This window comes from Oncorhynchus gorbuscha, linkage group LG17 (assembly GCF_021184085.1).
Source record: "Oncorhynchus gorbuscha isolate QuinsamMale2020 ecotype Even-year linkage group LG17, OgorEven_v1.0, whole genome shotgun sequence".
Taxonomy (NCBI): domain Eukaryota; kingdom Metazoa; phylum Chordata; class Actinopteri; order Salmoniformes; family Salmonidae; genus Oncorhynchus; species Oncorhynchus gorbuscha.
The window spans coordinates 44,607,795-44,679,883 of NC_060189.1; the positions used below are offsets into that span (position 1 = coordinate 44,607,795).

General features: G+C 44.0%; 1 protein-coding gene across 1 annotated transcript; it reads right to left on the reverse strand.

The window, feature by feature from the left end:
• Positions 1-4,992: 4,992 nt before the first annotated feature.
• LOC124002322 lies at positions 4,993-49,000 on the reverse strand. Its single transcript, XM_046309710.1, has 5 exons — positions 48,340-49,000; positions 32,368-32,449; positions 31,679-32,181; positions 16,951-17,004; positions 4,993-6,482 (listed from the first exon to the last, which is right to left on the reverse strand). The coding sequence occupies exons 1-5, from the start codon at positions 48,406-48,408 to the stop codon at positions 6,357-6,359; spliced, it is 834 nt and encodes a 277-aa protein (XP_046165666.1). The 5' UTR covers positions 48,409-49,000; the 3' UTR covers positions 4,993-6,356.
• Between the last annotated feature and the right edge of the window lie 23,089 nt (positions 49,001-72,089).

The window sequence follows — 72,089 nt, forward strand, 5'->3', positions numbered from 1 at the left end:
CTGATAATGAGTCGTCAACAGTAGTTTGTGTGTGTGTCCTCCCACTCCAAAGTCTCTTTTTAACCAGATCTTCATTACGAGTGAGTGATTCAGCGTTTGGCAGGCTGGCTTGTGTGTGAAATAGGGTTTTGTGTGTGTGTGGCAAGCTGCCTAGAGGAGGATTATTCTGCCTCAGAAATACCACATGGCATTTGTTCCTGTGGTCTTCATTCTCTTCCTCGTTCTCCTCCTCCACCTCACTACTATTGTATCCTATCCCCTCCTTCAACTGAGACTTAAACCCGGAAGGTTAAAAGTATTACCCTTTCCAAAAGTCACATATTTTGTTACTTTTTATTTGTACAATAAAGTTGACCACACAGTACTTAGCCCACGGATTGTTCGGATTTCATCTTTGAAGGTTTGCAGTGAATACTAATTTCCCCTCAGAAATAGCTACATGTTTGTAGCCATTCGTGCCGTCTCATCTCCAGTTCAACCACTCCATCCAAATCTTCCACTCCATTTTCACACTCCCTCTCTTCCAAAGCATCCACCAGCCCCATCTGCCTCACCACAGGCCCTTTTCTCACAGCCAACCCAGTAGAGTGGTGCTGACGTCAGTGGCTCTCACACACACACACACACTGACGGTAAAAATCTTGCAGGATTGGCTTGCACCGTTTGGTGAGATGTTCTATTGTGACCCAGTGAGGAGGGTGGTGAACCTTGCAGTCTTGGCAGGCTTTGATGTGATACAACACAAGTCCTGCCTGGGTCTACTACGCCACCACTCAACCTCTGCACATACAGAGACACACACTGGTGTTAAATACTCATATACTGTATGTTAATCTTGATTCTTAATATTAATATATATCTGCAGATGCCTTAGCTGCATATAACCCACATACCAGGCGCACAAGCTTTACACACTCTGAAAATACACACAGTTGCATAAACGAATACTGTATGCAAGCACATGCTGTAATCACATACATTCAAATCCCACTTCCCCACCCACTCCTAAGGTGTATTGGGAAGTGTCCTGCTGGACCTCCAGACAGCTTTGGCCTTGGGCTCTAGCTCCAGATGGGCAGATTGGAACCAAAAATTGGTCCTGGCCGCCCAACAACCTGCCCGCTTGACCCTATCCCCTCCTCTCTTCTCCAGACCATTTCCGGAGACCTTCTCCCTTACCTCACCTCGCTCATCAACTCATCCCTGACCGCTGGCTACGTCCCTTCCGTCTTCAAGAGAGCGAGAGTTGCACCCCTTCTGAAAAAACCTACACTCGATCCCTCCGATGTCAACAACTACAGACCAGTATTCCTTCTTTCTTTTCTCTCCAAAACCCTTGAATGTGTCGTCCTTGGCCAGCTCTCCCGCTATCTCTCTCAGAATGACCTTCTTGATCCAAATCAGTCAGGTTTCAAGACTAGTCATTCAACTGAGACTGCTCTTCTCTGTATCACGGAGGCGCTCCGCACCGCTAAAGCTAACTCTCTCTCCTCTGCTCTCATCCTTCTAGACCTATCGGCTGCCTTCGATACTGTGAACCATCAGATCCTCCTCTCCACCCTCTCCGAGTTGGGCATCTCCGGCGCGGCCCACGGTTGGATTGCATCCTACCTGACAGGTCGCTCCTACCAGGTGGCGTGGCGAGAATCTGTCTCCTCACCACGCGCTCTCACCACTGGTGTCCCCCAGGGCTCTGTTCTAGGCCCTCTCCTATTCTCGCTATACACCAAGTCACTTGGCTCTGTCATAACCTCACATGGTCTCTCCTATCATTGCTATGCAGACGACACACAATTAATCTTCTCCTTTCCCCCTTCTGATGACCAGGTGGCGAATCGCATCTCTGCATGTCTGGCAGACATATCAGTGTGGATGACGGATCACCACCTCAAGCTGAACCTCGGCAAGACGGAGCTGCTCTTCCTCCCGGGGAAGGACTGCCCGTTCCATGATCTCGCCATCACGGTTGACAACTCCATTGTGTCCTCCTCCCAGAGCGCTAAGAACCTTGGCGTGATCCTGGACAACACCCTGTCGTTCTCAACTAACATCAAGGCGGTGGCCCGTTCCTGTAGGTTCATGCTCTACAACATCCGCAGAGTACGACCCTGCCTCACACAGGAAGTGGCGCAGGTCCTAATCCAGGCACTTGTCATCTCCCGTCTGGATTACTGCAATTCGCTGTTGGCTGGGCTCCCTGCCTGTGCCATTAAACCCCTACAACTCATCCAGAACGCCGCAGCCCGTCTGGTGTTCAACCTTCCCAAGTTCTCTCACGTCACCCCGCTCCTCCGCTCTCTCCACTGGCTTCCAGTTGAAGCTCGCATCCGCTACAAGACCATGGTGCTTGCCTACGGAGCTGTGAGGGGAACGGCACCTCAGTACCTCCAGGCTCTGATCAGGCCCTACACCCAAACAAGGGCACTGCGTTCATCCACCTCTGGCCTGCTCGCCTCCCTACCACTGAGGAAGTACAGTTCCCGCTCACCCCAGTCAAAACTGTTCGCTGCTCTGGCCCCCCAATTTTGGAACAAACTCCCTCACGACGCCAGGACAGCGGAGTCAATCACCACCTTCCGGAGACACCTGAAACCCCATCTCTTTAAGGAATACCTAGGATAGGATAAGTAATCCTTCTCACCCCCCCCCTTTAAGATTTAGATGCACTATTGTAAAGTGACTGTTCCACTGGATGTCATAAGGTGAATGCACCAATTTGTAAGTCGCTCTCGATAAGAGTGTCTGCTAAATGACTTAAATGTAAATGTTATTCAAATATCTGTTTGGGCTTCATACAGTCAATTTGAGTGACCCAGGATTCAACTCCCAGAGCTCCACCAGTACTGGGGCTAGAGATGCAGTAAGCCAGGGTCATGGATCAGGAGGTGGGTGGGCCAGGGCAACGAGGACGGCCACACAGAGTATAGAGACACAAAAGAGATTGCATGGGATATTGTCCTCATTGAAAATAAATTCACTTGTTTTTGGATTCACCTCCTGCATTGAAATGGAATTGACACCAACCCTGGTACATAGCTACAGTAATACAAAATGGTAATCTGTGTCATTGCATGTAGAATTATTACCTGTAATGTGCTCTGCTCTAAAATGGAAATTGTGAGTACAATTATTTTGATGACAGCACTGTACAGTGCATTTGGAAAATATTCAGACACTAAGTTGTTAGAAATGTTTGCAAATGTATTAAAAATAAAAAACTTAAATACAGTGTGGCAAAAATGTATTTAGTTAGCCACCAATTGTGAAAGTTCTCCCACTTAAAAAGATGGGGTGAAAATGATCACAAGAACAGTGAGCAAAAATCCCAGAACCACACGGGGGGACCTAGTGAATGACCTGCAGAGAGCTGGGACCAAAGTAACAAAGCCTAACATCAGTAACACACTACGCCGCCAGGGACTCAAATAATGCAGTGCCAGACGTGTCCCCCTGCTTAAGCCAGTACATGTCCAGGCCCGTCTGAAGTTTGCTAGAGAGCATTTGGATGATCCAGAAGAAGATTGGGAGAATCTCATATGATCAGATGAAACCAAAATATAACTTTTTGGTAAAAACTCAACTCGTCGTGTTTGGAGGACAAAGAATGCTGAGAACACCATACCTAATGTGAAGCATGGGGGTGGAAACATCATGCTTTGGGGCTGTTTTTCTGCAAAGGGACCAGGATGACTGATCTGTGTAAAGGAAAGAATGAATGCGGCCATGTATCGTGAGATTTTGAGTGAAAAACTCCTTCCATTAGCAAGGGCATTGAAGATGAAACGTGCCTGGGACTTTCAGCATGACAATGATCCCAAACACACCGCCCGGGCAACGAAGGAGTGGCTTTGTAAGAAGCATTTCAAGGTCCTGGAGTGGCCTAGCCAGTCTCCAGATCTCAACCTCATAGAAAATCTTTGGAGGGAGTTGAAAGTCTGTGTTGCCCAGCAACAGCCCCAAAACATCACTGCTCTAGAGGAGATCTGCATGGAGGAATGGGCCAAAATACCAGCAACAGTGTGTGAAAACCTTGAGAAGACTTACAGAAAACGTTTGACCTCTGTCATTGCCAACAAAGGGTATATAACAAATTATTGAGATAAACTTTTGTTATTGACCAAATACTTATTTTCCACCATAATTTGCAAATAAATTCATTAAAAATCTTACAATGTGATTTTCTGGATTTTTTTCTTCTCTTTTTGTCTGTCATAGTTGAAGTGTACCTATGATGGAAACTACAGGCCTCTCATCCTTTTAAGTGGGAGAACTTGCACAATTGGTGGCTGACTAAATACTTTTTTCCCCACTGTATAGCATTTACATAAGTATTCAGACCCTTTATTCAGTACTTTGTTGAAGCACCTTTGGCAACGATTACAACCTCGAGTCTTCTTGGGTATGGTGCTACAAGCTTGGTACACCTGTATTTGGGGAGTTTCTCCCATTCATCTGCAGATCATCTCAAGCTCTGTCAGGTTGGAGGGGAGTGTCCCTGCACAGCTATTTTCAGGTCTCTCCAGAGTCTTGGCTGTGTGCTTAGAGTCATTGTCTCTTTTGTAAGGTGAACCTTTGCCCCAAGTCTGAGGTCCTGAGCAGGTTTTCATCAAGGGTCTCTCTGTATATTTCTCCGTTCATCTTTCCCTCGTTCCTGACTAGTCTCCCCACAGCATGACGCTGCCACCACCATGCTTCACCATAGGGATAAAAATGGACCAGTCCATAAAGGCCTTATTGGTGGGGTGTTGCAGAGATGGTTGTCCTTCTGGAAGGTTCTCCCATCTACACAGAGGAGCACGGTCAGTGACCGTAGGGTTATTTTTGCTTTGTCATTATGGTGTATTGTGTGTAGATGAGGGAACATTTTGAATGCATTTTAGAAAACGGCTGTAACAATGTGGAAAATGGGAAGGAGTCTAAATCAATTCCAAATGCACCGTATATTGTATATTGACGCAAATTTAGAAATGTAAAAATAAATATCACTTCTAAGAATCAAGAGGCCACAGGGCGTTTATTTGTTCAGAAGTAATGCGAGGGACACAGAAACATCACAGCAGTCACTTTAGAAGAGCTTGGTTACGGTGACGACACTGGTTTGATCTCAACATGTCCATCACGGTATACATTCATATGCATAAATAGGTTGTCATGTCACTTGAGAAAAGGCTTTTCATATCTGTCCTCTGATTACCCTAGCATAACGACTCTACAGTTAAGACTACTTTCAGTTTTACATTCAATCCATCAGGAATGTCATTCAGAAGCATAGTGTTGGTTGTCTCATACAAGAAAAGAAGGTATGGGTTAGAAATCTCATGTCATTCTCGTAGATTTCTTATACTTCCCTTAAATGCTTACATACTGTTCTTTTCTACACCTCAGCACAGTGAAATGCATGCAGGAAAAGAGGACAATGGATTTCCTCTACAGTGAAAATCAAACTCAGACAGGTTGAAGCAACAAAAAAAAAATGTTTTAAGGTTAGCGCGAACTACGATCATACAAGCCGTAGTAGCTTATCACCTGGACAATTCAAATAACATCCACAAAATAGTAATGCAGACAGACATCTACTTTACTTTCAAATGACTGCATGTGTCAGGGATGCCCTCTGTCACCACAACCTATTCATGTGTATTAGGACAGATTGTCAGGCCAGTTTCCCTCTAACTGGTTGATACATACAAAGAAATCGACTCTACATGTATTGTGCAGTGTACATCTTGCAATGTATCAAGAGCCCCTCTGTTAATGAGTGGTCCTAATGAGCTTTTTCCAGTCTAGACAATGAACCTGTCTTGAGTTTGATTGACCCTTGATTGTCATCAAGATACAGTTCTCTTGTGAATATCAAATGCATCGGAGTAGTCTGAACGCTTCCCAATGCCTGTGTTGTCCTTAAAATATATTTGATAGTGAAGTCCATTTTCTGAACAGACATCCAAAAGACAGCTGTTAATGTATGAAATATCTGAAGTGTCCTTGGAACTAAGAGCTTGAGTGAAGCGGTGTATTTTCAAAGAGACTTCTATCACAGCCTTATCATTCCCCAGTACATACAATCTGCATGTCTCACATCATCATTCAATATCAGGGTTAAGATCACCACATTCTTGGTGTATTAGATGCTTGTGTTTGTTGAGCAGTTGTCCGAGCAAGAGCATGACTTGACAGAGTGGGATTACCTGAGAGTACAATATTGACCTTTCAAACATTGGCTTTGTCAAATTATCCCATCGGTCATTATTACTCATTATTTAGCATAGTCTCATCTTCAAAGCTGAGACAAGTTATAGTCTGGGGGTCTCCTATACGGTCAATAAGTGTGTGGCGGGTCTGTTGGTGTTATCCCCTCACACACATGGGCGGTCTTCGGACGGAGTCAGTGGACTGCAAGGAGGGACCGTGCTGAGGGACCGGAAGGCAAAAATGGAGGGATCGTAGGCATACCTGGGTAGAGGGCGAGTGCCAGTCAAGTTCTGTGGACAGAAAAAGAGACAGTATGGTTAACCAAAGGAAGGAATAGTTAGTGTTTTGGCTAATCTGTTTTTTTAATCCTCTATGATTCTGGGTAGATGGAAAGAGCAGGGCTTACCCTGCTTCCCTAGGCATTAGTTAGTGGTAATATACTGGTCAGCCACCCCTACTGTAGCTAGGTCAGAGTTAGAGGCTAATGTGATACTAGCTGGTGCCCTCTTTACAGAGCTAAGATTCACAGTAGGCAGAAGCTAACTATTTATGGGATGGAGTCCTTTCATTCAACTAGTCTGGATGGGGTAGAAATTAAGGCAACCATTTACACCGAGTTGTCCCTATGCCACGGAGATACCCTGGAATGACTTTGGTAATCATTCCATTGCATCCAGAATAACTGCAGATAGGGTACATAAAGCAATAATTGAAACTCAATTTCTCACTAAATTCTGCTTCAACTGAGCTTAGAACAATTACTTTAGTGACTTTGAATAGTGACGCCAAGAACTGAAACATTCCTGTGAAGTATATCTGATATTTCTGCAAGTGAATGACAAATGTAACCAAAACCACAGACATGCAGGAAGAGAACTGAATGGAAAAGTATGATATTTCATTTCTACATTTTCAGTGAGACTTTATATTCATAACAGGGCTAGTGACATAACACTCTTCCACTGCATACTGTACAGAGCCCTGAGCAGGACTCTCACTCTTCTCTGTTGTGAAGGACTGCAGGGTATGTCTAAAATTAGCCCAAGTCGTTTTCCCCTCGACAGGAAATTGCTTTGTGTCATTTGGCAGTGAGGCAGCACTTTCTCCGGCCTACTCAGGGGGGTAGTGGAAGTTCTAGGGTGAAAGATTGACCTACAGTATCACAAGGCCCCACACACTGTAATCAGGAACTGGCCTCAGTGGATAGAGGGCAAACAGAGTAGAATGAGAGAGTCTGGGGTTTGTGTGATTTATTCTATCATTTCATCATCCTCCTTCCTCTCTTTTAATCCCTCTCTCAACCTGAACCCATTTCTCCACCCCACCCCACATCCCTTCAGTATCATATTTCTCTGCCTTCTCCATCACCTCAATATACTGTACATGCTGTTACTGTAATGTGCAGACTTCCACATCAAGTGTAAAATGCATTAAAAGATAAATAAAGCTCTGCTCTACAATACATTGGGGTAAGTATTTCTGACCAGCAGCTCTAATAAGATGTCATTTATGTCTCCTCTTCACTCCCGTATCCTGACCTGAGCCTGGATCAAAGCACACTAATATTGCCAGCTAGCACGATAACGCTAACTTTAAATGGACACATTGAGGTGCTGCCAGTCTCACGCCTCTTAACAGGAGTCTTTCATCCAGCTCTGCATCCCTCTGTCTCGAACTTGCTCTTCCACTCACAATTCCCCCCCCCCCTCTCTTCCACCTCCTCTTCGGGGGCTGAAACCAGACACTGCTCTTGGCGGCTCCATCCCTGAGAAACACCTCTCTCCACCTCCTCCTACTCTCTCCCACCCCAGAGCTGAAGTTTCAGGAGTAGAGGAGAGTGGGGTAAATTGAGGTGAAGGGTTAGTTAAGCCAACCCTTGTTACTAGGAAAGCATAAACAAAATGGAGTCTGAAGGAAGAAACTACATGGAAAAAGTGGTAAACAAGTTGTCCAAAAAAACAGACTTTCACAAAGTCAGAAGTCTAAACCAAAGTAGATCGTTGTAAGATTGTTTTGTTCATCAGTTGGTGTCTCGACAAGCTTCAAAATGAAGTCCTAAACCTAGCATGAAAGTGCATCGTTGTAGTTGTGTCGGCTAATGGTCAAATTGTTTGCCTTGGGGTAAGTTGAGCCAATGGCCACCATACCCAATACAAATGATTACATAGTCAGTTTTTGTGATAATATGCATAGTATTTTTGCAATAGCTCATGCATTTGAACTCAAGATTTTTATTGTTACAGACAATTGTTACATCATGCCCCGTATTTGATTTTATTTTCCGTTGTTTTAGCAGGTAAGTAGACTGACAACACGTTCTCATTTGCAGCAACGTCCTGGGGAATAGTTACAGGGGAGAGGAGGGGGATTAATGAGCCAATTGTAAACTGGGGATTATTAGGTGACTGATGATTTGAGGGCCAGATTGGGAATTTAGCCAGGACACCGGGGTTAACACCCCTATTCTTACGATAAGTGCCATGGGATCTTTAATGACCTCAGAAAGTCAGGACACCCGTTTAACATCCCATCCAAAAGATGGCACCCTACACAGGGCAGTGTCCCCAATCACTGCCCTGGGGCAATGGGATATATATATTTTTGTAGACCAGAGGAAAGAGTGCCTCCTACTGGCCCTCCAACACCACTTCCAGCAGCATCTGGTCTCCTATCCAGGAACTGACCAGAACCAACCCTGCTTAGCATCAGAAGCAAGCCAGCAGTGGTATGCAGGGTGGTATGCTGCTGGCTTATTGAAACGTAAAACAATCATGGGTCTAGCTCCCCTTGAGGTTCTTGAGAGTCCATTTGAGCAGCAGCAAGGGATGACAAAATGATACTGACGAGGTACATTGACAAAAAGAAAATTAACATGTACAGTGCATTCGGAAAGTATTCAGACCCCTTGACTTTTTCCACATTTTGATATGTTGCAGTCTCATTCTAAAATGGACAAAAACAATCTACACACAATACCCCATAATGACAAAGCAAAAACAGGTTTTTAGACCCTTTATTCAGGACTGTTGAAGTACCTTTGGCAGCGAAAACAGTCTCGAGTCTTCTCGGGTATGACGCTTCAAGCTTTGCACACCTGTATTTGGGGAGTTTCTCCCATTCTTCTCTGCAGATCCTCTCAAGCTCTCTCAGGTTGGATGGGCAATGTTGCTGCACAGCTATTTTCAGGTTTCTCCAGAGAAGGTGAACCATCGCCCCAGTCTGAGGTCCTGAGCAGATTTTAATCAAGGATCTCTGGTTCATCTTTCCCTCGATCCTGACTAGTCTAACAGTCCCTGCAGCTCAAAAACATCCCCAACTGCATGATGCTGCCAACACCATGCTTCACCCTAGGGATGGTGCCAGGTTTCCTCCAGACGTGATGTTTGGCATTCAGGCCAAAGAGATCAATCTTGGTTTCATCAAAACAGACAATCTTGTTTCTCATGGTCTGAGAGTCTTTAGTTGCCTTTTGACAATCTCCAAGCGGGTTGTCATGTGCTTTTTACTGAGGAGTGGCTTCGGTCTGGCCACTATCATAAAGGCTTGATTGGTGGAGTGGTGCAGAGATGGTAGTCCTTTTGGAAGGTTCTCCCATCTCTACAGAAAATCACTGGCTCGGTCAGAGTGACCATCAGGTTCTTGGTCACCTCACCGGCCTTCCCCCCCCCCCCCCCGATTGCTCAGTTTGGCCGGGCTGCCAGCTCTAGGAAGAGTCTTGGTGGTTCTAAACTTCTTTGGAGGCCACTATGTTCTTGGGGACCTTCAATGCTGCAGAATATTTTTGGTACTCTTCCCCAGATCTGTGAATGGACACAATCCTGTCACGGAGTTCTACAGACAATTCCTTCGACCTCATGTCTTGGTTTTTGCTCTGACTTGAACGGTCAACTGTGGGACCTTATATAGACAGGTGTGTGTGCCTTTCAAATCATGGCAATCAATTGAATTTACCACAGGTGGACTCCAATCAAGTTGCAGAAACATCAAGGACAATCAATCAAAACAGGATGCACCTGAGCTTAATTTCGAGTCTCATAGCAAAGGGTCTGAATACTTAACATAAAAAAATAAAAAAGTAACCCATTTTCACTTAATGTGGTATTGTGTGTAGATTGCATGAAATATTTTTTTCCTCATTTTAGAATAAGGCTGTAACGTAACAATCAAGGGGTCTGAATACTTTCCGAATGCACTGTACCTGTGCAAAAGAGAGGCTCTGATGACATGGAGTCTGAGCTTGCTAAACATATGAAGAATCACACAAACCAGTTTCATGGACTTAGGCAACTTCTCTGCATTTGAGGCTGCTATGTATTGGCACATCCCTGTCCCAGACAACTGGTCAAGAAATGAAGGGTAACGTCTCAACAGAGATCTATATCTGCATGAAGGAATACATTTAAGATATACAATATACCACACCCCCATTCCATGAATCAGAGGAGACTGGTGGGAGGAGCTATAGAACGGGCTTGTTGTAATGGTTCTTCCCACCAGCCTCCTCTGCCACAAACAAAACCTTTTACCTACCATCACCCAGTTATCTCAAGGCTGCTCAACTTACCCTGTCCCTATACTGACCCCATACCTGGGGTAAGTTTTTGCCAAGAAACCACTTTTTTGGGACAAGCCATGTTTTCAAAACTGTTTTGTTTACATGAATTCTTATTATTTCCATGGATACACAGCATCCTGAAATCTAGTCTCTCTCCTGGTCCCATGCCAGGAAAGAGAGAGAGAATTAGGTTAATGGAGAAAAAAAGAGGGCCAAAAAGCAAGAGAGAAAGACAGAGGCAGGGAGAAAGGGAGAAGAGACGTGTAGGGGGAGTTAAAGGGGAGAGTAGCAAGGAGAGCGAGCACGGGGAGGAGGGAGGGTGAGAGAGAGTGGTGAAGAGGAAGAACAGAAGTAACAAGAGATGGAGAGAGAAAGAAAGCATCGTGCATCCCCAAAATCGCTCCAAAGATCTACTGTACTAGAAAATGCTGTGTCTGGAAAATAACCATTACCAAGAGTCATCATTAACAAAAAAAACAACAATGAGAGGAGGAGATCATGAACAACATCTCTGTAGCAGAGGAACAACACAGAGCAGCCCGTCGGGCTAAAAATGGAAAGTGACTTCATCCCTGGTGATACACCACAGGGTAACCACAGACACTCCTCCATCTCTCCTCTTCTTCTACCACTTTGAAAGATGAGCCTCAATTATTTATTTCAGTCAGAGCTTAGACACAGCGAAAGGAGCGTTCAACCACACAGAAAGGGTTAGCCTACGAGTGCAAAATTGTAACCCGAGTGTGTCTGTGCTGACACTAATGGTGTGTCATAAACGTGTGTTTGCAATCCACACAGAGAATCCAGTCACTTTCCCGCCAAACTCTATGCATCCTTCTGGACTGTGCTGGTTTGTGCCAAAATGCCCAGGTGCCATTGACTCAACTCGAGCTGCCTAGCCTGCCTCCCCCCACCACTTACACAACCCGTGGCCCACACACACTTACCCTGCTGGTGACACATGGCGCTCCAAAAACACCCTAGAGTGGTCTCAGCACTGAGATCATTTTTAGAGCTAGTGTATATAGCTTGCATCTTCGCTGAGCCATTGCAATAAAATATCCTTGAACTAGTGTCACTTGCCTTAAATAAACCCTTGGTTCAGAAGTAAACAATGCCCAGTGATGACAGTATATAGTAATTTTGGACCTAAAGGGAAGTGAATTGTAAGTTCTAAGCTGTGATGAAAGCATAATTGCTTGCTGTTTAATATAGAGTTTCTGCTTTCTTCTTAGATTAGACATAGTGGCTGTAGCAGAGGGTCATAGAAACCAGTGCCGGTTAACATTTTAAAAAGCTCACAGTGTGAAATAGCTCACAATCAATGATTATGATTGACCGTGATCTTTTTCACACTCATAACAAAATTACCCGACACTTGTCGGGTAACTTTCGCAACTGGGTGGAATGGCGAGATTTAGCCATTTGTGTGTTAACATTGCGATTGCTGCAAGCCTGTTAGCTTGCTGTGAACACTCCTGTGTAGATGGCTGCGCTCGTTTGGATGTCTCGTCTCACCCTCCCTCCCTCTTGAATTAGCTAGCTAGCGTAATAAGTTGTCAGCTGGTCGATGTGGCTTGTTCTCAGGTGTGCAGTTGTATCTTGCTTGTTTAGCTGAATGAACAAATGTAAAGCTCTTTTTCAGACAAAGTATAAACAACTTTCACCTAGCTTGCTAGTAATGCTCATTTCATTAATTAAATGTTAGCTAAGCTAATAATATAATGATCCTAGCTAGTCATAGTTGTCAGTGGGAGATTTCCTAAAATGAAGACACTTTTTAGGCTTATAGCCAGCTAATAGCTATACACCTCCAGAAACCCTACACAAGGCAGGATTGCTGGTCAGCTAAATATCATCTTTGCATCTACCAACTAGCAGCTAGGTACTGTGTCAATGTAAAGCCAGTCCTAAATTGCTCCCTCCACCAGTCCTAAATCACTCTCTCCCCCTATGGTCCTATCCCCTCGATGTTTGCAGATCTGTAGGGTCTCGGCAGGTAGGCTATAAGCAGTGCAATTATGGATCTCACACCTTACAGAGCTACAGAAACAAATGGTTAGGGCCAAGGGGAGGGGTAGGAAGCGATTTGGGACCGGACATAAGTGTTGAGACTTTACCAATCACACTAAGTTACACCGAGTTACCCTTATTGTGTCTCTCTGACCTCCCTCCAGATGAAAAGACAACCAACTTTGCATGTCTAGCAGATTGGATGTTAGCCTACCACGTCAAGCTCAACATTGACAAGAGAAGCTGCTCTTCCTGCCTGGAAAGGCTGCCTGCTCCAAGGCTCTGTCACAGATAACAACAACCCATAGCCAACTGTGTAAAACTCCCTTCGCTGGCTCCGATCGGCAGTGTGCATGAAATTCAAATCCCTGTTCCTTGCTTTTAGGGCAGCAAGGGGAATCGCTCTGCCCCAATCTTTGTCAGCACTGCCAAACCTATTGTTCTTCATATTGCCATTATACATATAGCATGCCTCATGAAAAAGTTGCATAAGAGCACTGTTGGGGTTGCGACAGGCAGAGATACCCAGAAGGTAAACACCCATCTGTAGAACTTGTCAAGAATATTTAGATCAGTGTTTCTTAACCCTGTTCCTGGGGACCCAAAGGTGTGCACATTTGTTTTTAATTTAGCGCTGCACACCTGTTCGAAATCATCAAAGCTTGATAATGGGAAAAGGGGAAAACTAGTCAGCTGTACAACTGAATGAGTCTTCTGCAATTAACCCAACCCCTCTGAATCCAAGAGGTGCGGGGGGCTGCCATAATCGTCATTCACGTCTTCGGTGCCCGGGGAACAGTGGGTTAACTGCCTTTCTCAGGGCAGAACGACAGATTTTTTTTATACCTTGTTAGCTCTGGGATTCGATCCAGCAACCTTTCGGTTACTGGCCCAACGTTCTAACCATAATAAGTTGATAATTTATGTCAGCTGTGTAGTGCCTGGCCAAAAACTAAAATGTCCCCAGGGACAGTTGATTTGTTTTTGTACATACACCAGATACAGTAGGTGCAGTGAAATGTGATGCTTTACAGGGTCAGCCATAGTAGTATGGCACCCCTGGAGCAAATTAGGGTTAAGTGCCTTGCTCAAGGGCAAAGACAGATTTTTTTTTAACCTTGTCGTGTTTTTCAAACCAGCGACCTTTCAGTTACTGGCCCAATGCTCTAACCGCTAGGCTACATAAAAAACACTGGTTTAGATAAGTGTCAAATATATGCCTCACATTCTTCCTCCAAAGGACTTTTCTATGGAAAGACCAAGGTAGCCATTAGCACTTGCCTTCAACCCTCATTCTTTCTTTCAAAAGAACCCAGTTGGGAAACTATACTCAATACCTGCAATGTTCTGTACATTTCATCTGAGTTGTCACTGAATATACCTCAGTTGTACTTCTGGTGGAATTGTACAAAAACATAAAATGACTGGGGTCCCAAGGAACGTATTAAATTCTATACTGTTTCCCTGTTCACTCCTAGTAAACAGTAAATCAGCTTGGTCAATAATGGGACTCATTACCATGGGTTTCTCATCAGTGGGTATTCATGCATTCTTTTCCATACCTATTTCTAGCTTTGTCTCTTGTGGATCCCCTAATCACCATGACTTCAAGGAGGAAGTCAAGGTAAGCCACACAGGGTGCATCATATTGAATATGCACAGGTGTGCTTCACAAATGGTAAAATGTGAACAACTGGAGACATAATTTTGGGAGAGGGGTTGTTGACACAGCAGCACCACTATAGATAGCAAAATAGTGTAGAAGCCAGGGACGCTGGCAAAGGTGTGGCGAGCTGACATTTGCCCTGCTCTTTTCAATCAGGTGTTGCAGACAAGTTTCAGTACTTTCAATACAGCTGACATGATTTATTACTTCATGATAATAGCCAATTTAATTACAGTCGTATCTTAGATAAAGTGGAAGCCCACTAAATTGTAGGGTAAATACATAGCTGAATTGGACTTATCCCTAAAAAGGGAATATTTTCCATAATTTCCAATGTTGCCCTGATCCCATCCCTAACAATTTACTTTTATTAGTTGTGTTTAAACGTAATTGTGTTAGAATCCCACTCACTGTTTGCATTGTTGTTTGTCCTAGCGTGCACAAGCTCTGGCAGCGTTAGGTCTTGTCCTCTTCTCAGACCACCCCACAGTCCATTCGGAGGAGCAGCCTGATCCTGTGCCCAACCGCTCTGCCTCACATGGGCGTTAAGTGTCCTTGCTGTATCCCTGGTCATTCACTTCATTCATCCTCACTGTGTCATTACTTTCATCATACTTTTGCCTCCTTTACGATCGCATTTTCAGTTTTATATACTTTTTGTTCACCACTTGGTCTCACCACATTCTACCTCTTGCTTGTATTAGTAATATCTAGGTTTAAAAAACTGATTCTGTTAGTTTTTCCTGATATTCTTCACAAGCAATACTAAGTTGGAGTTTTACACATTTCTTGGAAGTCATGGCTTCAAGCCTGACTACTATGTCTTAGTATGAGCAGAGGGATGTAATCATTTGTCTGAAGACATAAGGAAAGCAGAAACACTTTTGAATTGTATTATTCATGTCTTTTGGCTTTGTCGTTATTGTTTTGTCTTAAATTGGGGAATGTATTCTCTTCCTCCCCCACCACCCTTGAAATAAAAAACGGTCACATATTTCAGTGTTGTTGTTTGCTGTCATTAACCTAACATTAAGCTGGTCCAGTGGGTAAGTGTAACAGTAAAAGCATGACACATTGTATTGGCGTGGGCTGTTGTTATAGCTAGACAGTTTTTTTTGCCTAGGCAGCAAGAATACACTTCATCTTTGACTTATCTAGTGTCGTCAATAACAGCTATAAGACAGCAGATCCTTATGAGACATGGGAAATGTTCATGTACATTTTTTTGCTTTTGGTCTGATACCTGGCAGGATGAATAGTTTTCTTCCAGATAGCCTGTAATGTGTTCCTCACAACCTGAAATAAAATCAACCTACTAATTAAGCATATGACCATGGACTAACAAAGGACACCAAGGAAGGTCTTGTTTTCTCCATGGCATTATCGAGACAAACCTGGAAGAAACAACAAAGTTGAGTCTTCAGTTCCACATTACGCCAGTAAAGGTCATTCGTAACATAAAATGAGAGGACTTTAACAGATGATTTTGGTGAAATTGTACTATCATGGCAATCATCGTATTGTTGATCCATAGCAAGCTATATACATCAGTGGTTGATAGATGATTACTTGGCTTTACCACAAATGTTTTTATTTGTATTTACTTTCCATTCAATGATTGCCCCAGCAGAGGCAACCGTGGTAGACTACTGTTAAGTCTGAAAGACGGTGGGTTGCGGTCACATACACTTGACTGCATAAGGAACGTCAGGGCTAGTTGTGGTCATGCAAATAGCGAGCTGGTATGTAATATTATGGACAGAATGGCAACTGGCTAGATCAATACATTTGAACAATGTCAAATCAAAGTGACTGTAGTGGAGATGTGGGTGAGAGGAGAGCGATCCACACAAGCGCAGTGGCACAGCCACGAGCTCAGCCATCTACACAGTTTTCACAACTAGGTAACAGGTTTGTGGCTAAATCGCATAAACTCTCACCATTCTGACCAGTTGCTAAAGTTACCCGACGCTAGCAGAAGCAATTGACCAGTGAGAATTCTCAAGCCATGAGCTTTTTCACACTTTCACGTCACAATCACAGGCAATCATAAGTGTAAAAATGTTCACAATAATAAGCTTTCACATGGAGTATTTTTACATGACACTGGTGTCAGATTCTATCCCAGCATGCATTTGGAGGGGCATCAACAGTGTAGCGAGACAGACTTGTTCACGGGGGTCTGCATGATCTCTCTGTCTTATCGCGACTTTAATGGACACGGCCACCTTGACTGGATATTATCGCTTGGTTTGAAAGGATAAGGACTCCGTGTGTTTGTGTTTGAATTTTTTATATCCTATATTTAACTAAAAATAAGAACAAATACTTATTTACAATGACCATTTGTACACTGCCCCTTATGGGACTCCCAATCATGGCCGATTGTTATACAGCCTGGAATTGAACCAGGGTCTGTAGTGACGCCTCTAGCACGGAGATGCGCTGCCTTAGACCACTGCGCCACTCGGGAGCCCACATTTTTACTATCCTTGTGGAGACCAGAAGATTAATCTAAACTCACCCGAATCTTTATGGTCCGTGTTTTCCCACCACAGTTCTTTTTAAGGAGCATTTTCTGAGGGGAAGAAATGAGAAACAATTATCAACAAACATCCCTCTTTAAACCAACTGTATCCCTCAGCATTCTGTCCCATGTCTTACTGAAACATTTCAAAACACACCTGAATAATAATTACAATAAATAATGAATTGATTTGTATACCCCGTTTCATACAAAGAATGCAGCTTAAACTGCATACTTCGAGGGCAGTTTACAGTGCCTTGCAAAAGTATTCACCCCCACAGCCATTTTTCCAAGTAGGAAAAATGCCAAGGGGGTGAATACTTTCGCAAGCCACTGTATTCCGTCGCGAGCAGCCAATGGGTTTCATTGACAATTAGAAGTAAATTCATTTGATGATGTCACAGCAACTGACCACTGTGAGTCAATTAAGAATTATAAATCAAGAAAGTGACGGAAGTGCAGCTGCTGCTAAACCAAACAAGGCAGTCAACAAAGCTTATAATATCCTGTCAAAGACTACTTCCCAGTCCAAGTTAGAATGTAAATGCAAGACTCCTGCTGTTGTGGAGGGAAGGAGATTTGGTACAGTGGCTTGCATTTTTCCTATTTTGTTGCCTTTCAACTGGATTTTTTTTTTTTAAATAACAATTTTGGGGGAGGGTTGTATCATTTCATTTAAACATGCAGAACATGCAGAAAAAAACAGAACTTGAGCATGCATAACTATTCAACACCCCCAAAGTCAATACTTTGTAGAGACACCTTTTGCAGCAATTACAGCTGCAAGTCTCTTGGGGTCTCTTGGGGGCTGCAAGTCTCTTCAAGGCAAAACTGCTCCAGCTCCTTCAAATCGGATGGGTCCCGCTGGTGTACAGCAATCTTTGTCATACCGCAGGTTCTCAATTGGATTGAGGTCTGGGCTCTGACTAGGCCATTCCAAAACATTTAAATGTTTTCCCTTAAACCACTCGAGTGTTGCTTTAGCAGTATGCTTAGGGTCATTGTCCTGCTGGAAGATAATCCTCCGTCCCAGTCTCAAATCTCTGGAAGACAAACAGGTTTCCCTCAAGAACTTCCATGTATTTAGCACCATCCATCATTTCTTAAATTCTGACCAGTTTCCCAGTCCCTGCTGATGAAAAACATCCCCACAGCATGATGAATCCGCCACTACCATGCTTCACTGTGGAGATGGTATTTTCGGGGTGATGGGTTTGTGCCAGACATTTTCCTCGATGGCCAAAAAGCAAAAATGTGTCTCATCTGACCAGAGTACCTTCTTCCATATGTTTGGAGAGTTTCTCACATGCCTTTTGGCGAACACCAAATGTTTTTGCTTATTTTTTTTTAAGCAATGGCTTTTGTATGGCCACTCTTCTGTAAAGCCCAGCTCTGTGGAGTGTTCGGCTTAAAGAGGTCCTATGGACAGATACTCCAACCTCCGCTGTGGAGCTTTGCAGCTCCTTCAGGATTATCTTTGATCTCTTTGTTGCTTCTCTAATTAAAACCCTCCTTGCCTGGTCTGTGAGTTTTGGTGGGCGGCCCTCTCTTGGCAGGTTTGTTGTGGTGCCATAATCTTTCCATTTTTTAATAATGGATTTAATGGTGCTCCGTGGGATGTTCAAAGTTTTGGATATTTATTTATAACCCAACCCTGATCTGTACTTCTCCACAACTTTGTCCCTGACCTGTTTAGAGAGCGCCTTGGTCTTCATGGTGCCGCTTGCTTGGTGGTGCCCTTTGCTTAGTGGTGTTGCAGACTCTGAGGCCTTTTGAAACAGGTGTATATATACACTGAGATCATGTTGTAATGGTTTTGACTTGAGGTTATCATTTATAGGGGTGCCAGGTAGGTTGTGCCTACCAGAGAAAACATTGGTTTCTCCTTTTAGTTTGGGTGGGAATGAGTCCCATCTGGTCCGTCAAGTCTACACCAATACAAAGGACTCATGTAAAAGTCAGGATGGAAATAAACTTTTCATAAACCCTTAAAACATTGGAAAGAACTTCCAAAACAACTATATTCATTTGCGTGGGTTGTATTAACAACATCAAGGACTACGCACACATATAATATAACACAATGAGTTCTGGTTCCTCCAGAAATGTCCTGTACCTCGGGCCTAAAAAGAGTCCAGCCCGGTAAAGGAGTTCAGTGAACTCAAGTGACTTTTATCACGCAATGTTTGTCCGTTCATTCCGTGTAGCGTAAACCCAGTATTAAACATACAATCAATATAACAATTATTTTACCACAGAACTTTAAAGCGGATCAACTCTTAATTAAGTCCTCAACTACAACTAACTACATAAGTCACAGTATACATCACATCCAAACAAATGAAATACCGTATACAAAAAGGTGGTAGTCAGTCGGTCAGTCAGACAATCCAATCCGCCAATAGATCTCCAGCGGAGAAAGGCCATGAAGAACGGAGAGGTGTAGTCCAGGGACGCAAAGAGTGGATCCCATCCTGGGTAAACTCTCTTAGGCTACAAAACACACGTTTAACGGCAACAAAACAAACAGAATAGAGAAGCTTCGGAACTGAGGGTTGAACACATCCTCATGCACGTCTCCATCACAAACCCCCTTTCGCGCAGCTGATGCTAGCTATTTAATTGGGAATTAAAGGGAAAGCGTCCTATTCGGAAGGAGCTGCACTGAGACGGTTCAGAAAAATTCAGGGCCGTCACAATGTGACACTTCAATAAAGTCCACCTGTGTGCAATGTAACTAATTATGTGACTTCTGAAGGTAATTGGTTGCACCAGATCTTATTTAGGGGCTTCATAGCCAAGTGGGTGAATACATGTGCACACGTTATTTTTTTCATTTCACTTCACCAATTTGGACTATTTTGTGTATGTCCATTACATGAAATCCAAATAAAATCCATTTAAAACACAGGTTGTAATGCAAAAAAATGGAAAAACGCCAAGGGGGATGAATACTTTTGCAAGGTACTTTATGGACCTCACATGCCCAACCCCCCTAACCTTCCCATCAACGTTTGTACAGTCTGTTTAGTAGTTGAAAGTTTGCTGATCATTTAATAGCTCTTAAATGTGCTCTGTATCATCCCTGAAACCGTATATGCATCTCTGTCATTTGAGGACCATAAAGGAAATTCTGATTTTTTGTTTCTCGAGGCGCACAGTTATGAACTTAATGCATATCTGACAGACCAATCATTTGTGGCCAACCAGGTAAAAAAGACATCTGCCACAAACTGTTTGCTTTGACAATCGTTCCCTACAGACAATGGGTCGTGCCACATCTGAGCAATTGGGTTCGGATTACCGTGAGCAGGGTGGATTAGTAGTAGAGATAAACAGCCATGTGACCCTTTTGACCCATTTAAGAATATTACAAATATTTTTTTTAAATTTAAACTTTAACTATGCCAGTCAGTTATGTTATGGCAAGGCGATCCCCGAGGGGAACTCCACCCCCCACATTCAGCTGAAAAGGTGGCGCGGGGAATTCAAAAATATTCTTTAGAAATATTTTACTTTCACACATTAACAAGTCCAATACAGCAAATGAAAGAAACATTTTGTTCATCTACCCATCAAGGCCGTCCCAACCTTCGCTCTCTCTCCCCCGCTACTCTCTCCTCTTCCATCCTATCATCTCTTCCCTCCGCTCAAACCTCCCACCTATCTCCTGATTCTGCCTCCTCAACCCTCCTCTCCTCCCTCTCTGCATCCCTTGACTCTCTATGTCCCCTATCCTCCAGGCCGGCTCGGTCCTCCCCTCCCGCTCCGTGGCTCGATGACTCATTGCGAGCTCACAGAACAGGGCTCCGGGCAGCCGAGCGGAAATGGAGGAAAACTCGCCTCCCTGCGGACCTGGCATCCTTTCACTCCCTCCTCTCTACATTTTCCTCCTCTGTCTCTGCTGCTAAAGCCACTTTCTACCACGCTAAATTCCAAGCATCTGCCTCTAACCCTAGGAAGCTCTTTGCCACCTTCTCCTCCCTCCTGAATCCTCCGCCCCCTCCCCCTCCTCCCTCTCTCTGCAGATGACTTCGTCAACCATTTTGAAAAGAAGGTCGACGACATCCGATCCTCGTTTGCTAAGTCAAACGACACCGCTGGTTCTGCTCACACTGCCCTACCCTGTGCTCTGACCTCTTTCTCCCCTCTCTCTCCAGATGAAATCTCGCGTCTTGTGACGGCCGGCCGCCCAACAACCTGCCCGCTTGACCCTATCCCCTCCTCTCTTCTCCAGACCATTTCCGGAGACCTTCTCCCCTTACCTCACCTCGCTCATCAACTCATCCCTGACCGTTGGCTACGTCCCTTCCGTCTTCAAGAGAGCGAGAGTTGCACCCCTTCTGAAAAAACCTACACTCGATCCCTCCGATGTCAACAATTACAGACCAGTATCCCTTCTTTCTTTTCTCTCCAAAACTCTTGAACGTGCCGTCCTTGGCCAGCTCTCCCGCTATCTCTCTCTGAATGACCTTCTTGATCCAAATCAGTCAGGTTTCAAGACTAGTCATTCAACTGAGACTGCTCTCCTCTGTGTCACGGAGGCGCTCCGCACTGCTAAAGCTAACTCTCTCTCCTCTGCTCTCATCCTTCTAGATCTATCGGCTGCCTTCGATACCGTGAACCATCAGATCCTCCTCTCCACCCTCTCCGAGCTGGGCATCTCCGGCGCGGCCCACGCTTGGATTGCGTCCTACCTGACAGGTCGCTCCTACCAGGTGGCATGGCGAGAATCTGTCTCCTCACCACGCGCTCTCACCACTGGTGTCCCCCAGGGCTCTGTTCTTGGCCCTCTCCTATTCTCGCTATACACCAAGTCACTTGGCTCTGTCATAACCTCACATGGTCTCTCTTATCATTGCTATGCAGACGACACACAATTAATCTTCTCCTTTCCCCCTTCTGATGACCAGGTGGCGAATCGCATCTCTGCATGTCTGGCAGACATATCAGTGTGGATGACGGATCACCACCTCAAGCTGAACCTCGGCAAGACGGAGCTGCTCTTCCTCCCGGGGAAGGACTGCCCGTTCCATGATCTCGCCATCACGGTTGACAACTCCATTGTGTCCTCCTCCCAGAGCGCCAAGAACCTTGGCGTGATCCTGGACAACACCCTGTCGTTCTCAACTAACATCAAGGCGGTGGCCCGTTCCTGTAGGTTCATGGTCTACAACATCCGCAGAGTACGACCCTGCCTCACACAGGAAGCGGCGCAGGTCCTAATCCAGGCACTTGTCATCTCCCGTCTGGATTACTGCAACTCGCTGTTGGCTGGGCTCCCTGCCTGTGCCATTAAACCCCTTCAACTCATCCAGAACGCCGCAGCCCGTCTGGTGTTCAACCTTCCCAAGTTCTCTCACGTCACCCCGCTCCTCCGTTCTCTCCACTGGCTTCCAGTTGAAGCTCGCATCCGCTACAAGACCATGGTGCTTGCCTACGGAGCTGTGAGGGGAACGGCACCTCAGTACCTCCAGGCTCTGATCAGGCCCTACACCCAAACAAGGGCACTGCGTTCATCCACCTCTGGCCTGCTCGCCTCCCTACCACTGAGGAAGTACAGCTCCCGCTCAGCCCAGTCAAAACTGTTCGCTGCCCTGGCCCCCCAATGGTGGAACAAACTCCCTCACGACGCCAGGACAGCGGAGTCAATCACCACCTTCCGGAGACACCTGAAACCCCACCTCTTTAAGGAATACCTAGGATAGGTTAAGTAATCCCTCTCACCCCACCCCCCCTAAGTTTTAGATGCACTATTGTTAAGTGACTGTCCCACTGGATGTCATAAGGTGAATGCACCAATTTGTAAGTCGCTCTGGATAAGAGCGTCTGCTAAATGACTTAAATGTAAATGTAAATGTCCGATTTATAAAATGTTTTACAGCGAAAACACATATATTTTTTAGATAGTCACAAAAGCAGGATTAGAGATAAAATTAATCACTAACCCTTTGAAAATCTTCATCAGATGACACTCATATGACATGTTACACAATACATGTATGTTTTGTTCGATAATATGCATATTTATATCCACAAATCTCGGTTTACATTGACGCCATGTTCAGAAATGCCTCCAAAATATCCAGAGGAATTATAGAAAGCTACGCCAGATAACAGAAATAGTCATCATTAACTTTGACTAAAGATACATGTTCTACAGATAATTAAAGATACACTGGTTCTTAATGCAACCGCTGTGGCAGATATTTTTGTAAACATTACGAAAAAAGCCTACCATGCAATAATCTGAGACAGCGCTCAGATGTAAAAGTATTTCTCCGCCATGTTGGAGTCAACAGAAATACGAAATTACATCATAAATATTCCCTTACCTTTGATGATCTTTCATCAGAATGCAGGGCAAGGAGTCCTAGTTCCACAATAAATCATTGTTTTGTTCCATAATGTCCAATACTAGTGTCCAATTAGCTGCATTTGCTAGCACTTTCAGCTCACGTGCCCAAAAGCTGACACTGCTCAAGGACAACCCGCACAAAAACTTCAAGAAGATATATTCCAGGTCAAATAAACTGGTCAAACTAAGTAGAGAATCAATCTTCAGGATGTTATTTTCATATATATCCAATAACGTTTCAACCAGATCATACGTTTTCATCTGCAGCCAAATGGAACGACGGTGGCACCCACAGAGAAATGCGCCACGGGGAAATTGCATTCTGCCAAGACAGTGACTATTTCCCCTCCCATTAGGTCAAAGTTCACACCGGAAGCTCCATTCCACGTTCTACTGAATGAGGACATCTAGTGGAAGGCGTAGGAAGTGCTACCAGATCCATATCTTGTTGGGAAAGGAAGGGGCGATGACGTCAAATTTGACCCACATTCAGTTTTTCACTTCTTGTTTGGAAGATTGCCCGCCCTATGAGTTCTGTTATACTCCTAGACATAATTCAAACAGTTTTAGAAACTTCAGAGTGTTTTCTATCCAATAGTAATAATAATATGCATATATTAGCAATCTAGGACAGAGTAGTATGCAGTTCACTATGGGCACACAATTCATCCAAAGTGAAAATACTGCCCCCTATCCCCAAACAAGTTTTAAGAACAAATTCTTATTTACAATGAAGGCCTAGGAACAGTGGGTTAACTGCCTTGTTCAGGGGCAGAATGACAGATTTTTACATTGTCAGGTAAATGACTGTACATTATGTCACACTTATGTTGTATGCTGATTTTATTCACTTGCTTCTCCTTTTATTTTAGCAGCCTATTGCAAAGGTGCTCCGACTATTAGTCGTTGTTGAGGTGTTTGGATTCATGGTATGTCCTAGCACCGTGCGCTGGCATTACTATTACTTTCCTTTAAAGAGTTGTGCTAACAGTGTTTAACTCCATCTGTCGGCAAAGTGACTACAATATCCTTGATTTGGCGCAGAATTGTAGCATAGTGTGAGTGGGGGGCTCTAGTTGCAAATTTCGGGAAACATAGTTGCAAAATGTACTCTAGGTTCTTTTAATGGAGAGAAGGTGCTATCCACTAAAATAGTTTGTGAGAAAGAGAAAGGTTGAGATGCAGGAAATTACTTTTTAGACAGTTCAGACATGAAAGGCAAAACAGAGGTAGATACCATTTGATATGAAAGGATGGAGAAGTCTAGACATTTATTTATTTAGATTGATAATTTGGAGACTCCAAGAACGCATCCCAAATGGCACCCCATTCCCTATACAGTACTTACTTCTGACCAGGGTCCATAGGGACGCACACTTGGAGTTGCCCAGAAAAGGGTTAATGGGAGAGTATTGTCTGGCAGCTACCTCTGAAGACCCCCCTATTGTTTTCCCTCCAGCACCTCCCATTCCCCTTGACTGAGCTCACATACACACATAAAGATGTAGAAACACACACGGACACACACTCAGATGCCGATCAGACAGAAACACACACAACCTCATCCTTTCCTTTTATTTCCCCTAGCCCCTGTCACTACTGCCCGCTGTCTCTCATCTGTTCCCTTTTTCCAAAAACACCCATGGACATATGGACCCCTCAAATCCTCCCCTACACACAGACACATACACACACTTCCAATATCATAGTCTGTGCCAATGTGGCTATTGGATTTTAACGATCACTGGACCAGCTTCTCTGTGACTCATTAGTCATTGTCGTTTTCTGTTGTTTATTTAATCCTCTCCTTCTGCCTTGCTGGCTTTTGTGAGAAACGAGGGCAGACATCTGCCGTCCGTGCCTCCCTCATCTCTCCGGACCACCGAGGTGGCAAGCGCCGGGCAATGGACTGTGTGGGTGTGTGTGTGCAGGAGAGCAACGCTATTGTGTCCCTTTACCTAATCCCAAACTCAATGTAATGAAGCATAGTCTACAGTCTGGCTAGTGGTACAAGGCTACCCTAAAGTAAAGCCTAGTTATTCAGTGTCCTGAATACAGTTTGAGTGAAATAAAGGACAATGTTTCACGAAGGACAATTGACCAAGAAAGTATGTACTTTCTTGGTCAATTGTCCTTCGTGAAAACCCATTAGTTAAATTTAGGTAATGCTTTACTTGAACCCATAACAGATATGGATGAGAAAAATATAAAACAATACACTTGAGTCATCTTGGAAGATCTGTGGTGTGGTCCACAGACTACATACCCAAACAAGAGTTGAAACATAGCATCATTGGCCAACATAGATAGATAAAGAATGCCCCTTCGATGAACCTTAAATGGTTAGTCCATCCAAATATGATACTTTTCTGTTTGTTTTATAAGATTGGATGTAGTCTACAGGGAACAGATGGCAATCCACAATAGGTTTTATACCTAACTTTTTGGGAGTAAAAAGAGAGATGTAGTTAGCATGGCTAATTGCTCGAGGCTAATTGCTCACATTGAAAACTAGCATACCAAAATAATAAATATATACAAATTCCAAAGGGAAATGGGTTGCTCCACGAGTGCCTTTTATGTCCCTCAAACATTGTGTGTAAGTTTTGATAAAGCACTTCATTTAACAGTTGGATAACCTACACTCTGATTCCAACTAAAGTAAACCATGTTAAATATTTACATTTACATTACATTTAAGTCATTTAGCAGACGCTCTTATCCAGAGCGACTTACAAATTGGAATAGCAGTGTGTTTACATGTCAATAACTGTATTTCTTTCTCAAATCCCCCTTTTTGGAATATCCCACGACATGTTCGTCCAACTTCTGGGAAGATTTAACCCCAAGATTTGCACCATTTTAAAGCTCTAGTTATTTTGTTGCTTTGGGAAAGATATTCTCAAATGTACTTACTTAATGTGATTAATTTACATTTAGTCCCTCAGGTTTAAGGTCAACCCTGTAATATGAACTGAACTTCCATTTCAACATGGTAAAATTATTTATTTTTATTTAAAAAAACATTGAACATCTAATAGTCAAGCAGGTGAGCTGGTTCGACTTTTTATATACAGTTGAAGTCGGAAGTTTACATACACCTTAGCCAAAAACATTTAAACTCAGTTTCACAATTCCTGACATTTAATTCTAGTAAAAAGTCCCTGTTTCAGGTCAGTTAGGATCACCACTTTATTCTAAGAATGTGAAATGTCAGAATAGTAGAAGAGAGACTTATTTTTTTCTGCTTATATTTCTTTCATCACATTCCAAGTGGGTCAGAAGTGTACATACTAATTGAGTGTATTTGATAACACTGCCTTAAAATAGTTTAACTTGGGTCAAACGTATCAGGGAGTCTTCCACAAGCTTCCCAGAATAAGTTGGGTGAATTTTGGCCCATTCCTCCTGACAGAACTGGTGTAACTGAGTCAGGTTTTGCCCACAAATGTTCTATAGGGTTGAGGTCAGGGCTTTGTGATGGCCACTCCAATACCTTGACTTTGTTGTACTTAAGCCATTTTGCCATACATTTGGAAGTATGCTTGGGGTCATTATCTATTTGGAAGACCCATTTGCGACCAAGCGTTAACTTCCTGACTGATGTCTTGAGATGTTGCTTCAATATATCTACATAATTCTCCTTCGTGATGCCATCTATTTTGTGAAGTGCATCAGTCCCTCCTGCAGCAAAACACCCCCACAACATGATGCTGCCACCCCCGTGCTTCACGGTTGGGATGGTGTTCTTCGGCTTGCAAGCATCCCCCTTTTTCCTCCAAACATAACTACGGTCATTACGGCCAAACAGTTCTATTTTTGTTTCATCAGACCAGAGGACATTTCTATCAAAAGTACAATCTTTGTCCCCATGTGCAGTTGCAGCCCGTAGTCTGGCTTTTTTAAGGCGGTTTTGGAGCAGTGGCTCCTTCCTTTCAGATTATGTCGATATAGAACTCATTTTACTGTCGGTATGGATACTCTTGTACCTGTTTCCTCCAGCATCTTCACAAGATCCTTTGCTGTTGTTCTGGGATTGATTTGCACTTTTTGCACCAAAGAACGTTCATCTCTAGGAGACAGAACGCGTCTCCTTCCTGAGCGGTATGACTGCTGCGTGGTCCCATGGTGTTTATAGTTGCGTACTATTGTTTGTACTGATGAACGTGGTACCTTCAGGCGTTTGGAAATTATTCCCAAGGATGAATCAGACTTGTGGAGGTCTATAATTTGTTTTCTGAGGTCTTGGCTGATTTCTTTAGATTTTCCCATAATGTCAAGCAAAGAGGCATTGAATTTGAAGGTAGGCCTTGAAATACATCCACAGGTACACCTTCAATTGACTCAAATGATGTCAATTAGCCTAACAGACGCTTCTAAAGCCATGACATAATTTTCTGGAATTTTTAAAGCTGTGTAAAGGCACAGTCAACTTAGTGTATGTAAACCTCTGACCCACTGGAATTGTGATACAGTGAAATAATCAATAATTGTGCAATAATTGTCTGTAGAAAATTGTTGGAAAAATGACTTGTGACATGCACAAAGCAGATGTCCTAACCAACTTGCCAAAACTATAGTTTGTTAACAAGAAATTTGTGGAGTGGTTGGAAAAACTAGTTTTAATGACTCCAAACTAAGTGTATGTAAACTTCCGACTTCAACTGTACACACACACACACACACACACACACACACACACACACACACACACACACACACACACACACACACACACACACACACACACACACACACACACACACACACACACACACACACACACACACACACACACAGTGGGGCAAAAAAATATTTAGTCAGCCACCAATTGTGCAAGTTCTCCCACATAAAATGATGAGAGAGGCATGTAATTTTCATCATAGGTACACTTCAACTATGACAGACAAAATGAGAAAAAAATAAACATAAAAATCACATTAGGATTTTTTATGAATTTATTTGCAAATTATGGTGGAAAATAAGTATTTGGTCAATAACAAACAAGCAGGATTTCTGGCTCTCACAGACCTGTAACAACTTCTTTAAGAGGCTCCTCTGTCCTCCACTCATTGCCTGTATTAATGGCACCTGTTTGAACTTGTTATCAGTATAAAATAGTCGCTCTGGATAAGAGCGTCTGCTAAATGACTTAAATGTAAATGTAAATGTAAAAGACACCTGTCCACAACCTCAAACAGTCACACTCCACTATGGCCAAGACCAAAGAGCTGTCAAAGGACACCAGAAACAAAATTGTAGACCTGCACCAGGCTGGGAAGACTGAATCTGCAATAGGTAAGCAGCTTGGTTTGAAGAAATCAACTGTGGGAGCAATTATTAGGAAATGGAAGACATACAAGACCACTGATAATTTCCCTCGATCTGGGGCTCCACGCAAGATCTCACCCCGTGTGGTCAAGATGATCACAAGAACGGTGAGCAAAAATCCCAGAACCACACAGGGGGACCTAGTGAATGACCTGCAAAGAGCTGGGACCAAAGTAACAAAGCCTACCATCAGTAACACTACGCCGCCAGGACTCAAATCCTGCAGTGCCAGACGTGTCCCTCTGCTTAAGCCAGTACATCTCCAGGCCAGTCTGAAGTTTGCTAGACAGCATTTGGATGATCCAGAAGAAGATCGGGAGAATGTCATATGGTCAGATGAAACCAAAATATAACTTTTTGGTAAAAACTCAACTCATCGTGTTTGGAGGACAAAGAATGCTGAGTTGCATCCAAAGAACACCATACCTACTGTGAAGCTTGGAGATGGAAACATCATGCTTTGGGGCTGTTTTTCTGCAAAGGGACCAGGACGACTGATCCGTGTAAAGGAAAGAATGAATGGGGCCATGTATCGTGAGATTGAGTGAAAACCTCCTTCCATCAGCAAGGGCATTGAAGATGAAACGTGCCTGGGACTTTCAGCATGACAATGATCCCAAACACACTGCCCGGGCAACGAAGGAGTGGCTTCGTAAGAAGTATTTCAAGGTCCTGGAGTGGCCTAGCCAGTCTCCAGATCTCAACCCCATAGAAAATCTTTGGAGGGAGTTGAAAGTCTGTGTTGCCCAGAAACAGCCCCAAAAGATCACTGCTCTAGATATATACATATACACAGTGCTCAAAAAAATAAAGGGAACACTTAAACAACCATGTAACTCCAAGTCAATCTCACTTCTGTGAAATCAAACTGTCCACTTAGGAAGCAACACTGATTGACAATAAATTTCACATGCTGTTGTGCAAATGGAATAGACAACAGGTGGAAATTATAGGCAATTAGCAAGACACCCCCAATAAAGGAGTTGTTCTGCAGGTGGTGACGAGACCACTTCTCAGTTCCTATGCTTCCGGGCTGATGTTTTGGTCACTTTTGAATGCTGGCAGTGCTTTCACGCTAGTGGTAGCATGAGACTGAGTCTACAACCCACACAAGTGGCTCAGGTAGTGCAGCTCATCCAGGATGGTACATCAATGCGAGCTGTGGCAAGAAGGTTTGCTGTGTCTGTCAGCGTAGTGTCCAGAGCATGGATGCGCTACAAGGGGACAGGCCAGTACATCAGGAGACGTGGAAGAGGCCGTAGGAGGGCAACAACCCAGCAGCAGGACCGCTACCTTCGCCTTTGTGCAAGGAGGAGCAGAAGGAGCACTGCCAGAGCCCTGCAAAATGACCTCCAGCAGGCCACAAATGTGCATGTGTCTGCTCAAACAGTCAGAAACAGACTCCATGAGAGTGGTATGAGGGCCCAACGTCCACAGGTGGGGGTTGTGCATACAGCCCAACACCGTACAGGACGTTTGGCATTTGCCAGAGAACACCAAGATTGGAGTGTGTCAGCAGTTCCTGCAAGAGGAAGGCATTGATGCTATGGACTGGCCCGCCTGTTCCCTAGACCTGAATCCAATTGAGCACATCTGGGACATCATGTCTCGCTCCATCCACCAATGCCACGTTGCACCACAGACTGTCCAGGAGTTGGCGTATGCTTTAGTCCAGGTCTGGGAGGAGATCCCTCAGGAGACCATCCGCCACCTCATCAGGAGCATGCCCAGGCGTTGTAGGGAGGTCATACAGGCACGTGGAGGCCACACACACTAATGAGCCTCATTTTGACTTGTTTTAAGGACATTACATCAAAGTTGGATCAGCCTGTAGTGTGGTTGTCCACTTTAATTTTGAGTGTGACTCCAAATCCAGACCTCCATGGGTTGATAAATTAGATTTTCATTGATAATTTTAGCGTGATTTTGTTTGTCAGCACATTCAACTATGTAAAGAAAAAAGTATTTAATAAGAATATTTCATTCATTCAGATCTAGGATGTGTTATTTTAGTGTTCCCTTTATTTTTTTGAGTGTGTGTGTATATATATATATATATATATATATATATATATATATATATATATATATATATCACTTTTTACCCCTTTTCTCCCCAATTGGTAGTTAGTGTTGTAGTGATGGGACAAGAGCCATGCGTCTTCTGGAAAACGACCCGCCAAGCCGCACTGTTTCTTGACACACTGCTCACTTAACCCGGATGCCAGCCAGAGGAAACACTGTAAACCTGGCGACTGTGTCAGTATGCATGCGCCCGGCCCGCCACGGAAGTCGCTAGAGCGCGATGGGACAAGGACATCCCGGCAGGCCAAACCCCTCCCCTGACCTGGACGACGCTGGGCCAATTGTGCGCTGCCTCATTTTTATATTATTTAACCTTTGTTTAACCAGGTAAGTCAGTTTAGAACAAACCCTTATTTACAATGATGGCCTAAGAACAGTGCATTGTTCAGGGGCAGAACGACAGAATTTTACCTTGTCAGCTCGGGATTCGATCGAGTAACCTTTCGGCTCTAATCACTAGGCTACCCCTGGCGCCCCTCATGGGTCTCCCAGTCACGGGGGCAGCTGCGATACACTGCAATGCAGACCGCTGCGCCACCCGGGAGGCCCTGGGTCTACTCTTTTTAGTAATTGTCTGGCGTTTTGTGGTGGAAAACTGAACATAACACATTAACCCTGTTACCCATAAATATATAGGCCACAAATGTTCTTAAAAAGTTCAAACATTGTTGTGAAGACTGCATTCAATCTCCCTTCCCTGTTTTCTATACAACATGCCAATTTAAGATGAAATTAAACCCTTTCACTTTTATATAAAAACAATTCTTAATTTAAATTACACTAGCCAAAAGGCACTATGCATAGCATGACCCAGCTATGTGATTCTATGATTGCCAAATACTTATGTGAGATTCTATCCAAACCACAGAATACTAGGCTGATTGGAGAATGAACAAAGCAATACAAACGGTTGCTATTTAAGAATTGTGGACACTGCATAGAAACACTAACCTGTTGCATTTTCTCCAGGTCCAGACTCGGCCTCCCAACATCTCCCCCGTAGCTGTGCCTGTGCTTTGTATAGGGAACCGCTGACTGTTCAAAGTGGGTCAAGATAATGGGCCTGGCAGCAGGCTGCGCCACCTGGAACTGGAGCCGAATGGGGGGCTTGAGGCTGCGAGGCGGGCTGGAGCTAAAGAGCACTGGGCTGGGGGAGGCCCCCAGGCAAGTCCCAGGCTCCAAGGCCGCCACCACCGGACCACAGCCGAACAGGTCCCGCACCTCCTCATCGCTGGAAGCACTGCTGTGGTGCTCGACGTGGTGATGGTGCAGCATCCACTTCTTGCCATCTCCAACGCCGCAGCTGATTCGCTCCAGCTCTTCTTCGGAAGAGTGGTGGTCCAGAGTTGGGTCTAGAAGGAGGCGTAGGCGACAGAGGCATGCCGGGGAGAGGGGACCCTGGTTGTGCTGTTGGTTGGTGGCCAGAGGGGTGAGGCCACCGTTCCGCCGCCTCTCTGAGGGGGGCAACGAAGAGTATAGGTCAAAGTTGAAGAGGCAGAGATAGCAACAAGCTTATTGTCTTCTTCTATACTGTGTTACCTAGAAGTTGCTTAATCTGTTAAATGACCATCTTGTACACATCCATGTAACAATGAAGACCATAGACGACTTGGGTTGGTTTGAGCGAGCGGCCCACATACCTCTGTCAATCTGTGCAAGCTCCTGGTTCTCCCCCTCGGAATCGTCGCTCTCTGCTCCCTCCCCACTGCAATGGTAGGAAATCTAGAAGGAAAGGGTTAAAGGTTAACAATGACATCAAGCAACATATGGCTCTCAACCAGTTAAATGAGATAGCATCAGTACAAGCCACTCTTTGGGGCTTTAAGCAACATGGTGGCCCACTAACCCAAAAGCTCAATCAACATGATTTATCCAAAGAAATTGTGCAATGTAAAAAAGGTCAAAATTAGCACAACTCTGTTTCACATGTAGCGTGCATATCATGCGAACACCTAAACTTGGTCAAATGGCCTATTCTTCCTGAAAAATGCCTTATACTCAAGTTAGAATTTGGTATAGATGGATGAAGTTACAAAAAGCTTAAATCTAGGCCAAGTCTGCTCTCTACAAGACAGCCTCTTCAGTTCAATGCAGCTCTTGATGCTGCCATTTCCATGTCCCAGACTGTCCCTTTAAAAAAATTAGATTTCAGTCTTGTGGTTCGATGTGGCAGTTAGGGGATGTTAGTCCCCTCATGGGGGACAAAACCAGTATCTCTTCCTCAAACTGTCAGATTGAATCGAAGATAAATCAAGAAATCTGTAATTAATTGTAATTAACGTTTTTGCAGAGGTTTTAGTATAGAGCAATTTTACATCTAGCTAAGGTATTTGTATTTTTTTATTTGAGAAATATTGCACCAATGTGTCATCTTATGTTAACAAAGTCAGATCTGATGGGCAGGTCTGTCTCACAGTCTGTGTTCTGCGGTAAGATTGGATAGAGCGCAATCCCAGCAGCTGTGTAACCCGTGTTAGTGGGCAAATGAGCATTGTCAAAATCAAAACAACCCTCAAGTAAGTCATGAACTCACAAAAGTCCGTTTTGGATGAGACTGACTTTATGAACAAAATTATCCTATTTACATTTTGACACTATATATATATATATATATATACACATGTTTTGACTAATATCGATGCCACATATTTTTTTTATCAGATAGGTATTTTATTGCCTTCACTTGTGCTTTAAGAGCATTCTCCTTTTGAGGAGTCTACGACAACAAAAAGAGAGAAACCCAACAGACGGCAGCACTAAGAGTTAAGTAACGCACGACACTGAGTGAGGCCAGGCCGAGCAGCTGCCATCTGTGCTCACATGCACACACAGACTCAACACCTCCCCTTCCTACTGAAGCACTTCAAACGGTGAAAAGGAGAGAAAGAGAACCAGTGCTCCTCGAGCAAGCCGCATACACTACTTGTGATAAACCCGCACCCTCCAAGTACCTTTACAATCGACGGTAAAGACCTGCAAGTCTGAGAATCAGTCAACCTTCTTAGTCATTGTACAAAAGAATCTGCAGTGGGACGAATACGTAACAATCATGGTTAGAAAGAGAAACAAGAAAGGTTCAATGTGGCAAAGGCTGACCTGGTAGCTATATACCCAGGCTACATTCACCCCTGCCTGGAATACGCAGCACCAGCTTCGCATTGGTCCTTAACTCAAGCCCTCTCTGATCAACTGGAGCGTATCCAGAAGTATGCTTGCAGAATCATCCTCAGCACAGCATATCCTGAATAGATGGATGCTCTGACTTCATTATCACTACCCTCACTTCATGAGAGAAGAGAGAAACTCTGCCTTTCAGGGACTGGTTACCCACTGCTTGTCAAGGACACGTGTCAGGAAGGTCCACCCAAAATGCCCTCTTCTCTATCCAACAGGCCAAGACAGATATTAAAAAGTTGTCCATAACCTACGCAAACTAAATCAACAACTCAGAGTCTCCTAGATGTATATTGGAAAAAAATAAACGGAACATGTAAAGTTGGTCTCATGTTTCATGAGCCGAAATAAAAGATCACAGAAATGTTCCGTACACAAAAAGCTCATCTCTCATATTTTGTGCACAAATTTGTTTACATCCCTGTTAGTGAGCATTTCTCCTTCGCCAAGATAATCCATCCACTTGACAGGTGTGCTGTTATGCTGGTGAATGAGGACCCAAAAGCGACTTAACGAAAACAGAGTCTTTATTCCAGTATATGACAAAGGTAATAATCCTGGAAAAATCAAGAAGAAAACAAAACAGGAAAAAACTTAAATCCACTCGTAGTAACGAGGACAGACTGGAGACTCGACCATTGACTGCAGGTTGCTTCGGGAAGGCACCGACCGTAGCAGACTAAGACACCTGCTCACACGCAGCATCTGAAGGAGACAAAACACGACAGGGCGAGACAAGGACACAGCACAGCGAACATCATACAAGGATCCGACAAGGACAGAAGCGGAAAACAAGGGGAGAAATAGGGCTCTAATCAGAGGGCAAAATAGGGGACAGGTGTGAAAAGAGTAAATGAGTGAGTTAGGAGAATGAGGAACAGCTGGGAGCAGGAACGGAACGATAGAGAGAAGAGAGAGAGGGAGGGGGAGAGAGAGGGATAGAAAAAGGGAACGACCCTAATAAGACCAGCAGGGGGAAACGAACAGAAGGGAAAGCACAAGGACAAGACAATATATGACAAAACATGACATGTGCATAGCAAGAAGCTGATCATTACACAGGTGAACCTTCTGCTGGGGACAATAAAAGGACACTCTAAAATGTGCATTTTTGGCACACAACCCAATGCCACAGATGTCTCAAGTTTAAAGGCAGCGTGCAATTAGCAGGCTGACTGCAGGAATGTCCACCAGAGGTGTTGCAAGATAATTTAATGTTCATTTCTATACAATAAGCCAATGTCATTTTAGAGAATTTGGCAGTACATCCTTAACGGCCTCCCAACCGCAGACCACGTGTAACCACACCAGCCCAGGACCTCCAAATCTGGTATCTTCACCTGGTGATCGTCTGAGACCAGCCACCCGGAAAGCTGATGAAACGGAGTACTTCTGTCTGTAATGAATCCCCTTTGTGGGGAAAAATGAATTGGCTGGGCATTGCTTCCAAATGGGTGGGCCTGGCTCCCAAGTGGGTGGGCCTATGGCTGTCCCCCTGTACAGTCATGTAAAATCCACAAATTAATTAATTTCAATTTACAGAGTTCCTTATAAGTAGTTGAAATTGTTGCATTTTGCATTTATATTTTTGTTCAGTTTACATAGTCATGAATTGTTTTTTTTGTATGTACTGTAATATCCATGCATTTCAGTGACTGCCATATATCTGTATATCTGTAAAACTTGAACATTACTTCTTCTACATACAACAGGTGTGCATTCAAAGTTTTACTGCCATCACACGGTCACACCTGACATCACCCACTAGCACCGCATGGGACTGGGGTGTGTGTGTGTCGCTGTGGGGCCCAACACATTCACAGGGCTGGAGGGAGCTTGCATTTCCTGACAGTGATATGAACCTTTCAAAAAATTCAGAATAGGTTCAAAAAAATATATGTTTACCCCTTACCACTGATACAGGATCAGGTAATCTGATCGAAGATCAGTTTTTAAGGGCAACTTCTACCTCAAGCAAGGGTTTAAGGGCTGAAATCCAGGTTAGATGTCAAGGGTGTGCCCCATCTTGGAGCAAGTCAGACACTATTGTCTGTGGCAACAGGATGAGTCAACATAACAGTGACGTTGCATGTTGACTTAATTAACCATTTGGCGGTATTTCAGGGAACCTGGTATTAACTGTTTATAAGGACACCAGGTGACTAAGAGGGAACACACTCATACACACAAAGGTTAAAAAAAACACACGATAAACACACATTCACATGCACATGCACACACACACACACACATTAACGTTGCACTTAACTTCTTTGAGACTGGGGGGCAGTATTGAGTAGCTTGGATAAAAAAGTGCCCAGAGTAAACTGCCTTCTACTCAGGCCCAAAAGCTACAATATGCATGTAATTAGTAGATTTGGATAGAAAACACTCTGAGGTTTCTAAAACTGTTTGAATTATGTCTGAGTATAACAGAACTCATATGGCAGGCAAAAACCTGAGACAAAATCCAACCAGGAAGTGGGAAATCTGAGGTTTGTAGTTTTTCCAAGTCACTGCCTATCGAATATACAGTCTTTGGGGTCATATTGCACTTCCTAAGGCTTCCACTAGATGTCAACGGACGCTAGAGTCCCACATATCCCAGAGGCGTTAAAGGACATACATGCACGCACAGTAAATCCAAAGTTATTCAGTGTGTGTACGACTGGGGTAAGGAACTAGGCTATTTATCACACCAAATATCTTTACATTTTCTGCTACATTCCTTCTTCGCAGTCCCAGTTAGTCTCCTTATCTATGTTACATACATTCACCCCACATTGGAAAAACAGGGGACATTTGTTTTATCTGAGGAACTCAAAGAAGGTTCAAATAATTGGACCAAATGTCTATGGGGTTTTCATGACTAATGTACTTGGGATCCATGATACTTGTGTTGAGCCTGTAGACTAGTATGAGAGGGTACTCTTGAAAAGGACATCAATGTTATGCACAGTGAAGTGTGTATGAAAATAGATTATTTTTGCAAATGCATGGTAAACATAAAATATGATATAGGTCATGCATGTATGTATTCAACAGTTGAGGGAACTGTGTGTCTGGGTGTTTCTGATGAGATTCTGCACAAGAGAGAAACTAACTCTTGAGATGTGCATATGCTGTGCAATGGAGCTGAACTGATTTTCTTATTGTTTGAGCAGGGGACCATTAGGCTATTAGATACAGCAACACCTTTCACTGAACAACAAAAGGGAATATTGAATGATCCCCAAATGTTCCATCGCATCTCCCAAAAACGTTTTCGACATACATCTGAAAAATGAGAGTTTCTATACTAAAGCTTTGGTTGTCTTCCTGTCAGGCTTCCATGTCTTCTCCCTGGACATCAATGTCCATCTCTTGAACATCAGACTGAGGCCTCTTCTTCACTGTCACTTTCCAACCCTGTTGAGGATTACTCGATAGCCACCAAATTTTCAACCTGGTCAGCCTGTTGCATGCTTTGGTGTGTGTGTTCCCAAATAAGGACCAGTTGTGCTCTGAGGTGGATGATGTTGGGATTTGGAGAGGATGGAGGCAACATGGGAAAGAGCCTCAGATCCATAAAGTCCCTTCCACCAGGTGGCTGATGAGATATGTTAGCACAACTGCCATATTGCATCTCCATCCCAAAGCCCTTGCTTGGAAGTACACTTCACCAGACTGCCAAGAACCCATCCCTCATCCAGGCCAAGGTGGCGAGACACGGTAGTGATGACACCATGGGCCTTGTTGATCTCTGCACCAGACGGGATGCTCTTGCCAGAATACTTGGGGTCCAACATGTACGCTGTGGCATTTATGGGCTTCATGCTTTTTGATGCATTTCAGAACTGCAGTTTCCTCTGCTTGGAGCAACAGTGAAGTGGGCATGGCAGTACGGATTTCTCCTCTTACATCTGCAAGCAGAGTCAGAACATCAGACAGGATGGCACTGTCTCCCTCAATCTATTCAATGGCAACTGCTATACAGTGGTCCCTCCGTTAAAAGTTGCAGCATACTGCTGCGCAGCTTGCAGGGTGCCACAGAATTCTACGAAGCGTTATTTAAAAGTGTGAACCACTGGTACAATCAATGCTAGTTTGACCACCCGAGGGCATCGTTGAGAAGCATTTGATAGCCTGTACTAGAGAATGCGGGAGCGTGGGAGGTTGAATTCCCCAACGGGGAGGAAGGAGTAGGCTGTCCTTGTAAATAAGAATTTGTTCTTAACTGATTCCATATGTGTTATTTCATAGTTGTGATGTCTTCGCTATTATTCTACAATGTAGAAAATAGTAAAAGTATAGAAAAACCGTGGAATGAGTAGGTGTGTCCAAACTTTTGATTGGTACTTGCTTAATTAGATTAACATTATGGCGTTTCTATTCCAAGAAAAACGGAAAACCTTCTGGGTGTCTGTTAGGATTGAATATAAAATATGGTGCTGTACAAAGTGACGGTCAGGAGTATAGTACTGGGCTGTTTAGCTAAAGAATCCGTGTCGTGCGGGCACGCGGGAGACCGGGGTTCAATTCCCCGAAGGGGAAGAAGGAGTCGGCTGTCCTTGTAAATAAGAATTTGATCTTAACTGACTTGCCTAGTTAAATAAAAGTTACACTAAGAGCATAACATTTCTACACCCCAATTTCCCAATTCTAGTCTAACCAATACCCAAACGGAGATTCGGTGAAAATAAAAATCTCACTGATTTATCAAGACCAGTCCCCATGCTTGTCTCAGAGCAGCATGAAACGGTGCTACAAAAGTTGTAGGCTATCGCTTCTAACTTCAATATGCTCTTTAAATAAAGACCTACACCACTTTTAACAGCACATTACTCAACGCTAGTGAGACTCTTGTCGCCCTACAGTATATCAAAAAACATGACGTGACTCTCCGCCAATAATTACATAGAGGATATTTCTGTAATTCATTGAAATTTATTCCCATAGTAATTCATTATGGATCCATAACTAAATAAACAAACATCGGCATTTTGAAAGAGAATTTTATCATTATTTTATCAACGAAAGCATAAAGACTCCATTATTAGTTACATCGTTTTAGTTTGAATGTGCCGACTGGCACTAAGAACAGAACAGCGGGAATGTTTCCCTTGTCAGCGCCATTATTAGTGCAATGCCCCTTAAAGTGTTGCCAGTTTGGCGGGGTAGAGGGGTCTACCCCCCCATTCCCCTTCCTCCTCCCTTCCCCATAAGCTCGGTCGGTCTTCTGTGCGCGGCTCTGTGGTTCATCCCGTGCCCCCTGCCCTCGTGCCTTAACCCTCGCGCGCTTTCAGTGGATACAGCTGGAGAACTGCAAGGCAATCCCATTGTGCGCCACTCGGGAGCCATGAACAATAGATATTGTCCTGCTAATAACATGGTTAATAATAGATCTGTGAGAATTTCCAAAAGGATTTGATCTAATTCTAAATTAATAACAGCTTTGTTTAAAAAAATAACATTTAGGAGATGATTTTGTTTCCAAATAATGTAAAATGTGCGAGAAAAAAGGCCCTTCTTGAACATGGGGTGAGACCTTGTTGCAAATTTGTAAATAAAGCCACTGCTATGCAGCGTCTTAGACCATTATGCCTCTCAGGCACTGTATAACAAGAGCGATCGGGAGTTGCCTACAGTAAGACCAAAATAATCAAAACAAAATAAAATAATTTAAAAAACAGTGTAAAAGTTTAAGTAAGTAATACTGCAGTTGTGCACAATTATCAGTTTCTATTTAGGTTTATGTCGCCCATTCATTGCCAGTTAGGACACACAGTAGAACCCAAAAGCACTGACTTATGCTAACTCCCCCTTGCGCTGGTCTGGTGGAATGAAATGGTGATACAGGGTACCCTACTAAACCACAAATTACCTCTATGTCCCACAGGGTAAGCTCTCAATTTTTAAAAGGAGGAACCACTATGTTTCAGGAGTTTCAGGCTGCTTACCAATCTCTCCCAAAATACATCCAGGAGGATCCTCTTGATGGGGCTGTCCATATCGGCAGACTGTGATATCGCCATTTCTTGGAGACTCCTTCCCCTCCAGGAGACATGTCAAACATTGATGACAACACCAACCCAACGGGTGTTGCTGGGTAGCTTCAATGTGGTGCTCTTATTCTTCTAATTTGCTTGTTGAGGTACAGTGCCTTGCGAAAGTATTCGGACCCCTTGAACTTTCCGACCTTTTGCCACATTTCAGGCTTCAAAACATAAAGATATAAAACTGTATTTTTTTGTGAAGAACCAACAACAAGTGGGACACAATCATGTAGTGGAACGACATTTATTGGATATTTCAAACTTTTTTAACAAATCAAAAACTGACAAATTGGGCGTGCAAAATTATTCAGCCCCCTTAAGTTAATACTTTGTAGCGCCACCTTTTGCTGCGATTACAGCTGTAAGTCGCTTGGGGTATGTCTATCAGTTTTGCACATCGAGAGACTGAATTTTTTTCCCATTCCTCCTTGCAAAACAGCTCGAGCTCAGTGAGGTTGGATGGAGAACACTTGTGAACAGCAGTTTTCAGTTCTTTCCACAGATTCTCGATTGGATTCAGGTCTGGACATTGACTTTATGTTTGAAGCCTGAAATGTGGCAAAAGGTCGCAAAGTTCAAGGGGGCCGAATACTTTCACAAGGCACTGTAGATTGTTGCTATTACTTGATGACTTACTTGATAACATATCAAACCATTTCCTTGGCTCTCTTGTAGTGTAACCATTGCTTTCAACGCCATGATGTCCTTGAGGAACAGATTCAATGCATGAGCAGCACAGCCAATGAGTGTAATTGAGAGTTGGACTCCACTTTAGACCAAGCAGCCTTCATATTCGCAGCATTGTCTGTCACCAATGCAAATATCTTCTGTGGTCCAAGGTCATTGATGACTGCCTTCAGCTAATCTGCAATGTAAAGACTGGTGTGTGTTGTCCCTTGTGTCTGTGCTCCTGTAGAATACTGGTTGAGGGGTGGAGATTACGTAGTTAATTATCTTTTGCCCACGAATATTTGACCACTCATCAGAGATGATTGCAATACAGTCTGCTTTCTCTATGATTTGCTTGACCTTCACTTGAACTCTGTTGAACTCTGCATCCAGCAAATGAGTAGATAAAGCATGTCTGGTTGAAGGGGTGTAAGCTGGACGAAGAACATTCAGAAATCTCTTCCAATACACATTGGCTGTGAGCATCAGAGGTGAACCAGTTGCATACACAGATCGAGCAAGACATTCATCAAAATGTCTGATGCTAGGAGGACCATGAGCTGTTGCTATCGTTAAGGTGTTAAGGTTTTCACCTTGAATAGAACTAGAGGGACTTTGTCAGAGGTTGCTTGTTGTGAGTGCTGAGGGAACTTTTTGCACTTGGCCAGATGATTCTGCATCTTTGTGTAGTAGTGTGGGCTCAATAGCATCTCATTAGCGTGCCAGATCTTGAGAAATCAGCTGTACGTGTGATGGACTGTGCATGCAGATGGTCGCAATTCCATTGAATTGGGGATAGTTTAACCAGAATATGCCACAAGACCTAGAATTGCCTTGTGTGTCCCACAAATAGGTTCAAATAGGTTCTAAACTAACTTTTTTGATGAATTTAAGCAAATTCCAGGGCTTTATTTCCCATGGAAGGTTTCCAACCCTTTGCAACCCTAGTAGTGAACATTATTCCTTAAATGCCTATAAACTAGTAATGCCTTTATGTAATTTGAAATGGCTCCTGCTTGCTTGTTCAGCATTAGAAATGCATGCACCAAAAATCCTGATTTCTGAAGACCACCCTTACTAGTGATGCACCAATTTCCTTTCACATGCAAATTCATAACACACAACATTCTATAATAGAACTGTGTTATTTGACATTAATATTTTTTGACACACAAAGACACAAAACGGCATTCCATAGTATGTCGTGTTGATCCGGCGCCGACAGAGATGGCCGCCTCGCTTCGCGTTCCTAGGAAACTATGCAGTTTGTTTTTTTACGTGTTATTTCTTACATTAGTACCCCAGGACATCTTAGGTTTCATTACATACAGTCGAGAAGAACTACTGAATATAAGATCAGCGTCAACTCACCATCAGTACGACCAAGAATATGATTTTCGCGACGCGGATCCTGTGTTCTGCCTTTCAACCAGGACAACGGAATGGATCCCATGCGGCGACCCAAAAAAATGACTCCGTAAAAGAGGGAAACGAGGCGGTCTTCTGGTCAGACTCCGGAGATGGGCACATCGTGCACCACTCCCTAGCATTCTTCTCGCCAATGTCCAGTCTCTTGACAACAAGGTTGATGAAATCCGAGCAAGGGTAGCATTCCAGAGGGACATCAGAGACTGTAACGTTCTTTGCTTCACGGAAACATGGCTCACTGGAGAGACGCTATCGGATGCAGTGCAGCCAGCGGGTTTCTCCACACATCGCGCCGACAGAAACAAACATCTTTCTGGTAAGAAGAGGGGCGGGGGCGTATGCCTTGTGGCTAACGAGACATGGTTTGATGAAAGAAACATACAGGAACTCAAATCATTCTGTTCACCTGATTTAGAATTCCTCACAATCAAATGTCGACCGCATTATCTACCAAGAGAATTCTCTTCGATTATAATCACAGCCGTATATATTCCCCCCCAAGCAGACACATCGATGGCTCTGAACTAACTTTATTTGACTCTTTGCAAACTGGAATCCATTTATCCGGAGGCTGCATTCATTGTAGCTGGGGATTTTAACAAGGCTAATCTGAAAACAAGACTCCCTAAATTTTATCAGCATATCGATTGCGCAACCAGGGGTGGAAAAATGTTGGATCATTGTTACTCTAACTTCCGCGACGCATATAAGGCCCTGCCCCGCCCTCCTTTCAGAAAAGCTGACCCCGACTCCATTTTGTTGATCCCTGCCTACAGACAGAAACTAAAACAAGAATCTCCCACGCTGAGGTCTGTCCAACGCTGGTCCGAGCAAACTGACTCCACACTCCAAGACTGCTTCCATCACGTGGACTGGGATATGTTTTGTATTGCGTCAGATAACAACATTGACGAATACGCTGATTCGGTGTGCGAGTTCATTAGAACTCGCACACCATAGCAACGATTAAAACATTCCCTAACCAGAAACCGTGGATTGATGGCAGCATTCGCGTGAAACTGAAAGCGCAAACCACTGCTTTTAATCAGGGCAAGGTGACTGGTAACATGACCGAATACAAACAGTGCAGCTATTCCCTCCGCAAGGCTATCTAACAAGCTAAGCGTCAGTATAGAGACAAAGTAGAGTCGCAATTCAACGGCTCAGACACAAGAGGTATGTGGCAGGGTCTACAGTCAATCACGGACTACAAGAAGAAAACCAGCCCAGCCCGGACCAGGATGTCTTGCTCGCTGGCAGACTAAATAACTTTTTTGCCCGCTTTGAGGATAATACAGTGCCACTGACACGGCCTGCAACGAAAACATGCGGACTCTCCTTCACTGCAGCCGATGTGAGTAAGACATTTAAACGTGTTAAACCTCGCAAGGCTGCAGGCCCAGACGACATCCCCAGCCGCACCCTCAGAGCATGTGCAGACCAGCTGGCCGGTGTGTTTACGGACATATTCAATCAATCCCTATACCAGTCTGATGTTCCCACATGCTTCAAGAGGGCCACCATTGTTCCTGTTCCCAAGAAAGCTAAGGTAACTGAGCTAAACGACTACCGCCCCGTAGCACTCACTTCCGTCATCATGAAGTGCTTTGAGAGACTAGTCAAGGACCATATCACCTCCACCCTAACTGACACCCAAGACCCACTCCAATTTACTTACCACCCAAATAGGTCTAAAGACGATGCAATCTCAACCAGACTGCACACTGCCCTAACCCATCTGGACAAGAGGAATACCTATGTGAGAATGCTGTTCATCGACTACAGCTCGGCATTCAACACCATAGTACCCTCCAAGCTCGTCATCAAGCTCGAGACCCTGGGTCTCGACCCCGCCCTGTGCAACTGGGTACTGGACTTCCTGACGGGCCACCCCCAGGTGGTGAGGGTAGGCAACAACATCTCCACCCCGCTGATCCTCAACACTGGGGCCCCACAAGGGTGTGTTCTGAGCCCTCTCCTGTACTCCCTGTTCACCCACGACTGCGTGGCCACGCACGCCTCCAACTCAATCATCAAGTTTGCGGACGACACAACAGTGGTAGGCTTGATTACCAACAACGACGAGACGGCCTACAGGGAGGAGGTGAGGGCCCTCGGAGTGTGGTGTCAGGAAAATAACCTCACACTCAACGACACCTACACCACCCGATGTTACAGGAAGGCCATAAAGATCATCAAGGACAACAACCACCCGAGCCACTGCCTGTTCACCCCGCTATCATCCAGAAGGCGAGGTCAGTACAGGTGCATCAAAGCTGGGACCGAGAGACTGGAAAACAGCTTCTATCTCAAGGCCACTTCACTTTAATAATTGGAATTGATGGGAAATTATGTAAAATATATCACTAGCCACTTTAAACAATGCTACCTAATATAATGTTTACATACCCTACATTATTCATCTCATATGTATACGTATATACTGTACTCTATATCATCTACTGCATCTTTATGTAATACATGTATCACTAGCCACTTTAACTATGCCACTTTGTTTACATACTCATCTCATATGTATATACTGTACTCGATACCATTTACTGTATCTTGCCTATGCCGCTCTGTACCATCACTCATTCATATATCTTTATGTACATATTCTTTATCCCTCTACACTTGTGTGTGTAAGACAGTAGTTTTGGAATTGTTAGTTAGATTACTTGTTGGTTATTACTGCATTGTCGGAACTAGAAGCACAAGCATTTCGCTACACTCGCATTAACATCTGCTAACCATGTGTATGTGAAAAATAACATTTGATTTGATTTGAATATTTGCATACATGTTTGTCCTGAAAATCCATTGTTTGAACAATATTTTATATGCATGTTAATAACATGTTATTTTATGTACAACATCTAACAAAGACTACAAATTCATTGAATTTCACTGAATAAATTGTATTTCCTTTCATTCAAATTGCAATTCTGTATCCTGTTACCAACTTCAATTCAAATTGCCTCATTCAAATTCTGGAATCTCAATTCAATTTTGAATTGATCCGAAACCTGGTTGCTATACAATGGTGGAGGTTGAGGCGAGTGACCCATTCACAATTTAAAGTCCCTCCGCACCCTACATTAAACAGTCTCTCCAGGATTCCAAGAAGGCATATATAGTACAACGCATCTATGCATATTACGCGAGAGCTCACAATTGACCCATCACTGCACATTACTGCATTAAAAAAAAGAGTTCAAAACAAATGTGGTTTCGCAATTTCGACCACTTACCTCAAACTGCCCAATCAAACCATACGTCAAACTTTCTTCCCCCGTCTGCGTGTTAAAATGTCAGTCATCAACCATCAGTTTATGACAGACAGAACAATGAACAGGAATCTCATTTACCAACAAAAATCACAGCTAAAGACCGTGCAAAACTATTTCCAAATATTTGACATGAAAGTGGGGGCAAATTGTAATGCACTCCATGCAACGTTGTGCTGGAACACAAGGTCACTTCGAAACAGCAAAGCATGTGAAAAGAATGTCCAAACAGTCATCACAGCAGCGGCAGATCACCATGACCAAAGCAACAGCAGGGAAATCTGTGGTAGTGATGTGCAGTTCGCGAATGATTCGTTATTTTTGAAATACTTTTCAGTGACTCGAGAATCATCATTCTTTTTTTATTTTACTGCTGGCCGCAATGAATCACAAATAATGATTGATTCACGAGCCTCTGTCTCAGCGTACGCAGACCAACAACTGTGCCCCCTATAAAATAGATCATTCTGCAGGTACCATAGAGACGTATTCGACTTAAAATCCTACTAGGGCTGAGCACATGTGAAATTAACATGGTCCAAAAAAATGGCTGCCGTGTAACGTTGAATTGGTTGCCACTGAAGGTTGAAGACTAGCAAGTGTAAAGGTGGGTGACTTCAATCACCAATCACCATCATTACATTACATTATTAAAAGTGATGATGCAGCCCCCTGCCAACAAACGGTTAGTGTTTTTATTGAAGACTGGTGACACCAGCTTTGTATATTGCTGCAGTCCTTAGGGCTCCAGCTAAGATAACCTCTAGTCTAGGGGAAACACTGCTAGAGCTCTTGGACTCTGAGGAGACTGTCTGCAGAGTTGAACAGCTGTTGGATGGGCAAATCATACATGTAGTTTAAGCAGGCCAGGTGCATGTGTGTGTGTTAAAGCATTCTGGGCAGTTTAGGGTGGAAACACTGCTGGGCACACACACACACACACACACACACACACACACACACACACACACACACACACACACACACACACACACACACACACACACACACACACACACACACACACACACACACACACACACACACACACACACACACCACACACACACACACACACACACACACACAGATTCCCCTTTCAGAGGAGAACCAGTTGCACAATACATTGAAGTAGGGCGATGGTGTGTGTAATACTGATGTTATACTGAAATGTCAAATGTGTGTTAATGTTTATACATATATATGTAAGCTATTTTGGTAGCATTGCCTTTAAATTGTTTAACTTGGGTCAAAAGTTTTGGGTAGCCTTCCACAAGCTTCCCACAATAAGTTGGGTGAATTTTGGCCTATTCCTCCTGACAGAGCTGGTGCAACTGAGTCAGGTTTGTAGGCCTCCTTGCTCACACACACTTTTTTAGTTCTGCCGACAAATGTTCTATGGGATTGAGGTCAGGGCTTTGTGATGGCCACTCCAATACCTTGACTTGTTGTCCATAAGCCATTTTACCACAACTTCAACAGTATGCTTAGGGTCATTGTCCATTTGGAAGACCCATTTGCAACCAAGCTTTAACTTCCTGACTAATGTCTTGAGATGTTGCTTCAATATACCCACATCATTTTCTTTCCTCATGAAGCCATCTATTTTGTGAAGTGCACCAGTCCCTCCTGCAGCAAAGCACCCCCATGCTTTACGGTTGGGATGGTGTTCTGCGGCTTTCAAGCGTCCCCCTTTTTCCTCCAAACATAACGATGGTCATTACGGCCAAACAGTTCTATATTTGTTTCATCAGACTAGAGGACATTTCTCCAAAAAGTATGACCTTTGTCCTCATGTGCAGTTGCAAACCATAGTCTTGCTTTTTTGGAGCAGTGGCTTCTTCCTTGCTGAGTGGCCTTTCAGGTTATGTCGATACAGGACTCGTTTTACTGTGGATATATATATTTGTTGCCGTTTCCTCCCGCATCTTCACAAGGTCCTTTGATGTTGTTCTGGGATTGATTTGCACTTTTCACACCAATGTACGTTCATCTCCAGGAGACAAAACGCGTCTCCTTCCTGAGCGGTATGACGGCTGCGTGGTCCCATGGTGTTTATACTTGCGTACTATTGTTTGTACAGATGAACGTGGTACCTTCAGGCGTTTGGAGGTCTTGGCTGATTTCTTTTGATTTTCCCATGATGTCAAGCAAAGAGGCACTGGGCTTGAAGGTAGGCCTTGAAATACATCCACAGGTACACCTCCAATTGACTCGTGTAAATTTGCCTATCAGAAGCTTCTAAAGCAATGACATCATTTTCTGGAATTTTCAAAGCTGTTTAAAGGCACAGTCAACTTCGTGTAATGTAAACTTCTGACCCAGTGGAATTGTGATACAGTGCATTATAAGTGAAATAATCTGTTTGTAAACAATTGTTGGAAAATTACTTGTCATGGACAAAGTAGATGTCCTAACCGACTTGTCAAAACTATAGTTTGTTAACAAGACATTTGTGGAGTGGTTGAAAAACGAGTTTTAATGACTCCAAACAAAGTGTATGTAAACTTCCGACTTCAACTGTACACACACACACACACCTGTGTGTGCAATTGTTTACATAGTATGTGTCCAGCTAATTTCTTTGAACGTTAAATGCCTGATTTGAAGTAGGAGCAAAAATACTGTACTGCCCACATAATGTGTGTGTGTGTGTGTGGTTGCAGTAGTCTTTCGAAGTAACCAGGTCATTCACCTAAAACCACAGGCCCTAGCAAAAACACTCTGCATAATGCAATACTAATTAATATAGAAGGGTCAAAAATGTTGCTGCAATCAAAAATACAACAAAATGTTGCTGCAATCAATTGGCTACCAACCCACAACCGGTGGTTGTTGTATTCTTTATTTTAGTTCAATCATACTATTATAATAGCACTTAACAATGTTAAAATGTATATTTTGGATGTGGGATGGGATGTTACTGTGGGGGCAGGGTAAATTCAACAGGGGGACGATGTTACTGTAGGGGGAGGGAGGGGGAAATTCGACAACACTGTGAACATATTATGCTTACCTTGAACTGAAAGGGATGTATCTCGTTGAGTGAGTGTCTCCTTAGCTTCTTGGTTAGAGTCTTCAACATCCTGAATTTTTACGAATATGTTTTTTTGTTGCTAAATGTACACTGGTGTGAAGCCATGCGACAACTACAGTGCATTCATTGCGAATGTACAGCAGTTTACACATCAGTCGCACACATTTACACATGAACGCACACACCACACACACAAAGGTGGCACGCTCAACTTCTGTTGAAGAGAAGAATCAGCCCCGATATCAGGTTGAAGATAAACTCTTTGCAGGTCCAAATTTTGACATGATAGCGACCAAATCCGTTATTTGTGACAGGCTGGATTAGGACGAATTTGAACTAAAACCGAATTATTGTGCGTTTATTTAGCTTGGTAGCGACGTAGCCAGTCCTGGTAGCTGGTTTCCCAGGTCCCAAATGAATACATCATAGTCGTTTCGACTTTCTCCTCCTCTGCTTTGCAAAAATAATTGTAGGAACAGCGCGCAAACTATGTAGGTTACTTTTACTGAACTTGCTCACATTTAGACACGCACACAGCACTCATACTCACAGACATACACACAGCCGAATGTAGGCTACACGGCACGCTAGTTTACAACAGACATACTACTTCTCTCCGTTATGGATCCGTCCTTTTCATTGGCTTCTCCACCGAATGATGTCGTTTTTTTTCTGTCGAGGGAGGGGTGACTGTCTATTTCTTAAAGCCATATCTTGTTTTCATGGAACGATAAGCCTTATGTTTATACACTGCCTAAGTCTGTAATGTATTTCAGCCCATTTTCATCTATTGGAGGAACAAGAGGGTTACATAGATTTGGGAACTGTCATTAGGATGATGTGTGTCAAGTTTCGAATTTGAACTATAAAATAGCCTACTTCGTTTAAATATAAAATAATATAATGTATTAGAATGTAATTAAAAATAATGCAATTCAAATATAATAGAATATCACTTTATTTATTCATTATACAGTGACAATGGAAAAATAATAGCTTAAAATAAACAGTTTAAAGAAAAGGGGCACTCCAAAAAGTTATCCATGACCACACAATATGAACAATGCATCATTACAAACTTATATTGTGAGTTATGATAGGGTAATACCGTTTTAATAAGCCCATGTGGCATTTATAAGTTAGTTTCTTCAGGAATCGATGGGTATATCATAAATTGAATGACCATTGTATAGCACAAAATCTTCCATATTGTGCCTTTACTGTAAGTGAGTGAGTGCATCCACGGGAGGGAAAGAAGAAAGGGAGGGGGACAGTTAAGTATATGTCACTTATAATAGTCTTCATATTATTACTTTAATTTTGAGTTGCTTCTGGTCGGTTCAGTGACGTGTTAGCTTTGACAGCATTGGATTTGTTTCTTGTCCGAATAAAGACAATTGGACTGAAATTGGACTGAAATTAAAGAGAGATTGAGATGTGGGTAAGAAAGAAGAGAGAGAGAGGGGAGAAAGAGGAGGATAGAGAGAGAGTCTGGTATAATTGGCGAGAGTAGAGAGATTCTATTTCAATGACATCATCATCTCCCTTACAAAAAAAACATACTGTTTTCACATGTTGAGCTTATAAATTTCATAATCTATACAGCTAAAAACAACATTGCGATGTCAAAACAAGTTGACTTTGAGGTTAAAGAAAGTGTCGTGGGTACTAAGCTAACATATGGATTTGTTTTAGATGGTCATACCATGGATCATTTAGCTACCTTATATGGTTTTGAAGTGTCTGTCCTATATCTTGGCGATGTAAGAAAGCTCAGGAAATACGTTTTTGGGGGGGACATATTTAACCCCTTCTTTTTTGTTGGCACCAAACTACCTCCAATCAATCAATCAAATGTATTTATAAAACCCTTCTTACATGAGCTGATGTCACAAAGTACTGTACAGAAACCCAGCCTAAAACCCCAAACAGCAAGCAATGCAAGTGTAGAAGCAAGGTGGCTAGGAAAATCTCCATAGAAAGGCCAGAACCTAGGAAGAAACCTAGAGAGGAACCAGGCTATGAGGGGTGGCCAGTCCTCTTCTGGCTGTGCCAGGTGGAGAATATAACAGAACAAGGCCAAGATGTTCAAATTATCATAGATGACCAGCAGGGTAAAATAATAATAATCACAGTGGTTGTCGAGGGTGCAACAGGTCAGCACCTCAGGAGTAAATGTCAGCTGGCTTTTCATAGCCAATCATTCAGAGTATCTCTACCACTCCTGCAGTCTTGAGAGAGTTGAAAACAGCAGGTCTGGGACAGGTAGCACGTCCGGTGGACAGGTCAGGGTTCCATAGTCGCAGGCAGAACAGTTGAAACTGGAGCAGCAGCACAGCCAGTTGAACTGGGGACAGCATGGAGTCATCAGGCCAAGTAGTCCTGAGGCATGGTCCTAGGGCTCAGGTCCTCTGAGAGTGAAAGAGAAAGAGAGAGAATTACAGAGAGCATACTTAAATTCACATAGGACACTGGATAAGACAAGATAAATACTCCAGATATAACAGACTGACCCTAGCCCCCCGACACAAACTACTGCAGCATATATACTGGAGGCTGGGACAGGAGGGGTTTGGAGACACTGTTGCCCCATCCGACGATACCCCGAGACATGGCCAAACAGGCAGGCTATAACCCCATCCACTTTGCTAAAGCACAACCCCCACACCACTAGTGGGATATCTTCAAACACCAACTTTCCATCCTGAGACAAGGCCGAGTATAGCCCACAAAGATCTCCGCCACGGCACAACCCAAGGGGGGCGCCAACCCGGACAGGAAGATCACGTCAGTGACTCAACCCACTCAAGTGACGCACCCATGTAATAGGGTTAGAGGCAGAGAATCCCAGTGGAGAGAGGGGGACCGGCCAGGCAGAGACAGCAAGGGTGGTTCGTCGCTCCAGTGCCTTTCATGATCACATTTTTTGGTTCTAGTCAAGATTCCAGCAGTCGTGTTTAGCACTAACTGAAGTTTATTTAGTGCTTTATCTGGGTAGCCGGAAAGTAGAGCATTGCAGTAGTCTAACCTAGAAGTGACAAAAGCATGGATACATTTTTCTGCATCATTTTTGGAGAGAAAGTTTCTGATTTTTGCAATGTTACGTAGATGGAAAAAAGCTGTCCTTGAAACAGTCTTGATATGTTCGTCAAAGAGAGATCAGGGTCCAGAGTAACGCCGAGGTCCTTCACTGTTTTTTTTAGACGACTGTACAACCATCAAGATTCATTGTCAGATTCAACAGAAGATCTCTTTGTATTTTGGGACCTAAAACAAGCAACTCTGTTTTGTCCGAGTCTAAAAGTGCAATTTTTGGGTTTCACCATGTTTCATCGAAATGTACAGCTGTGTGTCATCGGCATAGCAGTGCAAGTTTACTTCTTATGGCTACAATCCCGTTAACGGGAGCGATATGACAACAGCCAGTCAAAGTGTAGTGCGCATTTTCAAAACATCAAAAATCTCATAATTAACATTCCTCAAACATACCATATTAAAGCTATTCTCGTTCTTAATCCCACCACCGTGTCCGATTTCAAATATGCTTTACAGCAAAAGCACCACAAACGATTATGTTAGGTCACCACACAGCCACAGAAAAACACAGCCATTTTATTCCCCAGCCAAAGAGAGGAGTTTCAAAAAGCAGAAGTAGAGATAAAATTAATCACTAACCTTTGAGGATCTTCATCAGATGACACTAATAGGACTTCATGTTACACAATACATGTATGTTTTGTTTGATAAAGTTCATATTTATCAAAATATGAGTTTACATTGGCACGTTACATTCACTAGTTCCAAAAACATCCAGTGATTTTGCAAAGCCACATCATTCAACAGAAATACTCATCATAAATGTAATGATAATACAAGTTATACACATGGAATTATAGATATACCTCTCCTTAATGCAACCGCTGTATCTGATTTCCAAAAAAACTTTACGCAATAAGCCAGCCATGCAATAATTTGAGACGGCACTCAGAAACATTTGTCACAATAGCCGCCATGTTGACGTCAACATAAACAAGAAATTACATGATAAATATTCCCTTACCTTTGATGATCTACATCAGAAAGCACTCCAGGAATCCCAGGTCCACAATAAATGTTGTTGTTTTTTCGAAAATGTCCGTTATTTATGTCCAAATACCTTCTTTTGTTAGCACTTTTGGTATGCATATCCAAACGCTCATTCTGGTCAGCGTTATATCGGACAAAAACTTCAAAAAGTTATATTACAGGTCGAAGAAACATTTCAAACTAAGTACAGAATCAATCATTAGGATGTTTTTAACATATAGCTTCAATAAAATTCCAACTGGAGTACACCTTCTTGTCTTCGTGAGCAATGGAACGCAAGTGACTACCATGAGGAATAAGCATGATCAGAAAATGTCTGACTGCCAGACACCTGGCTGAATCTGCTATCATTCACTCCCACAACACCATAGAAGTCTCATTATAATTTCTATTGATGGTTGACATCTAGTGGAACCCATAGGCAGTGCAACATCATTCATATCTCAAGGGGATTTCATTGGGGACTCTGGTGAAAGCCTAGATATCTCACTTCCTGTTTTGATTTCTCCTTGGGATTTTGCATGTCATATGAGTTATGTTATACTCACAGACATCATTCAAACAGTTTTAGAGACTTTAGAGTGTTTCCTATCCAATACTAATAATAATATGCATATATTAGCAACTGAGACTGAGGAGCAGGCCTTTTACTTTAGGCACCGTATTCATCCAAGCTACTCAATACTGCCCCCCCCAGCCATAAGAAGTTAACATTATGTTTCCGAATTACATCACCAAGAGGTAAAATATACAGTGAAAACAATAGTGGTCCTAAAATGGAACCTTGAGGAATACCGAAATGTATAGTTGATTTGTCAGAGGACAAACCATTCACAGAGAAACTGATATCTTTCCAACAAATAAGATCTAAACCAGGCCAGAACTTGTCCGTGTAGTCCAATTTGGGTTTCCTATCTCTCCAAAAGAATGTGGTGATCGATGGTATCAAAAGCAGCACTAAGGTCTAGGAGCACGAGGACAGATGCAGAGCCTCAGTCTGACGCCATTAAAAGGTAATTTAACACCTTCACAAGTGCAGTCCCAGTGCTATGATGGGGTCTAAATTCAAACTGGAGCGTTTCATATACATTGTTTGCCTTCAGGAAGGCAGTGAGTTGCTGCGCAACAGCTTTTTCAAAAATAATTGAGGGGAATGGGAGATTCGATATAGGCCGATAGTTTTTATATTTCCTGGGTCAAGGTTTGGCTTTTTCAAGAGAGGCTTTATTACTGCCACTTTTAGTGAGTTTTGTACACATCCGGTGGATAGAGAGCCGTTCAACATAGGAGGGGCAGGAACAGGAAGTAGCTCTATTTTAGTAGTTTAGTTGGAATAGGGTCCAGTTTGCAGCTTGAAGGTTTAGAGGCCATGATTATTTTCCTCTATTGTGTCAAGAGATATAATGCTAAAGACCTAGAGTGTCTCCCTTGATCCTAGATCCTGGCAGAGTTGTGCAGACTCAAGACAACTGAGTTTTGGAGGAATACGCAGATTTAAAGAGGAGTCTGTAATTTGCTTTCTAACGATCGTGATCTTTTCCTCAAAGAAGTTAATTAATTTATCTATGCTGAAGTGAAAGCCATCCTCTCTTGGGGAATGATGCTTTTTAGTTAGCTTTGCGAAAGTATCAAAAAGACATGTTGGACTCTTCTTATTTTCCTCAATTAAGTTGGAAAAATAGAATGATCGAGTAGCAGTGAGGGCTCTTCAATACTGCATGGTACTGTCTTTCAAAGCTAGTCGTAAGACTTCCAGTTTGGTGTGGTGCCATTTCCGTTCCAATTTCCTGGAAGCTTGCTTCAGAGCTGTGGTATTTTCTGTATACCAGGGAGCTAGTTTCTTATGACAAATGTTTTTGTTTTGTTTTTAAGGGTGTGACTGTATCTAGGGTATTGCAAAAGGTCAAATTGAGTTCCTCAGTTAGGTGGTTAACTGATTTTTGTACTCTGACGTCCTTGGGTAGGCGGAGGGAGTCTGGAAGGGCATCTAGGAGTCTTTGGGTTGTCAGATAATTTATTGCACGACTTTCGATGATCCTTGGTTGGGGTCTGAGCAGATTATTTGTTGCGATTGCAAATGTAATAAAATGGTGGTCCAATTAAGAACAACATTTATTCTACGGGACAAAAGTATGACTGTGGAAGTGAATAGGTCCAGAGACATGTTGGACAAAACCCACTGAGTCGATGATGGCTCCAAAAGCCTTTTGGAGTGGGTCTGTGGATTTTTCCATGTGAATATTAAAGTCACAAAAAAATTGAATATTATCTGCCATGACTACAAGGTCCAATAGGAATTCAGGGAGCTCAGTCAGGAACGCTGTATATTTCCCAGGAGGCCTGTAAACAGTAGGCTGCATAGATTTCATGACTAGAAGCTCAAACTGACTTACCTAGGCAAGTCAGTTAAGAACAAATTATTATTTTCAATGACGGCCTAGGAACAGTGGGTTAACTGCCTGTTCAGGGGCAGAATGACAGATTTGTACCTTGTCAGCTTGGGGGTTTGAACTTGCAACCTTCCGGTTACTAGTCCAACACTCTAAACACTAGGCTACCCTGCCCTGGAAATGGTTGTGTGGTCCATACTTCCATTTGTTTGTGTGAGTTACCTTCAGAAGTGTCCCCTTGACAGAGAGTCTCCCATTTCCATAGAGTGCTCATATTAGTTTTGTAGCCTAAACCGTTCTTTCTTCTCACAAATAAATCGGTCTTCTCACAAAAATCCAATGCATCTGCCTTTGTCATCCTTCTGCATCTGCAGTGGTAGGTGGCCAAGCTACAGGGTTGTTTGTCAGACCATTAGACATTCCAAAAACGTCTGTAGAGAAGACAGATTGAGATGACCAATTTTTGGGATGTCTCATGGTCTGACAAACAACGGTGAAACTTGTGTACAAAAAGCACTTGTCTGCTTAGATGTGAAAAATTCAAGTGAAATCGTCACGTGTCCGAAAACCATATGTCTGACTCGTGAAAATGTTATAATAAAGAAATGAACATTTACATGTGACATTTTTCACATGATTTGTCCGACAAAATCTGTGTTTGTGCATTTGCATGCTTCTGATGTGTGTGCATGCATGTGTGGGTGTGCCGCCGTATGTGTGTACGTGTGTCACCGTGTGTGTATGCGCATGGATATGTGTGTGTGCGCGCGTGCATGCATGCGTGTGTCACGGGTATATTCTTTGTGAAGCAGCACACTGGCTGCCATTGGCCTTTTCCATTGTCATTATGACACAAGCTCACACAACCCAGTTCCAAGGTAAATGTTAGCAATGGTTTGCAACTGCTACCACAAGACACACCATTTATTTTTAAATGTAACCTTTATTTAACTAGGCAAGTCAGTTAAGAACAAATTATTATTTACAATGACGGCCTACCCCGTTCAAACCCGGACGCCATTGGGCGAATTGTGCTCCGCCCTATGGGACTCCCAATCACAGTCGGATGTGATTCAGCCTGCATTCAAACCAGGGACTGTAGTGATGCCTCTTGCACTGAGATGCAGTGCCTTAGACCACTGAATAAGTTCATTTTGAGTAATTTCAGTAAAGGATTAAAGTCAGCACTTCCATATCTCAAAATACTCTTTATTCACTTATTCCACCAACATGCAACTTACAATTACACCGGTCGTACACAGAATGAGTGTATTTCAGCAGGTGTAATCAGAGCTAGTACATTCACATAGTGCTCCTCGGGGCAGAGAGAACACACAAAGAGGAGCTTTGAGACTGTTTAGCCCTACTAACACTATTATACCCTATTACTCCGTTCAAAAAGTGATCAAATGCAAACATTCCCTTAGCCTGGTCCCAGAACCTTAGCCTGGTTCCAAACATGTTTGGCATGGAGTTGACATGATAGCATAAACAGATCTGGGACCAGGGTACCATTCCCTCCTTATTTAAAGTAATCCGTGTTCTAATCACTGTATTGGCCAGTGTCTAGATGCAAATTAATGAGATTTTCTGGTACTTTAATATACTTTTTAGCCAGTAGTTCTGAAAGTAGTGCTCAAAAGCCAAAACGGGCCCCAAAAATGGTGTACTTCGTCATCACTTTGCTTCTGAGGCATGTGCAAAGATAATTAAAAGAACCTGTCTGTCGTTTATGAGCTGTGCACTTGCTTTGGCTCACCCCACAACCTCATTGGACAATGCTGTGCCAATCTGACCCCACCTCCCACTTTAACCTTGCAACCTCATTGAGCATCATTCCACCTGCCAATCAACATTGTCCCTTAACGTTTGGTTTCTAGCTAATTCCCGTTGTTTTAAAGACTTGCAAGCAAACAATTGTAGTAATTGCATTAAAACAAAAGAAAAGTGATTAGCCTACTTTCAGTATGTGTTTGCGTCGAAGTCCTACTCCTTGAAAGTTGTGTAATGATTATTCAATTGATGTCGGACATTTTGTTTAAACTAGTTTTTTAACCACTCCACACATTTCCTGTTAACAAACTATAGTTTTGGCAAGTCGGTTAGGACATCTACATTGTGCATGACACCATTTTTTTCCAAAAATTGTTTACAGACAGATTGTTTCACTTATAATTCACTGTATCACAATTCTAGTGGGTCAGAAGTTTACATGCACTAAGTTGACTGTGCCTTTAAAAAGCCTGGAAAATTCAAAGAATTGATGTTGTGGCTTTAGAAGCTTCTGATAGGCTAATTGACATCCTTTGAGTCAATTGACAGTGTACTTGTGGATGTATTTCAAGGCCTACCTTCAAACTCAGTGCCTCTTTGCTTGACATCATGGGAAAATCAAAAGAAATCAGCCAAGACCTCAGAAAAAAATTGTAGACCTCCACAAGTCTGGTTCTTCCTTGGGAGCAATTTCCAAACGCATGAAGGTACCACGCTCATCTGTACAAACAATAGTACGCAAGTATAAAGACCATGGGGCCATGCAGCTGTCATACCGCTCACTAAGGAGACGCGTTCTGTCTCCTGGAGATGAATGTACTTTGGTGCGAATCAATCGAAGAACAACAGCAAAGGACCTTGTGAAGATGCTGGAGGAAACGGCTACAAAAATATCTATATCCACAGTAAAACGAATCCTATATCGACATAACCTGAAAGGCCACTCATTAAGGAAGAAGCCACTGCTCCAATACCGTCATAAAAAATACAGACTATGGTTTGCAACTGCACATGGGGACAAAGATCATACTTTTTGGAGAAATGTACTCTGGTCTGATGAAACAAAAATATAACTGTTTGGCCATAATGCAAGCCGAAGAACACCATCCCAACCGTGAAGCACTGGGGTGGCAGCATCGTGTTGTGGGGGTGCTTTGCTGCAGGAGGGACTGGTGCACTTCACAAAATAGATGGCTTCATGAGCAGGGAAAATGATATGTATATATTGAAGCAACATCTCAAGACATCAGTCAGGAAGCTGAAGCTTGGTCGCAAATGGGTCTTCCAAATGGACAATGACCCCAAGCATACTTCCAAATTTGTGGCAAAATAGCTTAAGGACAACAAAGTCAAGGTATTGGAGTGGCCATCACAAAGCCCTGACAACAATCCTATTGAAGAGTTGTAGGCCGAACTGAAAAAGTGTGTGCGACCAAAGAGGCCTACAAACCTGACTCAGTTACACCAGCTCTGTCAGGAGGAATGGGCCAAAATTCACCCAACTTATTGTGGGAAGCTTGTGGAAGGCTACCCACAACGTTTGACCCATGTTAAAACCTCTTACAGCTACCCCCCTACTTCCGCCTGAAGACATACCCAAATCTAACAGCCCGTAGCTCAGGCACAGAACCAAGGATATGCATATATGCGTACCATTTGAAAGAAAACACTCTGAAGTTTGTGTAAATGTGAATTGAATTTAGGAGAATATAACACAATAGATCTGGTTTAGATAAAACAATGAAAAAAACATTTTTGTATCATCATCTTTAAAATGAACAAGATAAAAACAAACAATCAGATAGGATGATGGGGACAATTTCAGTGAAAAACATAAGAGGGCAACAGTACTTGTGCAAAGTTTCAGAATGATAACTTCCAAAATCTGTGTACTACATGACATTTATCATGTATCAAGTCACCCAGGTGTCCCACACAAGTAGCCCAAATACCCAAGTGGCCAAATTGGTGAAGGTATACACTTTGAAACAAATAACTATATACAAAATACCAAAATGGTATTCTTACACACCCCCACAAAAGATTGAGAAAAATAAATGAGAAAGGGATTTTTTTTATTGATTAAAATAAATATATATATATATATATATATATATATATATATATATATATATAAATATATATACACTTACAAAGTAACATGGGTGTCACGCCTTGGTCATTGTATTTTGTGTTTTCGTTATATATTTGGTCAGGCCAGGGTGTGACATGGGTTTATATATTGTATTTTCGTATTGGGGTATGTAGTATTTGGGATTGCGGTAGGGGTGTTGTATAGGCTTGGCTGCCTGAGGCGGTTCTCAATCAGAGTCAGGTGATTCTCGTTGTCTCTGATTGGGAACCGTATTTAGGTAGCCGGGGTTTCACTGTGTATTTCGTGGGTGATTGTTCCTGTCTCTGTGTAGTTTCACCAGATAGGCTGTAATTAGGTTTCACGTTCCGTTTGTTGTTTTGTATTTTGTATAGTTATTTCATGTCACTTTTTTCATTAAAGTCATGAGTAACCACCATGCTGCATTTCCGTCCGACTCTCTTTCTACAAACGAAGAACGCCATTACAGAATCACCCACCACACTTGGACCGAGCAGCGTGTTAACAGGCAGCAGCGAAGGGAGGACATTATGGACAGCAGAGGCTTGGAGTATACGACGTGGGAAGAAATAGACAGGTGGGCGGCCGACCCAGAGAGAATGCCGGAGCCCGCCTGGGATTCGCTGGAGCAGTGCGAAGAGGGCTATAGGCGAATGGAGTCGAAAAGAAAGACACGGCGGCGCAGAGCGAAACCCGAAAGTCACCCCCAAATATTTATTGGGGGAGGGCTCAGGGAGAGAGTAGCAGAGTCAGGAGTCAGACCTGAGCCTACTCTCCCTGTTAATCGTGAGGAGCAGCGATATAGGGACTTCTGGACTTGGGAGGAGATATTAGACGGAAAAGGACCCTGGGCTCAGCCTGGTGAATATCGCCGCCCCAAGGAGGAACTAGAGGCGGCTAAAGCGGAGAGGAGCTGGTATGAGGAGGCAGCACGGCGACGCGGATGGAAGCCCGAACAGCAGCCCCAAAAAATTATTGGGGGGGGGGTTTAAAGGGAGTATGGCTATGCCAGGTAGGAGACCTGCGCAAACTCCCTGTGCTTACCGGTGGGCTAGAGAGACCGGGCAGACACCGTGTTATGCTATGGCGCGCACGGTGTTTCCAGTGCGGGTGCATAGCCCGGTGCGGTTAATACCAGCCCTTCGTATTGGCCGGGCTAGAGTGGGCATCGAGCCAGGTAAGCTTGGGCAGGCTCGGTGCTCAAGAGCTCCAGTGTGCCTGCACGGTCCGGTCTATCCAGAGCCACCTCCACACACCAGTCCTCCGGTAGCAGCTCCCCGCACCAGGCTTCCTGTGCGTGTCCTCGCTCCAGTATCACCAGTGCCAGCACCACGCATCAGTCCTACAGTGCGCCTCGCCTCTCCTGTGCTGTCGGAGTCTCCCACCTCTCCAGCGCTGTCGGAGCCTTTCTCCTATCCTGCGCTACCGGAGTCTCCTGTCTGTTCAGCGCTATCAGAGCCTTCCTTCCCTCCAGCGCTGTCGGAGCCATTCTCCTCTCCTGCGCTACCGGAGTCTCCTGTCTGTTCAGCGCTATCAGAGCCTTCCTTCTCTACAGCGCTGCCGGAGCCTCCTGCCTGTTCGGAGCAGCCTGAGCTGTCAGTCTGCATGGAACAGCCTGAGTTGTCAGTCTGCATGAAGCAGCCAGAGCTGTCAGTCTGCATGAAGCAGCCAGAGCTGTCAGTCTGCAAAGAGCTGTCAGTCTGCAAAGAGCTGCCAGTCTGCAAGGAGCTGTCAGTCTGCAAGGAGCTGTCAGCCTGCATAGAGCAGCTAGATCCGCCAGTCAGCCATGATCTTCTAGATCTGCCAGTCAACCAGATTCTTCCAGATTTGCCAGTCAACCAGTCTCTTCCAGATCTGCCAGTCAACCAGTCTCTTCCAGATCTGCCAGTCAACCAGTCTCTTCCAGATCTGCTAGTCAACCAGAATCTTCCAGATCTGCCAGCCAGCCAGAATCTACCGGAGCCTACTACCTGCCAGAGCTTCATCTCAGTACTGGGCTTCCTCTCAGTACTGGGCTTCCTCTCAGGACTGGGCTTTCTCTCAGTACTGGGCTTCCCCTCAGTTCCGGGCTGCCCCTCTGTCCCGAGCTGCCCCTCAGTCCCGAGCTGCCCCTCAGTTCCGAGCTGCCCCTCAGTCCCGAGCTGCCCCTCTGTCCCGAGATGCCCCTCAGTCCCGAGCTGCTCCTCAGTTCTGTGGGGGTCTGGGTGAGGACTATTAGGCCATGGACGGCGGCGAGGGTGGATTATCCCAGGACGCGAAGGGGAGGAACTATGACTTTAATGGAGTGGGGTCCACGTCCCGAGCCGGAACCGCCACCATGGACAGACGCCCACCCGGACCCTCCCTATGGTTTTGAGGTGTGCCCGGGAGTCCGCACCTTAGGGGAGGGGGGGGGGGTTCTGTCACGCCTTGGTCATTGTATTTTGTGTTTTCGTTATATATTTGGTCAGGCCAGGGTGTGACATGGGTTTATATATTGTATTTTCGTATTGGGGTTTCACTGTGTATTTCGTGGGTGATTATTCCTGTCTCTGTGTAGTTTCACCAGATAGGCTGTAAATAGGTTTCACGTTCCGTTTGTTGTTTTGTATTTTGTATAGTTATTTTCATGTGTCACTTTTTTTCATTAAAGTCATGAGTAACCACCACGCTGCATTTCGGTCCGACTCTCTTTCTACAAACGAAGAACGCCGTTACAATGGGTAACTATTTACACACTTTCAATATCAAATCAATATCAAATCAAATCTATTTATATAGCCCCAGCCAAAAACTTCAAACAGCAAGCAATGCAAGTGTAGAAGCACGGTGGCTAGGAAAAACTCCCTAGAGAGGCAAAAACCTAGAAAGAAACCTAGAGAGGAACCAGGCTATGAGGGGTGGCCAGTCCTCTTCTGGCTTTGCCGGGTGGAGATCACAGTGGTTGTAGAGGGTGCAACAGGACAGCACCTCAAGAGTAAAAATTAACAGTTTAGGGTTCCATAGCCACAGGCAGAACAGTTGAAACTGGAACAGCAGCAAGGCCAGGTGGACTGGGGACAGCAAGGAGTCATCATGCCAGGTAGTCCTGACGCATGGTCCTAGGGCTCAGGTCCTCGAGAGAGAAAAAGCGAGAATTAGAGAGAGCATACTTAAATTCACACAGGACACCGGATAAGACTCCCTTTCGGAGTCAGTGTCACTGTGAAAGAAAATGTTCAGTTAGAATAGTTTCACATATGAGCCCTGTATCAACAGGTATAATACACAGATATACACTGCTCAAAAAATAAAGGGAACACTTAAACAACACAATGTAACTCCAAGTCAATCACACTTCTGTGAAATAAAACTGTCCACTTAGGAAGCAACACTAATTGACAATAAAGTTCACATGCTGTTGTGCAAATGGAATAGACAACAGTTGGAAATTATAGGCAATTAGCAAGACACCCCCAATAAAGGAGTGGTTCTGCAGGTGGTGACCACAGACCACTTCTCAGTTCCTATGATTCCTGGCTGATGTTTTGGTCACTTTTAAATGCTGGCGGTGCTATCACTCTAGTGGTAGCATGAGATGGAGTCTACAACCCACACAAGTGGCTCAGGTAGTGCAGCTCATCCAGGATGTGCTTACAGCCCAACACCGTGCAGGACGTTTGGCATTTGCTAGAGAACACCAAGATTGGCAAATTTACCACTGGCGCCCTGTGCTGTTCACAGATGAAAGCAGGTTCACACTGAGCACATGTGACAGACATGACAGAGTCTGGAGACGCCGTGGAGAACGTTCTGCTGCCTGCAACATCCTCCAGCATGACCGGTTTGGCGGTGGGTCGGTCATGGTGTGGGGTGGCATTTCTTTGAGGGGCCGCACAGCCCTCCATGTGCTCGCCAGAGGTAGCCTGACTGCCATTAGGTACCGAGATGAGATCCTCAGACCCCTTGTGAGACCATATGCTGGTGCGGTTGGCCCTGGGTTCCTCCTAATGCATGACAATGCTAAACCTCATGTGGCTGGAGTGTGTAAGAAGCACCTGCAAGAGGAAGGCATTGATTCTATGGACTGGCCCGCCCATTCCCCAGACCTGAATCCAATTGAGCACATCTGGGACATCATGTCTCGCTCCATCCACCAACGCCACGTTGCACCACAGACTGTCCAGGAGTTTGCGGATGCTTTAGTCCAGGTCTGGGAGGAGATCGCTCAGGAGACCATCCGCCACCTCATCAGGAGCATGCCAGGCGTTGTAGGGAGGTCATACAGGCACGTGGAGGCCACACACACTACTGAGCCTCATTTTGACTTGTTTTAAGGACATTACATCAAAGTTGGATCAGCTTGTAGTGTGGTTTTCCACTTTAATTTTGAGTGTGACTCCAAATCCAGACCTCCATGGGTTGATATATTTGATTTCCATTGATCATTTTTGTGTGATTTTGTTGTCAGCACATTCAACTATATAAAGAAAAAAGTATTTAATAAGAATATTTCATTCATTCAGATCTAGGATGGGTTACTTTAGTGTTCCCTTTATTTTTTTGAGCAGTGTATATATAGAGTACAGGGAACATATAAAGTTGAATATATTATTATGACCTGCTAGATCTACTGTCTTTATTATATTACAACAAACCAGCTCTGTCTCCATTTCACTTTGGCCATTGTTGTGGGCCTGCCCTCCCCTCAACAGCCTCAAATAGGCTATTTCATGTGGGTTGGTGTGGGGCGGCAGATACACGCATCTCACGTTTCATGACATTACATGTTTATATATTGCTTCTAAAATAAAATAAAAATCACAAATAATATTTTATATTATTCATTTCAAACAAGGGCATTAGCATGATAAGAACTTACCAGTCCAAAACGATGTCCTCTCCCATTCAAAAAATGTTCCTCCACAATCACAAAAAGAATCGTCCTACAATCTGTCTCACTTCTTCTAAAATTGTGTGTACATCTGTATATCTAGACATAGATTTAGCTTTCCCTGACTTAGTCGCCATACTGATTGATTTATAAACAGCTGAATCTGCGCGTTTACCAAACAATGCAGTGCGTAATATGTGTTTCTCCTTCCGGTATGAAACTTCAATAGCGAATGACTCACTTTATGCTGGAGTTTACTACATGGGTTGGTCTTGCAACACATAAACATGGCCTATTGCCGTTTACCTCAGCTCATTGGCTATCTACCCAGCTAGATTTCAAGACGATCAGTGGTCATTGCACAATGATGTCATGACTTGTCTTCAAATTGGTTTCTTTCAGTCAATACGTCCCGCGAAATGGCCCATCATTTGATTGTGTTACAAACTTGTGTTACAAACAAACCAGTTAATTGCAGTGAAACCAAACATGACTGGAAAAGTTACGTTCTGTGTGGGTTATTTACCTGGAATGTGTCGTCAAATGGAATGAGACAGAATTCACGACACAAGCGGTTCACAAAATGTTTCGTGTTAGGCTATAAAAACAGATTTGATCAAACAAAAGATCATTCATTGTGTAACAATGAGCATTGGAATTGCCTAACAGACAAAGATCGTCAAAGGTAAACAATTTATTTTAATGCAGTTTGTGATTATGTTACGCATGTGCTGCTTAAAATTGTTTGTTTTTTATGGGGCTCTATGCTCAGATAATCGCATCGTATTATTTCGCAGTAAATCCTTTTTCAAATCTGACAACGCAGTTGGATTAGCAAGATTCTAGGCTTTCGATACATGTGAGACACTTGTATTTTCATGAATGGTTAATATGACTATTTATGTAGCGATCACCGTATGTTGTGGAATTTCAGCCCGCTAGCGGGTTCCGTGCGCAGAGCGGTTAAACAATTTAAAGGCAATGCTACCAAATTCTAAATGAGTGTATGTAAATGTTGACCCACTTGGAGTGTGTTGAAAGAAATAAAAGTTTAATTAAATAATTCTCTACTTTTATTCTGACATTTCACATTCACTTAAAATAAAGTGGTGATCGTAACTGACCTAAAACCTTTTGCTAGGATTAAATGTCAGGAATTGTGAAAAACTGAGTTTAAATGTATTTGGCTAAGGTGTATGGAAACATCCTACTTCAACTGTATATAGCATTTGCCTACGTGATGAATGATGATGAATGATGATCGCTGGCACTCAACTGCAGTGTTGGATTATTATCAGGACAGATGGTGGACACATGGAATTATTTGATTTGGATGGATGGTTGACAACAGCAAGGTAGGGCGATATTTTCTTATCTTAAAATTGGGTGAAAGTTTGCAGTATACATTTCTTGAGCACATCAAAGTTAAATGTGTGTTGTGATTCATAAAAACGTATAGTCTATTAATGCAATATATTCCAAAATTCTAACAAAATACACCAGTGTAAATATTTAGGAGACACTGTACAGGTTGTGACTTGTGTTTCTGATCGGGTAGACAATTGTCTTCTAATGTCCTTGTCTGGCTACAATGCCATCTTTAGCGCACATAATTTTCTGCTTGGTGTGACATGATAAGGTTGGACCCAGGTGAAGAGAACAGACGAGGAATCAGTGGTTAAGGATAAACACAATACTTTACTGAGAAACGGCAACCGCAGGATCACAGTACACTTGAAAAAACAACAAACACTAAGTCTAGAAAACTCACTCAGGAAACAAACACACACGGTAAACAATTTATGCTTCTGCCAAGGACAACCCTGAGTGTCATTAATGTCTCTAGGACGGTCTCTGCCTCGCTCTGGTGACATGTGGACCCATGACACTTGGTTACCAGAGAAATGTAGGCTGTTGAAAGAGAGAAATAAAATGAATACTGAGGTCTAATAGAGCTAACTTCTAATGCCAAATGTTTTCTAACTTATGGGTTTGAATGTATTTTCAATGAAATAACTAATGGTAAGCGCATGTAGCCAGGCAATCCCACTCGAATCAGAGTGCATAATCACTACATGTCAGGAAAGAGTGCATATCTCATGCACTAAATGATGCCAAGTAAGAATGGAAGAACTCTGTGCCTTCTCCATTGGGAGAGGACTGCAGATGGTTTATTATGCATGTATGAACCATATATTGAGACATAGAGTCCAAAAAGGGAGGTTTAAAAAATAACAAGGTCGTTATCAATCCTCTAGAACAAGTTAAGCTAGTTCTGGTGATTTTCCATTGATTATGTTTGCTAGTCTATGACTGGATGTCAATAGTCTAGGTGATGTTTGTAAGACGGAGTCAGGCGCAGGACAAGGAGATGAGTAATAATCGTAACTTTACTCAATAAACAATTATATCCACCCAGGAGAACAAAGGACTATCCGTCATGAAATCCACCGATAGGTGTGACCACGGCCGTTGTGGAAAGGGTAGGGGTTGTAATTTCCCTCTGGGCAGGTGTCTAGGTGCCTTGCACTAGGAAGCAGGAGGAAACATAAACCCTCACATCCTTAGCTAAAGTGGGCCACCGGTACTTCCCACTAAGACAGCGCACTGTCCAACTGATGCCAGGATGACCAGAGATGGGTGACGTGTGGGCCCAACAGATCAAACGATCGCGGACATCAGACTGAACGTAAAGACGCCCAACTGGACACTGGGTGGGAGTGGGCTATGTACGCAACGCCCGCGATGTCCGCGTCCACCTCCCATACCACTGGTGCCACCAAGCCAGAAGTATGGGAGTGGGGTCCGTGGACCACTCCTCTGTGTCATACATCCAGGACAGTGCGTCTGCCTTAGCGTTCTGGGAACCTGGTCTGTAGGAAAGGGTAAAAACAAAACGGATTAAAAACATGGCCCACTTTGCCTGGCGAGGGTTCAGTCTCATTGCCGCCCGGATGTACTCCAGATTGCGGTGGTCAGTCCAAATGAGGAAAGGGTGTTTAGCCCCCTCGAGCCAACGCCTCCACGCCTTCAGAGCCTTGACAACAGCCAACAGCTCCCGATCCCCAACTTTATAGTTTCGCTTCGCCGGGCTGACCCTCTTCGAAAAGAAAGCACAGGGCCGGAGCTTTGGTGGCGTACCCGAGCGTTGAGACAGCACAGCTCCTATCCCAGCCTCTGACATGTCCACCTCTACTATTAATGCCAAAGAGGGATCAGGATGGGCCAATACGGGAAAAGAGGTAAACAGAGCCTTCATGTGACAAAAAGCCGTGTCTGCCCCAGCTGACCACTACAGTCGTAACGGTCCCCCCTTTAGCAAGGCGGTAATGGGAGCCGCTACCTGACCAAAGCACCGGATAAACCTCCGATAGTAGTTGGCAAATCCTAAGAACTGCTGCACCTCCTTTACCGTGGTTGGAGTCGGCCAATTCCGCATGGCTGAAATGCGGTCCTTTTCCATCTCCACCCCTGTCACGGACAGGCGGTGCCCTAGGTAGGAGACGGACTGCTGGAAGAACAGACATTTCTCAGCCTTTATGTACAGGTCATGCTCCCACAGTCGATCAAGCAGCCTGCGCACCAGGGACACATGCTCGGCGTGTGTAGCGGAGTATATATTATATACACCACTACACCCTGCCCGTGCAGGTCCCTGAAAATCTTGTCTACAAAGGATTGGAAGAGTGATGGAGCATTCATCAACCCGTACGGCATGACGAGGTACTCATAGTGCCCAGAGGTGGTACTAAATGTCGTCTTCCACTCATCCCCCTCCCGGATAAGCACCAGGTTGTAAGCGCTCCTGAGATCCAATTTTGTGAAAAAGCGCGCCCCGTGCAATGACTCTGTCACACTGGCTATGAGAGGCAGCGGGTAACTGTACCTCACCGTGATCTGATTCATACCTCGATAGTCAATACACGGGCGTAAACCTCCATCCTTCTTCACAAAAAAAATTAACTTGAGGAGGTAGGTGAAGTGGAATGCCGAATGTATCCCTGTCCCAGAGATTCGGAGACATATGTTTCCATAGCCGCCGTCTCCTCCTGTGACAGAGGATACATGTAACTCCTGGGAAGTGCTGAATCTACCAGAAGATTTATCGCACAATCCCCCTGTCGATGGGGTGGTAGTTGAGTCGTCATCTTCTTACAGAAGGTGAGAGCCAAATCGGCATATTCAGGGGGGATGTGCATGGTGGAGACCTGGTTTGGACTCTCCAATGTAGTTGCACCTATGGAAACACCTACACACCTCCCTGAGCACTGATGTGACCATCCCTTAAGAGCCCCCTGTTCCCATGAAATAGTGGGGTCATGATAGGCCAACCAGGGAAGCCCCAACATCACAGGGAAAGCAGGAGAATCATTCAGAAAAAGACGAATTCTCTCCTCATGACCCTTCCTCGTTATCATACTTAGTGGAGCTGTGACCTCCCTAATCAGCCCTGACCCTAAAGGATGACTATCTAAGGCATGTACAGGGAAGAGCACATCAACAGGAACAATAGGAATCCCTAATCTAAGTGCAAATGAACAGTCAATAAAGTTCCCAGCTATGCCTGAATCTACTAGCGCCTTATGCTGGGAATGCGGGGAAAACTCAGGAAATGTTATCTAAAAAATTCCGGAGTTCTAAATTGAGCAGCTGCTGAAAAATGAGCTCCTGTATTTATTGAGATTTAAATGTTTTTTTAGAGTGAAGTACATCGAAAAAATCAAGAGAAAACTGCAAGACTCAATAGAAGACAAAACAAGGAACAAACTAAACAAGACAGGCTTTTGAAAAATTAACTATTTTTTTCATAAAATTGTACAGTTATCTTAGCTAGGTGAATTGCTAGCAGAATTGTTTACTTGTTGCTAAGCAGTTGCTAGGGACTCTCCTGGAAGAAGCTAGCTAGCTTACAAAGAATAACAACAAAAAATATCTAGTTAACAGAAGAAAGGAAGACAAAATAAGGACAAAAGAAGGACAGAAGAAAAAGGAAAAGAAAGAGGACAACAAAGTGAAACAGTCAGCACTTCTATTGCAACTTCGTATTTCGTCGTCCTAACGTAGTCTACACTGCTATCTGCCCAGCAGCTAGCCAGCTAGCAAACGTCCACCGTCTACCGAATAGCAGCACTGTAGAAACTATTACACTCAACTGAACGACTTGATTAGTGTAGTGTTAGCTAGCTACATAGTTGTCTTTGCTGTCTTCGTATCCAAAATAATTGTGTAGTTTAGAGCGTGTAGTCTTAGAGTGATTATCTTAATTTACCGAGGTTAGCTAGCCAGCTATTTGTCGTCCTTAACGTAGGAGACACTGCTAGCTAGCCAACAGCTAGCCAACGTCTACTGAATAGAACTTCCGCACTCAACAACCCGGTCGCATTCCGCTTCGCTCAACAGGTAGTATCACATTTTTCATTTCATTTCATTACAGCACAACGGTTTGATTTGTTTGATCGTAGCTAGCTACATAGCTAGCTACATAGCCGTCTGTGTATCAAAGATAATTGTGTAGTCTAGAGCGATTTTCTAGGTTAGCTAGCCAGCTATGTTCTTTTAACGCAACGTAACGGCTAGCTAGCCAGCTGCCCCCGAATAGCAGCACTGTAGAAACTACTACACTCAACGGAACGACTTGATTAGTGTAGTGTCAACAACGCAGCCACTGCCAGCTAGCCTACTTCAGCAGTACTGTATCATTTTTAATAATTTTAGTCAATAAGATTCTTGCTACGTAAGCTTAACTTTCTGAACATTCGAGACGTGTAGTCCACTTGTCATCCCAATCTCCTTGCATTAGCGTAGCCTCTTCTGTAGCCTGTCAACTATGTGTCTGTCTATCCCTGTTCTCTCCTCTCTGCACAGACCATACAAACGCTCCACACCGCGTGGCCGCTGCCACCCTAATCTGGTGGTCCCAGCGCGCAAGGAGTTCCAGGTCTCCGGTAGCCTCTGGAACTGCCGATCTGCAGCCAACAAGGCAGAGTTCATCTCAGCCTATGCCTCCCTCCAGTCCCTCGACTTCTTGGCACTGACAGAAACATGGATCACCACAGATAACACTGCTACTCCTACTGCTCTCTCTTCGTCCGCCCACGTGTTCACACCCGAGAGCTTCTGGTCAGCGGGGTGGTGGCATAGGGATCCTTATCTCTCCCATGTGGTCATTCTCTCTTTCTCCCCTTACCCATCTGTCTATCGCCTCCTTTGAATTTCATGCTGTCACAGTTACCAGCCCTTTCAAGCTTAACATCCTTATCATTTATCGTCCAGGTCCCCTCGGAGAGTTCATCAATGAGCTTGATGCCTTGATAAGCTCCTTTCCTGAGGACGGCTCACCTCTCACAGTTCTGGGCGACTTTAACCTCCCCACGTCTACCTTTGACTCATTCCTCTCTGCCTCCTTCTTTCCACTCCTCTCCTCTTTTGACCTCACCCTCTCACCTTCCCCCTACTCACAAGGCAGGCAATACGCTGACCTCATCTTTACTAGATGCTGTTCTTCCACTAACCTCATTGCAACTCCCCTCCAAGTCTCCGACCACTACCTTGTATCCTTTTCCCTCTCGCTCTCATCCAACACTTCCCACACTGCCCCTGGATGGTATCGCGCCGTCCCAACCTTCGCTCTCTCTCCCCCGCTACTCTCTCCTCTTCCATCCTATCATCTCTTCCCTCTGCTCAAACCTTCTCCAACCTATCTCCTGATTCTGCCTCCTCAACCCTCCTCTCCTCCCTTTCTGCATCCTTTGACTCTCTATGTCCCCTATCTTCCAGGCCGGCTCGGTCCTCCCCTCCCGCTCCGTGGCTTGACGACTCAATGCGAGCTCACAGAACAGGGCTCCGGAAGGCCGAGCGGAAATGGAGGAAAACTCGCCTCCCTGCGGACCTGGCATCCTTTCACTCCCTCCTCTCTACATTTTCCTCCTCTGTCTCTGCTGCTAAAGCCACTTTCTACCACTCTAAATTCCAAGCATCTGCCTCTAACCCTAGGAAGCTCTTTGCCACATTCTCCTCCCTCCTGAATCCTCCTCCCCCTCCCCCCTCCTCCCTCTCTGCAGATGACTTCGTCAACCATTTTGAAAAGAAGATCGACGACATCCGATCCTCGTTTGCTAAGTCAAACAACACCGCTGGTTCTGCTCACACTGCCCTACCCTGTGCTCTGACCTCTTTCTCCCCTCTCTCTCAGATGAAATCTCGCGTCTTGTGACGGCCGGCCGCCCAACAACCTGCCCGCTCGACCCTATCCCCTCCTCTCTTCTCCAGACCATTTCCGGAGACCTTCTCCCTTACCTCACCTCGCTCATCAACTTATCCCTGACCGCTGGCTACGTCCCTTCCGTCTTCAAGAGAGCGAGAGTTGCACCCTTCTGAAAAAACCTACACTCGATCCCTCCGATGTCAACAACTACAGACCAGTATCCCTTCTTTCTTTTCTCTCCAAAACTCTTGAACGTGCCCTTGGTCAGCTCTCCCGCTATCTCTCTCAGAATGACCTTCTTGATCCAAATCAGTCAGGTTTCAAGACTAGTCATTCAACTGAGACTGCTCTTCTCTGTATCACGGAGGCGCTCCGCACCGCTAAAGCTAACTCTCTCTCCTCTGCTCTCATCCTTCTAGACCTATCGGCTGCCTTCGATACTGTGAACCATCAGATCCTCCTCTCCACCCTCTCCGAGTTGGGCATCTCCGGCGCGGCCCACGCAGATTGCGTCCTACCTGACAGGTCGCTCCTACCAGGTGGCGTGGCGAGAATCTGTCTCCTCACCACGCGCTCTCACCACTGGTGTCCCCCAGGGCTCTGTTCTAGGCCCTCTCCTATTCTCGCTATACACCAAGTCACTTGGCTCTGTCATAACCTCACATGGTCTCTCCTATCATTGCTATGCAGACGACACACAATTAATCTTCTCCTTTCCCCCTTCTGATGACCAGGTGGCTCGCATCTCTGCATGTCTGGCAGACATATCAGTGTGGATGACGGATCACCACCTCATGCTGAACCGGCAAGACGGAGCTGCTCTTCCTCCCGGGGAAGGACTGCCCGTTCCATGATCTCGCCATCACGGTTGACAACTCCATTGTGTCCTCCTCCCAGAGCGCTAAGAACCTTGGCGTGATCCTGGACAACAAACTGTCGTTCTCAACTAACATCAAGGCGGTGGCCCGTTCCTGTAGGTTCATGCTCTACAACATCCGCAGAGTACGACCCTGCCTCACACAGGAAGCCGCAGGTCCTAATCCAGGCACTTGTCATCTCCCGTCTGGATTACTGATTAAACCCCTACAACTCATCCAGAACGCCGCAGCCCGACTAGTGTTCAACCTTCCCAAGTTCTCTCACGTCACCCCGCTCCTCCGCTCTCTCCACTGGCTTCCAGTTGAAGCTCGCATCCGCTACAAGACCATGGTGCTTGCCTACGGAGCTGTGAGGGGAACGGCACCTCAGTACCTCCAGGCTCTGATCAGGCCCTACACCCAAATAAGGGCACTGCGTTCATCCACCTCTGGC

Bases quoted from the DNA above. Each gene is read 5' to 3' on its own strand.
- LOC124002322 (XM_046309710.1), bottom strand. From the start codon at position 48,408: ATGTTGAAGACTCTAACCAAGAAGCTAAGGAGACACTCACTCAACGAG. The intron at 32,450-48,339 runs GTAAGCATAATA...CTTTCCTTCTAG, and splicing joins TACATCCCTTTCAGTTCAAG to ATTTCCTACCATTGCAGTGG. The intron at 6,483-16,950 runs GTGAGTTTAGAT...TTCTGTCCACAG, and splicing joins CACGGACCATAAAGATTCGG to AACTTGACTGGCACTCGCCC.